The 72,089-nt window shown below is 40.5% G+C and overlaps 3 protein-coding genes across 5 annotated transcripts in view; 1 reads left to right on the plus strand and 2 right to left on the minus strand.

Moving 5' to 3' along the window:
- The first annotated feature begins 786 nt into the window (after positions 1–786).
- Positions 787–1,044, plus strand: LOC123324313 (small cysteine and glycine repeat-containing protein 6-like). The gene has a single exon (XM_044913439.1). It carries the CDS (start codon positions 787–789, stop codon positions 1,042–1,044), a length of 258 nt encoding a protein of 85 aa, XP_044769374.1.
- A 5,611-nt stretch (positions 1,045–6,655) lies between these two features.
- LOC110574333 (thiamine transporter 2-like) lies at positions 6,656–43,627 on the minus strand. Its single transcript, XM_044913440.1, has 6 exons — positions 43,512–43,627; positions 28,877–29,039; positions 26,075–26,900; positions 21,929–22,121; positions 15,821–15,962; positions 6,656–7,132 (listed from the first exon to the last, which is right to left on the minus strand). Exons 2-6 carry the CDS (start codon positions 29,024–29,026, stop codon positions 6,956–6,958), a joined length of 1,488 nt encoding a protein of 495 aa, XP_044769375.1. The 5' UTR covers positions 29,027–29,039; positions 43,512–43,627; the 3' UTR covers positions 6,656–6,955.
- A 7,314-nt stretch (positions 43,628–50,941) lies between these two features.
- Positions 50,942–72,089, minus strand: part of SLC19A3 (solute carrier family 19 member 3) — a 22,463-nt gene continuing 1,315 nt past the window's right edge. For 2 of the 3 annotated variants that reach the window (XM_021682964.1, XM_021682963.1), the window contains exons 2-6: positions 58,858–59,009; positions 56,286–57,111; positions 54,549–54,741; positions 52,943–53,084; positions 50,942–52,153 (exon numbers count right to left, since the gene is read on the minus strand). In XM_021682964.1, the coding sequence (XP_021538639.1) occupies positions 51,977–52,153; positions 52,943–53,084; positions 54,549–54,741; positions 56,286–57,111; positions 58,858–59,007 (1,488 nt within the window). In that variant the 5' untranslated portion in view covers positions 59,008–59,009 and the 3' untranslated portion in view covers positions 50,942–51,976. The remainder of the gene's footprint in view (positions 52,154–52,942; positions 53,085–54,548; positions 54,742–56,285; positions 57,112–58,857; positions 59,010–72,089) is intronic. The other variant, XM_021682965.1, reaches the window with a different exon arrangement.

The raw sequence follows: 72,089 nt of genomic DNA on the forward strand, positions 1-72,089 counted from the left end.
GCCTGGGACATGGCAGGTGCCTCAGGACAGCCGTGGGAATAGGATGGAGCACGATTTGGCTGTCTGTGCATGTGGAGTGTGGAGGAGATTCTAAATTGGAGGAAGGAATCTGGGAAATGCATATGGTCGAGGAAGAAAAGAGGGTCATTTAGTTTAAAAATAGTCCACATCTCTTCGGAAATACAGCTGTGAACATGTAACCTCAGAAGAACTAAAATGGCCCATTTAACGAGGTGCAAGGTACATGACAGTAATAGATGTGAAAAAAAAAATTGGAAAGAAATGGCTTGTTCAATTTGGTTATTCATATTGACTCTACCTCTCAGAAGTTTCTGTCAGAGCAGGATAGTTTCAGCTGAATGTATGCAGAGAAAACCACTGAGGAGAGGCGGAAAAGGAGCGGGCAGTAGTCAAGTGCTTCCTTAGCTCTAAATCTCAGAGATTCTTCTGTGTTTCTATGGAAATGAAGACCCCCTCCAAAACGTTGGCATCTTGTAGTTTGCCTCTAAGATGACTTTAAGAGGAAGAGCTAAAATTAGCGAATGTACTGGGTCAAATATCATCTATAAGAATGTAAACAAGGAAGAGCCCCAGATGAGCTTGTGTAAACTGCATTGGCAGCAATGAGGAAGTGCTGGGGTCATGTGTCCTGGGTCACTCATTCCATCACTGTCCTCCTCAAGATGGTACATAAGGGGCTCCCCCCGCAGACGGCGGCACCAGACCTCCCTCGCCTCCTGAGTCTCCCTCCTCGCTACTCCCTCCTGAGTCCTCTCTCCTGACACCATGGGCTGCTGTGGCTGCGGAAGTTGTGGTGGCTGCGGGGGCTACGGTGGCGGCTGCACCACCTGCAGGTGCTACCGGGTCAACTGCTGTCCCTGCTGCACCGGCTGCTGTGGGTGCTGCTGCACTGTCCCCGTGGTCTGCTGCTGCCACCGCTGCTGTCACCCCTGTGGCTCGTGTGGCTGTGGCTGGTGTGGCTGCGGTGGTGGGAAGGGCTGTTGGCAGCAGAAGAGCTGTTGCAAGAAGCAATGTTGCTGCTAGGCGGCCGGGGTGCAGGTGCTGCCGGGGCGCATTCAGTTGGTAAGACTTCCTCCCTCCCTTTGCTCTTCCCCCACCTGATGGTCCTGAAAATACCCTTTTCCTGTCTTTCTTTGGTGCCTTAAGTCCTTCCATCAGAAGAGTCCCCGAACTTAGAGAAGTCATCGAATGGAAACAATACGTATGTAGCCCAGCACCAGAGTAACTGTGCAAATTACTAAAGAAATCATGATTCCGAATACTTGGTTTGATGGAGATATCCACTGCCTTTCGGTTCTGTCTTTTCCCACTTTTTCTTGTCATCATGCATAGTTTTTTTTTTCCCTTTTTCCTTCCTAGGCATTACATAATACTGTCTAAATTTCCTAATAAAATAAAAACTAAAAGTCCATAAAAAGTGTTCTTTTGCCTTTGTTGTGTTTGAGCGCATGGAATCCTCGTTTGTTCTGAAACTTGAGAGCGAATTTACCTTTTGCACGTTTTTAAAACCTTGCAGCAGTAGCAGGTTCAAAGCCCTGGCTAGGTCTCTGGGGACCCCCCCCCTCCCTTCAGTGAAACTTCACTCTCCTGTCAGCCTCCTCCTTCCTTAACAGACCAGTGTGCCGACTCCCCGGGAGACACAGTCCCCTTGTATTGATATAATGACATGGCCCTTCAGCGGCTGCTCCTAAAGCCCCACACGGGCATTCCCATCAGAATCCAAATACAGAATTTAATGGTGGGCCTGAGACCATTTGGGCTTTCCATGGGGTCTCTTTTGCAGACATATTCAATCTTTTCCTTCCCCTCTTTCTGTTCAATAACAGACCTTTGAAACCTTTCTAAATAAAATGCAATCGGCTGCCACAAATTCTGCCAGTGCCTCTGTCTTCTCAACCACCTTCAGCAAAAGTGACACATGAAAAGAAGCCCCCGGGGAAAGGGGGTTTTCAATGCTTCTTCGAGGGAGGAAGTCTTTTCTTCCACTGCTTCAATTTTATCCACAAGATGATAACCTCTTCTTCTCTTTTTCCTTTCTTTCTCCTTTCTTTCTTTCCTCTACTCTCCCCTCCTTGTCCTTTCTTTTCCTTTTTTCTTTTTCTAATTATTTTCTACAGCTTTTTCCAACTGTTGAGATTCCGCTGTTTTATTAGCCATAGAGACCGTAGGCCGAGGAGATTTTGGATGGCAATGGTTCAGTATTTTCACACGTTGATGCATTTGTCCAAAAAGGGGGCAGCTCTGGTGGATACCATGTTCAAATAAAATAAATTAACTACATCGCTGGGCTCAAAACCAAGATCCATATCTCTGTGGACCAAACACAGAACAGAAATGCCGAATGCAAGACTGCAACCATGACCTTGCTGGGATCTGGGGCTGGAAGTGGGCTATAGGCATGTGGAGGGTGGGAATATGATCGCAGATATCAGATATTCCACATGGAGAGGGGATGATATAGCCAGGCTCACTTGAGATTTGGTGTCAGGGTGGGGCCCCTTCTGTCTTGAAAAAATTCTATGACTCTCTGCTGCCTGGGGCTCTGGCCTATAAACTGGTATCCACCAGAGACATGGACATAGTCCCAAGATCACAAATTGACTTAAATCATCTATAGGCTTGAGAATAATCTACAACATCCCATTACACTATGGGATGAGGCTTGGATGTGGGGCAGGAGAATATAACTGCAAAACTTCTAGACAGGTAAAAGCCAAGGTGAGGACTGAGGTAAGAAGAGAGAGTGAGAGAAATGAAAGTGAAAACAAAACACCTCTCACTTAAAGTAGTCAAAATTTCAAAAACTCTTTGTAGTAGGAAGGCTCTAACATGGCTCCCAATGATCCCTGCCTCCTGGTATTCACACTCTTGTGAGATCACCTTCTCTTGAGTATGTGCTAGATCTAGTGACTAACGAAGAGAATACCACAAAAGTGACAGGATGCCACATTCTTGATTAGGTTACAAAAATCTGTGACTTCCTTCTTTGAGCCAGTTCTTGATTTCTTGGCTTGTACACTTTGGTGAAGCAAGCTGACATGTTAGGAGAGGCCCACATGGCCAGGAACTGAGCACAGTCTCCAATCAACAGCTAGCAAGGAATTGAAGCCTTCTGCTCAGTGGCCATGAGGAACTGAATCCTGCCAACAATTGCATGAACTTGGAAATGCATCATGCCCCGGTCAATGCCCTGCCTCCTTGAGATGACCACAGTCCAGTCAACATTTTGACTACCTATGGAAGACCCTGAAGTAGAGGGCTCAGCTAAGGTGTGTCCAGATTTCTGACTCAGAAACTGTGAGATAATAAATGTGTGGTATTTTAAGCCACAAGTGTTGGGGTAATTTGTTATACAATGCTAAATAACACACATTTGAAAACATCTGATGTTAAGAAAGGGCAACAGAATAAACTTGGAACATGAATTCATTTTAGATAAAATTGACTTTATAGAACTAACAGTGTCCTTTAAACAATATTTTTTGGATCTTTAAAACAGTAAACAAGAGAATGACTTCCATTAAAAAAAAAAAAGAAGAGGATTTATAGTGAAAATATAGGTAAAAACAAAATAAGAATAAGTTAATATCAAAATCCCAGGAATAAAAAAAATATGTGAGTTGAAATAAAAACTCAAGCAACAAAATAAGACACCATTGAAGAGAGAATTTGTGAATTGCAAGATGGATATCAGGTGTTTACTTAGAACACAACAGAGAGAAACGGACTTCCAGAATAGAAACTGAAGTAGTCTGTCTTGACATGATATCTAATCTGGGCAAAAGGTTTTGAAGACTTTCCCAATAGGGCTGTCTCCTATGCCCAAGGATTTCTTTCTACTACTGTCAAACTGATTCACCTTGGACTTAAATTCCAGATACCCCTGGATGGATTAAATTTCAGGCAATTTTTACTCTACTAAAAACACCAGACTCCAAATTATCACGAAGCAATGGTAGCATTTTCCATTCTGACTGTTATTGAATACTGAGTTGCTTAAAATTAAGCTCATACAGATCAAGTAAGAATTCAGTAAACAGTTCATCTATTTCTTTTCTATGGATACCAACTAGCCAACCCCACAAGTCTCTGTGAGTTAGACTATTCTGACCACTGCTTTGGCTCCATTGTCCATTATGGTAACCATACCCATTTTGTCTTTAGCAACTAAGTGCCTCCATGTGGCCCCTGCCACCCTAGGATCCCATGATCTCCATTGTATTTAAGTATCCCAGTTCGTTGGTAACAGTTCCCACTTAAATTTCTGACCTATAAAGCAAAGCAACCACAGGGTTCTTCTAGAATGCTGGGCTGCTCTCACAAATGTATTCTCACAGTTATGGTAAAAGGTGTGTCTTCCGGATCCTCCCAAGCTGGGTGAACAAATCCACATGACAAATCCACTCTAACATCATAATTTCCCTAAGCTTTTGAATATCTTCCTCTAGAGCATACCAGGACAGTTCTGGCATTTCAACTTAATTTAGTGTAGACCACCTGTGGCTTCATGTTTCAGCTAACCAACCAAACTGGCAGCCCATATCAACGAATTCTGCTTGATCCAACTTTATGTTCCTTCTACCATGATCCCACATCCCATACATATTATCTAGATTTCTGTCTATAAAAACTGGGAGAATCATGTAGCTCTTTTGGAGTGTAATGCCTCTCCACACATTTTGTACTTTCCCTTTTGGGGCGTGCTGAAACTTGAGTCTAGTTATAGGTTTAGAAGCAAAGAGGGGTGGTGGGGGTGGGCCTGAGGAGGCTCAGCAATGTCTTGCTACCGCGGCAATGCCCTTACATAGGACTTCCTCGTTAGGCAGGGGTGGAAGGGCAGCTTCTAATGACAAGGACTTGGCAGATCTCGGGCTTAGATACCCCCGGCTTTATTGAGATCTGACCATGTGTCTCCATTCCAGTTTTCAGGATTCCACTCATTCCCAGTGAATCAGAAGACACCCTGCAAGGTTAGGAATTCAGTTTGCATTGTAAAGCAGCCAATCGCAGAATGAGACTCTGGGTTTGGTTATCAGAAATCTCAGCTCTGTAGCTGCAGGAGACAAGGTTTATTTCAGGGAAGATATCAGAACTTTCAGGTCATTAACGCAGGAATTTGAAGCCCTGAGCTCATCCTTTTTCCTCCCTTATTTTCTCCAGTGCTGTCAAGAGCAATCATCCAATTCCATTGTTCTCTTTAGTTTAACTAAAATAGTCTAAGTTGACAAATAGACGGCAATCCAGAACCTCACCTTCTGTAGGTATTTGTACTGTGCTGAATGTTGTCCTCCCCCCCCCCCAAATTTACGTTCATCTGGAACCTATAAACGTGACTTTATTAGGGTCGACCTTAAATCCAATATGACTGGCCTCCTTATACTAAGAGGAGACTTTGGACATAGAGACAAAGACACATAGGGAGAACATCATGTGATAACAGAGCAACAGATTGGAGTGATGTGTCTACAAGCCATGGGATGTTAAGAATTTCCAGCAACTCCTGAAAGCTAGGAAGAGGCAAGGAAGGATCCTTCCCTAGACCAAGTTTTCAGAGAGAAAGTGTGGCCCCGTCAACACCTTGATTGGAGACTTCTAGCCTCCAGAATTGTGAGGAAAGAAGTTCCTGTTGTTTAAAGTGACTCAATTTGTGGTCATTTGTTATAAGAACATTAGGAAACTAATATAGTATTTGATTAGGAGTGTCCAACGGTGACACTTGGGTGTCTAAAACCACATCATGCCCCGACTACTGGTGTCTCCTTTATGACTGGAAACAGATTCATAGTGGCTTTAAATATAACTAGATGAGGTAACCAGTTCCAGAAAACCCAGAAACTCTTCAGAAAAGTTGTTCTTATAAATCTGTCCTCTACAACTACTCCTGGTACCAAAATCTGTATCAATCAGAATTCAGCCTGAGAAAGAGATCCAGTGGAGATATACATTAAAAAAAAATTATTTCAAGGAGTTGGCTTACTTGATTGTGGGGGCTGGGGAGGCCAAGTCCAAAATTCATGGGGCAGGCCATCAGGATGGGTAAGCTAGAACTCTCAGGCATGTCCTCAGATGGAACTTCTCCTTCCTCTGGGAAGGCTCAGTTCAGCTCTTAAGGCCTTTTGACTGACTGAATTGGGCCCATCCAGATTATCTATGGTAGTTTCCCTTACTTAAAGTCGACTGATTGTGAACTTTGATCACATCTGCAAAATACATCATAGCAACACCTCGATTAGTACTTGTTTAAATAAATAAGGAACTTGGCCTAGTCAAGTTGACACATAAGACTGACTGTCACAAATTGCAACAAACTTATCCATTCATTTGAAAGAATTGAAATCATTACACTATTCAGTCTTTTCATGTAGGGTCATGGTAAAGTTTAATAAAAAATTTTTTCTTAAATTTTTGGCCTCATTTTATAGGAATTAAATGATTTCCCCCATTCTAACTTTTTTGCTAGTATACAGTATGAGCATAATAATAATTGTTATCACACCTTGATCATTGACTATGCATCAGGCCTGCACTAGAAACTTCTTTATCTACTACTCAAACCAAATTATGAGGTTGGGCACAGAAAGCCAGTATATATCATTCACTCTGTATATTTCATGTTTCTGTTCCTGGATGGTCCCATTTTCTGATTTCCATGTTCTTTTGGGGTGGACTTGAAGATATTAAAACAGTATTTAGGGTCCCAGTTGCTCACCGAGGTCATAAAGATGGCTGGTTTCAACTTAGTTGACTCCAGTTTTTGGTTGTACCCAGTTCACCAGCCCATAGCAGAGGTTTTGATGTGGTGTTGATGAGGTTGATGATAATCCTGTCTTTTATGGTATCTCAATCTAGGACAAAAAATTAAAATGCCATGTAGTGTAGCGCTATACATTTTCAGAGTCGTCTGTCCTTTGAGTCCATAGTAGGAAAGACCAGGCTAAAACTGTGTTACTGTGTTCATATCAGACATTGAATTCTCCGGTTCACTTGGATTCTGACCAGTAGTAGTAGACCTACATTTTTCCTTTCCGCATTTGGCTGAATAGATTATGTAAATGCTTCTCATTAGGAAAATTCCAGCAATAACAGAAAAATAACTCCCATAAATTAAAAACTAAAAAAGAAAAAGAAAATTAATGCATGACATTAAAATGGGTATTCAGCACTGAAGTTATAGAATGATGCTTTACTACTAGCTGGGAGATCTTAAACAGGTCACGGATTCTCTCTGTCTCAATTTTCTCAGTTGTAAAATTAGAATAATAACAATATTTACACATTTGTTGTGATGATTAAATGAGTTATTACATATAAGATATATAGAACAGTACCTACGTGGTAGAATTCAATCAATGTTAACTGTAGTTCTGAAAGTCTCCATCTATATAGAGTATATATAGTTTTCCTTCTTTTTTTCATATTCACATTTAGTATATGAAATTGGAAGTTTATTTTTTCATAGAATATAACATGCTTGACAGTATTTCTATCCAAAGAAAATAACAATGAAAAGAAAGAAGACAGTGTTTCTGTCCAAAATATTGAAATGATATTAATAGATGGATAGAAGTTTAGAACTTGTATATATTCCTAATGAATAATTGAACATTTAATAATTTTTAATAATTCTCCTTAGATATACAGACGAAGACGTTTTAATCATGTTTTATTTTTTTAAAAATTTAACTGTATTAACTTTTAAAATTTTTGTTTGCCTGGTATGAATTTTCCCTCCCCCCCTCCAAACTTCAGATGTCTTTATAATTTTAAATGTGTCTTCTGTAAATAGACTATATTTGTAACCCTTTAAGAATCTAACCTGAAAATATTCTTTTTATTCTTTTTATTTTTTTTTTCTGGGTTGTAGCTTTGAATTGCTTGATTTTTATTTTTGGAAAATTATAAACATTCACAAAAGTGGACAGGACAGTATCCAAATGCCCATGAATCCATGACCTGGTTTTATCAATCACCAGCTCATAGCCAGTCTTGTTTCCACAATGTCCCAACCACTTCCCCTTTCCCCTTGCAGATTAATTTGAATCCAGTAATCATATAATGTAATAAATATTTCAGCTTGTATCTTTAAAAAGAGGGACACACAAAAGTGTAACCATGAATCATTAATACATCTAAAAATTAACAGTTGTTTAATATCATCTAGTCAGTATTCAAGTCTCCTTACTTGTCTCATAATATTTTTAGTTTCTGGGAATGAATCAGGATTCAAATAAGATCCACACATTGTGACTGATTGCCGAATTTCTCGACACAATTGATCTTTTTTTAAAATTTTATTTGTTGAAAAACTGTAATTTCCCAGACGTTGGTGTTTTTTGGTGATAATCCTGGATGTCATGTAATGAATTCTTCTGCTTCCCCTATTTCCTGTAAATTGGCAGTCCAACCTATGAGCTAATTTGTTATTTTAGTGACAACTAACATATTTGTGTTTTTTGCCACCATATTTTTCGTGCTCCTTAATTTTCCCCTCCTTTCTTGAGCTCTTTCATGTGATTCTTTTTCCATGTACTGTTTTATTCTTCTCTTCTGTATAAAAATTGTATAACCTACTTCTAATTTTTTTTGTGGTTGCACTTGAAATATTGACTCTTAAATAAACAAAGCAGTGGTGCATAAAGGTGATGGTGGTGGCAGTTGTCTGTCTTGGGTACGGGCAGTAAGTGGGGAGAACTCTCTGTAGAGAATTTTAAAACTATAATAAAACTGATTAAAAGTCTGTTCCATCTCATTATCGTCATGCTGTAGCAATTTAAACAATGCTGGTGATGAAATCCACCTCCCTACCAGATGGACTGCCATCCCGCTCCCTACTTAGTACGTCGCCCTAGCAGTGTCTAATCAATAATTCCTGCCCTCCTGCAGAACAGCACAAAAATCCTTAGTTTTGAACATCTTCTACTGTTAGATACTATTGTATATTGTACACATCAGGCATCTTTTTAAAAACTCCTCAAGATATAAAATATAAGTATTATTCTTTTATTTTTTATTTTTAAAGATTTTATTTATTTATTTATTTATTTTAGAGAGGGTGGGAGGGGCAGAGGGAAAGGGAGGGAGAGAGAATTTTAAGCAGACTTCCCGCTGAGCATGGAGCCCAACAGGGGGCTCCATCACAGGACCCTGAGATCATGACTTGAGCTCAAATCAAGAGTTGGATGCTCAACTGACTGATCCACCTGGTGCCCCTAAGTATTACTCTGATTTTCAATGATTAGTGTTTGTTTAGATTTACTCACATGTTTAGTTCTTTTTTTCACATTCCTTCTTTTGGGAATACCTTCCTTTTGGGATAATTTTCCTTCTTCTTCAAGTGCATCCTTTAGAAATTGCTTTTGTAAAGGTTTGTTTGTGATAACACACACACTCGTTCTATTTCCATTCGTCTGAAAATGTTCTTTTTTACTCATTTTTATTTTATTTTTTTATTTTTTAAAGATTTTATGTATCCATTTGACAGAGAAAGACACAGCGAGAGAGGGAACACAAGCACGGGGAGTGGGAGAGGGAGAAGCAGGCTTCCCACAGAGTGGGGAGCCCGACGCAGGGCTTGATCCCAGGACCCTGGGATCATGACCTGAGCCGAAGGCAGACGCTTAACGACTGAGCCACCCAGGCGCCCCTTCACTCTCATTTTTAAAACATAGTTTCTCTTTGTCTATAATTCTAGACTGGCCATTATTCTCTGCAACATTTGAAGCCATTGTTTTGCTGGCTTCTACTGTGAGCTACTGACATGTCCATTGTCGATTATCTGTAGCTGATGTTCTGTTTCTCTAAGATTTCTTTTTCTTTGGTTTTCTGCATTTAACCACAGTGTGTTTAGATATGAATTTCTTTTTACTTACTCTTTTTGAGATTTTTGGAGCTTCTTTCTTAATTTTGAGAATACATGCTCTTGATTACTTCTGGAAAATTCTCAGTGAATATTTCTTTATTGGCCTCTCTTTACTACCTTTATTATCTCCTCAAGGAACTCCAACTAGATATTTGTTAAACTTTTTCACTTTCATCTCCCCATGTGTTAATTTTTCCACTTCTCTGTCTCTGTGCTGCATTCTTGGTGATTTCTTCCCATTCAGTAATTTTTCCTATATATGTATCTAACTTGTTCTTAGCATATTTAAGTTTCTAATTCTCATGAGTCCTATTTTTCCCAAATATTCACAATCATTCATGAGGTATTTTGTCTCATTCTCATGTCATTATTTTCCTTTGTATACAAACCTGTCAAACATCTTTGTCTTCTAATGCTGGTAATTCCTCTGTCTCAAATCTTTGTCGGTCTGATTCTGCTATTAATTTTTTCAGTTGGCTTGCTCATGGTACTTTATATCCATGCATGATTTTGGACTTTTTAAAAAATCATAATCTTATATTTGGTGGCATTTTATATATGGCAATTTTAAAGATTTCTGTATTGAGGGACAGTCTTCCAGAGAGCATTTGTTTTGATACATACAGGTGCCTGGGGGCCATTACCAACCAGGGCCATTTTAAACTAAATATTCAGTTTTAGAAAAAAAATGTTTGGCTTATAAAAATTGGGCACTAGAATTATGTGAGTGCTGGCTTATGAAAGCAAATTTCCAGAGTCAATTCCTCTGATACCACCCAGATTCATCTTCTTTGCTGGAGTTTCCCCCATAATTTCATGGTTTGTTTCTGTTTCACCACTCACTGAGGATGTAGCCTTTGGGGTTGCCACTAAAACCAAAATTCCAGGTCATTGGGCGAATCAGCAGATGCTCGAGCGCATGATAGATTCAGTGCTTCCTTATCTATCCGGTTTCCTGTTCCTGCTTTGACCTCTGCAGAGTGTTCTTATTTCTTACCAATTCAGCCATTTATTAAAAAAAAAAATCTTAAATTTATATCCAGGAGTTTTAGGTGTTTTGAAGTATAAAGGATTTTTTTCTGATATCCAGCTTATTATTGCTTCAATGGAAATAAGTCTTTCTTATTTTAGTATTTTTTAAGTCTGTAGCTTTTAATGGAAGTAAGTCTTTCTTAATCTAATATTTTTAAAAATCGTTGTTGACTTTAAACTTCAAACAACATGCACCGCCCTTCTTCTCCTTCTTCAAACGCAATCCCTCAACCCCATTCCTCTGAAGGTACTCGCCTTCAGACCATTTCCACTAGAATAGAAAAGTAAGAAAACAAGACAAAATCTGAAGATCAGGACCCAACTTCATTGAAAATCTGTATAGGTAGTTACTTTGTTTGATAATGAAAATCTGGCCTCAACTTCAGCTACTCTTTGAGTTAGGATTCCAAGATAGTTTATGAAATAGAGAAACCTAAATCCGACAGACCACACATCTCACATGTTTTGAGTTAATGAATGTGACCTGAAAACACTCATCTGAGCTATCTGGACTATCCCATGCTTTAAACACATCTGAAAAATTTCAGATTTGATGTATGGGAGGCTGCCACAAATCTGAAGGGATCGCCATTTCATGCACTCAAAATAATAGCATCGCTGTTCTACTTTTTGCGAGATAATCTTTCTGTTTAGAGTGCCCGTTCCCTTATTAAGCCCTTTGGGGTTAAAGCTAAAACTCCATTTTCATGATTCTAATTTTTATTTAATTTAGGGCACCCAAAGTACCAGTTATCCTAGCTAGATGATCTAATGGACTGTGTAACCAGGGGTCCATCTGGTCCCCGAGGGGCTGAGTGCAGTCGCTTCCTGCCAAGAGAGCTGGGGAGGATCATTTTGCATTTCTCCATGAGGACACGAAAGACAGAACAGAGCATCAGCTGTGGTTTCCATGACACCGAGGGGTCACTTTATACCAGTGGCCTTCCCCTTTTCTTTTTCATGTGTACTTCCCCACCTTTCTGGTGATGGGGTTCAGGACAAGCTACCCCCAAATATGACACTTTGGCATAGTGAATATTTTTTAACTGAAGGAATCTGAGACATGGCAGGTGCAGGAAGGACTTTCCAACCTTCCTTTGGAGCAGGTCATAAGACCCTAGTGTCTATACCCGGAGGAAAAGGGACATCCTTATCTCCAAAGATAAAGGGACACAGAGAGGAATCTGAATGAACAGACCGTGTGAAGTTTCCCCAATTTACTATTCTTAGCTCATATCCTTTTTGTCCTATCATATTGTTTTTTCACAACTTTCCACTCTTTATCAAATCTAGCATAAAAACACTCAGGCTCAACTATTTCATCGGGTCTTCATTTCCTTATAAAGGTTCCTGTGTTACATAAAACTTAAATCAAATACATTTGTATGCTTTTGTTAATTTGTTTTTGTTACAGAGACCCAGTGGAGAGCCAAATATGGTGAGAGGAAACAATATTTTTCCTCCCGGACAGTATCAAGAGTTGCTTTTCATATCTTAAGCCTCAAGACCATCCAGGGAGGAGGCGGGTGAAAGTAATGAGATTCATGAATGGGAGTTGAATGAATGTCAATTCCCTCAATCAATAAGAAATTGATGGTTACCAACGTGTTCCCCATTCCAAGGGGTATCTCTGCAAATTGAAGGGTGGAACCGGGTAGGGGGTGAGAGGGATGGAGGGATATAGTAACAAGTAACCAACTTGTGAATAATTGGGTGTTTTTGTGTGAAACCTAAGAAAGGGATTATTTTTTATTTACTTATTTGAGAGAGAGAGAGAGAGAGTGGGAGAGTGAGTATACAGGGGGAAGAGCAGAGGGAGAGGGATATAATTTCCATCAGACTCCCTGCTGAGTGTAGAACATGATGCCGGGCTCGATCTCAAGACCCTGAGATCATGACCTGAGCGGAAACCAAGAGTCGGACACTTAACTGACTGAGCCAACCAGGCGCCCCACAGAAGGATTATTTTTTAAAAATTAACCTTTTGGAGTTGTGTGATTATTCACCCACTCCCTCTAAAAGTCCCTCATATTTACACCTACGAATTTCACCTATTTTTTAAAAACAAAAATCCCCAGGAAATTATTCTATATCATCAGTATACCACAGTATGTTCTTATGCTTTCAGTAAAGCTAAACTTTAAAGTTACCGCTTCTTACATAACTAGCTAAATTACTCCTTAGGTTTTTCTAGATGAGGTAAAAAGATTCTTTTAGCTTTTCTCATGGACCTTTTTCCCCTAGTCTTTCAGTAATATTCAAAGATATACGTGGAACTTCTTTTTAAGATATCTATGGTCCTTTTAAATTGAGAAATCTATAAAAAGCCTATGTTGTGATAACAGGTTGAGAAATAATGAGAAAATGGAGGAATTAGTTCAGGATGTCTCAATGCAGATTTCTCTCCACTGAATCTCTATGTCTTATGAGAATGCGGACTTAGGTTGTAGTTTCTATTTTTTAGATTCCAATCTTTTAAAATGGCACTTGAAATTATATGAAGAAACTCATGGGATATCGTAAGTGCATAATCAATGATAAATGGACATTTATGATTGAGACTTGGGAGTTATTAATCAATATACCTCTATATTCTTGGCTTTCTGAAGTTTAATCCAAGCATATTTCATTAGATTCCTACCCAAATCAATTTTTAAGAAGTCTGCTTTTCAAACCCAGAAATCTGTAGTAACACTTTTTTGTCTGGGGAATATTTTATAGAAATAGGGCTTGTCTTCCTTTATGCCTTTGGACTGTGTATTTTGTGCTTACCCTACTCTGGCATCTGGGTAAACTAGTCCTTTATTCAGGAGTTGAGTTTTACAGTACATAACTTACATGAAAGAATCTCAATGAAAGTTGTTGTAGCATTGAAGTTATTAGCAGAGATGATAAGAGAAGATAGGTAGAAATACAGAGAAAGATTTTAAGAGGAGTGCCCTGAATCTAGATTTTCCTTGGTTGAGAAGATAAAACCATTTGGAAATCTTGACTTACCAGAGGAAACAAAGATGAAGTTTGACTTTTCTGCCAAACTTAATTTTTACCCCCAGCTTTGGATGTCCATGTGAACTCCCCAGAAAGGTCAAAATGTATTGATTTTTTTCACAAAGCAGTCATTTAAATCAGGTTACACAAAGTAGTGGCAGAGACGAGGACAGAAAGACTGACAGGCAATTTTCTTCTCAAGTTCTGGGTTGCCTACTTCAGTTCTAGGAATTCATTAATTTCAGGTTAAGACTCAATGGATTTGTGGGAAAATAAAGGAGACAGCTGGAGGTGATTCACGTAGAAGTCCTTAGAAAAGATAAGTGTATCCTAACAATGTTGACTCATGTGAATAACTCTTGTTTCTTTCTATTAAGAAAAGAGAGTGATGCACCCTTGTATTGAGTACACTACAGGCTGGGAATGGTGCATTTTATAGGCGGGCATCTAATCTGTGTAAGACCTCATGAAGTAGGTATTATATTTTCCATTTTACTGAAGAGAAAACAGACATTAAAAAAGAATTACAGGGGGCGCCTGGGTGGCTCAGTCCTTAAGCGTCTGCCTTCGGCTCAGGTCCTGGTCCCAGGGTCCTGGGATCGAGTCCCACATCAGGGTCCTTGCTCAGTGGGGAGTCTGCTTCTCCCTCTCCCTCTGTGCTCTCTCATGCTCTCTCTCTCTCTCAAGTAATAAATAAAATCTTTTAAAAAATTACATCTCTGGGGGAAGGATGAGGAAGTGTGTGGCAGGTACAGATGAAATAAGATTGGCCATAAGATTGAGACATCATGACATTATTCTTTCTAATTTTAAAATGTATTTGAAATTTTCCCAAATTAAAAGTTTTTAAGAAATCATTAATAAACATCAAGATTAATATTCATACTTTGTTGATTTCAGGCTTGTACTCCCTTGATCACATTTCTAAATAGCTGGAGAGCAAATTTCAAGCTGGATGGTAAACCAGGAATTTAAATTTTATTTTAGAAAGTAACAATTGATCTCTTTATGTTCTCAAAAAGAATTGAGAGCAATTCTATAGTAATCTTAGTTTTAATATTTATTCAATGAAGATATCTTTCCTTCTACTGAACTAGTTTGAGATTAAAATAGATTTCTTAAATGTCCTGGTGTTACTCATTCAATTGTGTTACCGGAAATGATTTCTTTTTCTCTATTTGTTTTTAAAGAAGACATTTCAATATTCTAAACATTTGCATTAGGTATGTGTAGAGACAGGTAAGATCAACCATTTTGTCCATGAGACTGAGTAGGCTTATGAAATCTATGAACTAAGCATTCATAAGATTGAACTTTAGCCAGGGCAAGAAAAACCTTTAGCTGTGGGTAATGAGAACCACTTAAACTGGAATGACTTTATGGGTCTATTTTAGATAATGCTTTCATTCTTTCACCTGCTTAATGAAAAGGTCACCTGTTTAACGAAAAAGTTTCCTAAGAAAGAGAATGTACCTTAACTTCATCATATTTATATCTCTCAATACAAAATTATTCCATTGAAGACACCGTGCTAGATGAAAACAAGCCAGAAGCAAAAGGCTATCGCTCTATGATTCCATTCATATGACTTCCTAAAGCAATAGGGATAGAAAACCCATCAGGGGGTTGCTGCGGGTCGTGTGGAGAGAGGAAGCTGATGGCAAAGGGGCATGGGCATTGTCTGGGTGAAGGTGCGGTTCTTTATTTTCATGTGGTGGTGGCTACACAGCTGTGTGTTTGCCCAAATTAATAGAACTGTATATAAATTTATTTATATGTCAATTTATTGTATGATAATTATACCTCAGTAAGTCCACTTGCTATGTATAATAATGTGCGTGTGCGTGGGTGAGTGTGTGTGTGCGTGTGGTTTTCAGGGTGTCCCTCGGTGTCAGTGAGGGCACAGAGGCATGCACTTACCTGGATGCTGACCGGAAGCCCCAGTCCCTGTTTGTCAACCACAGCTACAGTCATGCCAGTCTGGATCGCCAGGGCAATGAAGGTGTTGATTCCGAACACCAGGGCATAGCGTTCCACACTGAGATTAGCAGCAATCTGAAATCTAACAGTGTACAAATGGAAAGGGTTTTGAAAGCACACATATGTGGGCTTTTATTTTATTATTTTTTTAAGATTTTTTTATTTATTCATTTGGAAAAGAGAGGAAGCAGAGAGAGAGAGCATACGAGAGGGGGTGGGGAGAGGCAGAGCTGGAGGGAGAAGCCGACTCCCCGCGGAGCAGGGAGCCCGATGCGGGGCTCGACCCAGGGGCCCAGGACCCTGGGATCATGACCTGAGCGGAAGACAGACAATGACTGAGTCACCCAGACGCCCCTATATGTAGAGCAGGGAATTGTGTTGTTCCCAAGATTTGGCTCCCCTCAGGCAGCTCAAGCTTCTGTTGACAGTTTCTTGCTAAAAAGCTCTTCTAGCAGGGAAAAAGGAATGAAGGGTAGATGGAATAGTGAAGTGTTATATTTTAACATTCCATGCGATGTGATGTATTATAAGAATTTAAAAATAATTAACCTTCTCTAAAATTAAGCCAAATATTCCAAATGTTCTGCAACCAGGTAACACTGAACATTATTAGATGTGGATATGGTTTAGCAGTCACTTTTTAACCTAGACAGATCAATGAATAAATCACGAGTCAATTTGATGAGTTTTTACTTATTTGGAGGCTCTTCACTTCACAACATTAGCAGTTTCAGAGTCTAATAGGTGAATTTTTTCTCTGGAAAACTCACAAATTATTTGCTTTCACAGTTGGTTCAATATGGCCATTAGTTCATTTAATTTAGTCAGGCAAGACTGACATATATGCATTCAAATTCTTCCATGTAATTTAGCTAAGACATTTATAACCTGATTTTATTTAAAAATATGAAAACAGGGAGCCTGGGTGGCTCAGTCGGTTAAGTGTCTGCCTTCAGCTCAGGTCATGATCCCAGAGTCCTGGGATCGAGTCCCGCATTGGGCTCCCTGCTCAGTGGGCAGTCTGCTTTTCCCTCTGACCCTACCCCCTCTTGTGCTCTCTCTCTCTCAAATAAATAAATAAAATATTTTAAAAAATATGAAAACAAATGGAAAGTTTTAACTATTTTTACATCCCCTCCCCAAATCCTCACATTAAAAAATAAATACAAGCATTTTAAAATTATGTGATTCAATGAAAATGTATTATTTCAGTGAAACAATTACCAACTAAACATAACAAAACCCATAAATTACTCTAGATCCCACAAAGTGAATATTAACACATGGTCCAAATGGGCCTTATAATTTCAGGAGTTTCTTGCTCAGCTAACAATTTTTCCTTTGAAAAAAAAATGCTATACTGGATAGATGCTCTTGAAATATAGATTAAATAAATTAAATGGCAGATTCCCTTTTAGTATGCCAATTATTCCAGGTTGGAATCTTGATTTAATCTGTACAGATGCTTAAACAGAGTATCAATGATTACTTGGTTTTGGACAGACCTTTATATGTGGTGGATTCAGACAGAGGCATAATGCTGACATCAAGGTCAGTGTGGTTTTGAATCCTAAGATTTTTCAGTCTAAACCCAAAAATTATTGTCCCAGGCAACTGAAATGACAAGGAATCATACTGTCTAAAATCTTATTTCAAAGCTCCTACTGGGTCATTTCTACATAGGCGTAAAACTACCATGCAGAGCACACTGCACAGGGCTACTAAGTTCTTGGAAAGAGAATTATATTCATTTTCTGTTAGGCATTTAGCACTAAGTACAGATGAGCTTCTGAGATAGTCTGTAATTTGAAGATAAAACCACTTTGAAATTTTATTTGATTGTTTATGTTCCATATATTATGGCATTACGGGATTGACATTTACTAATTTACCCTATAACTTAAAGGAAAGTCATAGGAACAATTTATAAAGGCATTAAAAAAACACATTACTTTGTGCCCATATAAAAATAGGATGGTTAAATTAAAAAAAAATTCAATAGCCCAAAGTTTTTTTTTAATGTTATATTATCGTATTTGTTCATTGCTTTTTTTTTTAAAGATTGTATTTATTTATTTGAGAGAGAGCGAGCACAAGCAGAGGAAGGGGCCGAAGGAGAGGGAGAGGGAGAAGCAGACACTCCAATAAGCAGGGAGCCTGACATGGGACTCGATCCCAGGACCCCAAGATCATGACCTGAGCTGAAAGCAGATGCTTAACAGACTGAGCCACCCAGGTACCCCTTGCTTGTTGTTGTTGTTTTCTAGAAATGCTAACCAAGTGTTTATCATGAAACAAGGACTTCATGGGCATACCAATGAACAAGCATGATTTTACCCTCACAGAGCTTACACTCCAACAGGGAATACTTAACTGGACCCAGATAACTGCTTTGACTAACATTAATTAAATTTATCAGTTTTATCATGAAAAAGAAATATGAAGTAAATATCTCCTTTTGTAGAATACTCAGATTTTTTTATATGAACTTCTTGTATCACATGATGGTTGAAACCATGGATGGTCAATCATCTTAGAATTTCTTCCAAATCTGAACTTTAACCCTTTGCATTAGAAATACATTTATCCTACATGTGCTAAATTTATTTTAAAATTTTCTTAGAAGTTAGAGTAGTAAAAAGATGTGAATTAAGTTACAGAGACAGGATTCACCTACAGAGAAAATGATATTCTATCAGTATTCTGAAGTTGGACATGTGAGTGATAATTTCATTTAGCACCAAATTTGACAGATCTATGAGGTCAAGTTCTCTTTTATCCTGCACTGTGAGTCTGTATCCTGACACTAAGATACTATTTGTTGAGTCCTGCCCAGTAATTAGATATTTTAAGTAATGTAACCAAAGTTAATTATGCCTAAAATAATACTTTTTTTCACTAAGCTTACCAATCACCTGACTGAATTGACAAGTTAGATGAAAGACGATTGTTGAGCTTTATGTAGAATGCTCTGAACATACTGTCTGGGAAAACCCTGACAGTCATTAGATGAGTTCCATCTTCATAGCCTCTCAGAATCTCAGCATTCTTATTATTCTTGTGGATTAATGCTCTACTTCCTCATGTCTATAATAAATCATTCTGAGAATTTCTCAATACACCAAAACATTTTGGTTGTTTGTTTTTTCCTAAACCATCTCATATCCTGACAGTTAATCTTACTATTTTTTTCAAATTTTCCTATTTGTTTCTTTAGTAGAGCAATATTGACTCGCTTCACAGTATGCAATAGATATGCAGATGGCTGTGAACCAATCTGTTCTGAAATATTCAAGAATAATCTACTTTTACTTTTTCACTATGTGGAAGCTGTGGTCAGGAACAGTACAAATAACTCTGAAAAATTATTTTTACTAATTTTCAGGTTCTCCATCTTTCTAAATCTAGCCATTGAGCATTAAACCAAACTAATTTAGATTTGACTTAAGTTCCTTTTACTAATCAAGAGTTAGATTACTGTGAGAAAACAAAACATTTCGAATAATTTCTAAAATAAAAGTGGGGGAAGATAGAGATCTCCTTGTTAGGATGCTGAAGGTCAGAAAAGACCAAAATAACAATAAGAAAATAACAGGGTAAGCAAAAAATCATACTATTCCATAAAGAAAACATAAGTATAGTAAAACTGCTGAAAATCAAATAAAAACAGAAAATCTTAGAAGCAGCCAAAAGCAAAATTATCATCACATTTAGGGGAACAACAATGAGAATGACAACAAACTCCTTAATGCAAGCTGGAAGACAATGGAATAATAAATCCTTAAAGTGATGAATGGGAAAAAAAAAGTCAACTTAGAATTCTAATCAGCAAAAATATACTGAAAATAAAATGTATTTTCAAATAAATAAAATTTGAGAGAAATTGTCACCAGCTGGTTTGTATTACAAGTAATTTTAAAAGAAGTTTTCAGGCTGAGGGGAATCAACAGCAGATGGAAACTTGGATCTACAGAAAGAAATGAAAAGGATTGGGAATGGTAAATCTATGAGTAAACATAAAAGATTATATTTTTGGTCTTAATTTAAAAAAAGATAATTTTCTATTTAAAGCAAATAGAATAATAATGTATTGTAGGGTTTATAACAGCTACTGAAGTAAAATCTATAAAACAGTACAAGGGACAGGGAGTAAATGGAATTATGTTGCTGTAAAGTATTTATACACAAAGTGGTATAATATTAATTTAAGGAAAACTGATGAGTTAAAAATCCAATCCCACTAAAAACATAAAGACTTAGCAAAGAAAAACAAATAGAGGACATAAAAATGGAATTAAAAAGAAAGCTCAATTAACTTCAAAAGAGGAATAAAGACAAATGAACAGGTGGGACAAAGAGTAAACAAATAAACTGGTAGACTTAAACCCAATTGTAAGTTACATGGAGTTCATGGGTGAGCCTCTTGAATGTGTAATTTAATGTTTTAAGTGAATGTTTAGGCATTTTTTGGATATATAAATTAATGCTTTTGATAAAATTTGGGAACTTTTTGGCCATTATCTTTTTACATGTTTTTTCTTTTTCTTTATGTTCTCTTCTTCTGGGACTCCATGATGCATATCTTGATACACTTTATGGTGTTCCATAGATCTCTAAGAAAAGTTGAAGGCCAAAGAGCATATCCAAGATTATGCAGCCAATAATGTTAGGTCAAGGAATATATTTTCAGATGTTTGCTTTATCTCTGATCAGCTACCTAATTAAAATTAAACATATTGCCACACAGGATATGATGAGCAACCTAATCCTTTTTTAGGTATTCTCTAGGCAACATTCATCACTTCCTTAGGTCATTTTCTTTCCATTCTAATTAAAAGAGATCATATATTCCCCATGTTTAAACTACTGTATGATTTAACATTTCTTATTTTTATATATAGTTTTATAAAACAGCTTCAGTTCTACAACTGCTCTGAGACTATTTGGTAAGCTGTTTCAAAAAGAAACAGGTGTTCTATGATTATTCGTGTAGGTAGGGAGTGAAAACTAAATGGAGTCAAAATCAGATACAATCACATCTTATTTTGTTGCTAAATAAAACAAAATCAAAGTGGAGAAATTGGAACAACAGTATACTGTTGGTGGGAATACAAAATGGTACAGCCACTATGGAAAACAGTATGGAGGTTCCTCAACAAATTAAAAATAGAGCTACCATACAATCCAGAAATTCCCACTTCTGAGTATTTATCCAAAATAATTGAAATGAGTTCCTAGAAGAAATATGAGCACGCCCATGTTCAGTATATTGCTATTCACAATAGCCAAGATGTGAAAACAACCTAAGTGTCTATAGATGGATTAATGAATAAAGAAAATGTGGCACATACACACAATTGACTATTATTTAGCCTTTAAAAAGAAGGAATCTTGCAATATGGGACAACATGGATGAATCTTGGGAACACTATGCTACATGAAACATGTCAGTCGTAGAAGGACAAATGTTGCATGATTCCATTTATATGAATTGTCTAAAATAATCAAATTCATAGAAGCAAAGAATAGAATGGTAGTTTCCAGGGGCTGTGTGGAGGGGAAAATTAAGTTGCCTACTTAGTGTGTATAAATATGTATCTTTCAGTTACGCAACATAAATAAGTTCTAGCAGTCTGATGTACAACATTGTGCCTATAGATAACAATCCTGTAGTGCGCACTTTAAAGTCTGCTAAGAGGAGTAGATCTCATGTTAAATGTTTTTACCAAATAAGGAAAAGAGGACTATAAAAGAAAAAAATCAATAAAATTATTCTGTTAAACAAATACAATATAAAAAACCATAAAAAATCAAAACCTCAAAGTATATCACCATTTATTAATTATGAGAACTTCGAATTTTTTTTTCCTGATGAATAACCCTAATCAAGTCCCAGGAGAAAGTCCGTTAAAATAGGAATATAGTTGTTGTCTCTTATATTAAGCATTAAATATAACATTGCAAATGCTATTCAGAAGAACTGGAAGAATAAATAAAGAAATCTATTCTGTTGCTTGAGATTTAGATAAAGAAATGAAAAATACTTACGCTGCTATCGTTATGAGAAGCATGTAACTTGACTTGAATATCACGAAACCAGCATAGCACACCCAAATATTAGTCGTGTAATGCATGAGAAGTAGAGAACCTGCATCTGCTGCTGAGAACAGCGCCAGGGCCAGCTCTCCCAGGAGATCCCAGTTGACTTTCACACAACCAGCTGTGCAAGCTGCCAGAGCCCCTGGAAAGGAAGGAATCAATATATATGACGTCTTGTCATTCCACGCATAACGAAGTAGGGTGCTGTTTTGTTAAAATTCACACTGGATAGGCCCTGAAGCATTTCCAGGCTATGGTAAAAAATGTCGACTGATTGTGAACTTTGATTGAATGAAAACCACTTGATCCAGCTCTGTGAAGTGTACATATCTTTTTCTCTGAAAGTCTGAAATAGACAAACTGAATTTGGGTTTCCATAAATCACAGACTGGAACGGCCCCAGAGAGGCCATTTTTTTTTTCTTTCTTCTTCCCTTTGCAGAAGATAAAATTCAGGTTCAGAAACCTGGTGTCAAACAAAAACAAATCCAGACTTTGAAAGGGGGAGGCTTTATTTAGAAGAAAGAATGGCAATACGGAGAACACTCTGGTTGCCGAAATCTGCAAGCATCTTGAAATCAAACAGAAAAAGGGTTTTCTTTTATAGGGTAATCCTTCACTGTAGGGCAAGTGGACATAAGCGGGATCTTTGGAGAGGAAGCTGGACAAGGAAGGGGAAATGATCAGTGGAGACTGACAGGAAAGTGTCTCGCTGTGGTCAGTTTTCAGGAGAAGTTGATGGGGGCTGGGGCACATTCCACATTGTGTTGTGTTTACTCAGAGTTGGGGCAAGCAGAATGTAAGGGGTCTGTACTAAGGAGAGGAGCCTAACTCAAGTTCAGTCAAGACAAAGCAAAGCGTGAGGAATGGTCAGTTGTGAATACTTGGTGACCAAGTGGGGCACCAAGTTCTTCAAACTGAATGCCAGCCCTTGCTACTATGTCTGTCTCTGTGCCATGTAATGAATGAATGTTCTAGGAGGGATTCTCTCTCTCTGTCCTCATCTCTGTTTTCTCTATCTTTTCTATAACATTGATTTAAAAATTTCCTTAAATCCCTTAAGGATACCAACCTTCAAGAATTCTCTCTATTCACTTGCCCCCCATTTGTTGGTTTAATCATCCCCCCTCTTTATTTGTTGACTCATTCATTCACCTACTCACGCCATCAAATGTTTTTGAGCTTCTCTATGGGAAAATATGGTGGTGAACTTTGGATCCTTGCTCTTGAAAATAATATAGCCTACTGGAGAAATCAGATATATCAATTTTTAGTTTTAATAGTGTGTGATAGGACTGTAGAAATGCTGACCCTAACTCAAATTTAAACTAACCATAACCTAGTGGTTCTCACAAAGGTGTTTTTGCCCTTCAGGGGACAGATGGCAATATTTGAAGACAATTTTGGTTGTCATGATTTGGCAAGGAAATGGTGGTGCTGGTGGTGGTATGCTAAGGGGATCTAGTGGGTTAAGACCGATGATGCTGTGGAACGTCTTAAAATGCACAGGACAGCCCCCATGACAAAGAATTTCCCTGCCCCAAATGTCAGTATTGCTGAGGATGAGAAACTTTGACCCAAGCCCTGCATGTAGTCACAAGACATATCCCCAGGACACATTCATGTTATAATATGCATTATATGGACGTACTTATAATGTGTTCCTACATTGTGCTGTGAATGAAATAATCAACTGTCAGGTTTCTTGCTACCCTTAGCTTTCTTTCTTAAAGACATGGCTTAATTTGCACAAGGTCTTAGGTCAGCAAACCAGTCCTACTTCACCTGGTTCTGCCTAAAAATTTGACAATAATTAGACTAAAGAAAAATTGTGTTTCGGGGTCTTTTAAAGAATGAATTTTATAAACGCTTTACCTTTTCTACACATGCCCTCAGTAAGGACACATTATCTGAGGAGAAGAGGATTGTTTTCTCCCTTTTCCCGAGGAGCAAGTCCTTAGAAAGGAAATGGGTGTAAGGTAAACAAATCCTAGAACAGGTTTCTAGGAGTCAAAATGGAATTTTTAGAAAGGGAAGTGAAAAGAATATTACCTCAACAATGGACCCTGAAATGTTCAATAAATATGTGGGTGTGGAACACCCTAACTTCAAAAATAATATCTTCAAAGTCCTATTTGATGTGAAAGCTTTGTTATGTCAGGAAAAACCATGTACGTTGTTGGGCTCACTTCAAAGACAGTTCTGGGCTCTACCCTTCTGACTTTAAGAGCATTAACTCTGTGTCAGCCCACCTTCCCTCCTTCTCTTCACCTCACTCTCTTTGGAAAAGGATTTCAAACTTCACAAAATATGTTCTGGGAAAAAGGAAGAGTCCATGGACAAGAATCTAAGAACCCCCAAACCACAGTAGCTTCTCAGCCAGGAGGGAAGTTTTTCGAAAGTAGAAAGCCCAGGACAGGGTTGAGGGGGAATCCCGTAGCAGAAGCTGGAAACCCGCATTCCCCCAGAGACCTTCTCAAGGTCACGCAGTCTCGCTGCCTCTTTCCTGCTGCACAGAATGCAGTATCAGAAATCCATCTACAGGCAAATAAGGTTGAAGTAGGCACTTACCAGTCAGCTCAAGGAGAAGCAATAAATACTCAGGAACACACATATCCTCTTGAAGGTCCTGCCTCTCCCACATGTCACACCCTGCCTTTCTCCTTTCCTGGCGCTCTTTGTCTCGCGCTGCCATTTTCTCCACAATCAAGGATTGCTATTTGTTAAGAGCTACTGCAGGGGGACACAGTTCTTACTGGTTCTTACTAATGACAGATGAATGAAAGTATATTATGTAGGAAAGGCCAGGGAGAAAATTATACAAGATAATACAAGAAGCTGGTGGTGGAGAAGAGATAGGTTGGAAGACTGTAAGAATCCTGTCTTGATTCACTATTATTCTAGCAAATATCTGGATATGGTAGGGAATGGGGAAGCTGAGTAGGGAGAATGATCTTAATCAGAAGACCACAAGCTTTGGCAAATCCCTGCATGTACAGTTAAGGAAAGATATAAATAAATTATTTAAGTTGTCTCAAGGGGAGCCTTTGAAATGATAAAGTAGCTCCTAGAACAGTAGCTTTCAAACTTCTTTCACCATAGCCTGAAAAAAGAAATATATTTTATATGTCCACCAGTACATACATATGTGTATGTAAACAGAATTTTCACAAAACAGAACTTATCCCTATAAGCTGCTATGCTCCCTATTCTATTCTATTCTATTCTATTCTATTCTATTCTATTCTAAATTTTCTATTCTGTTCTTTGATTTAAAAATGCTGGTCAGGGGCGCCTGGGTGGCTCAGTCAGTTAAGCGTCTGCCTTCAGCTCAGGCCATGATCCCAGGGTCCTGGGATCAAGCCCCACATCAGGCTTCCTGCCTGGCAGGAAGCCTGCTTCTCCCTCTCCCACTCCTCCTGCTTGTGTTCCCTCTCTCACTGTGTCTCTCTCTCTGTCAAATAAATAAATAAAATCTTAAAAAAAATAAAATAAAAAAATAAAAATGCTGGTCAGAAATCCACTACATTGATTTCAAGATCTGTAGTCTATAAAGGGCCAGAGAGTAAATATTTTAGGCTTGCAGACCACATAACCTTCTTTGTTTTTATTTGGTTGCTTGCCTGGATTTATTATTTTTACAACCCTTGTCATATATTATTTTTTCCCCTTACAACCCCTTAAAAATGTAAAAACTATTAGCTCTGGTGGGCCATGGGCCATCATTTGCCCACCTCTATTAATGGTTTGCAAACCACAGTTTAACAACTAGAGTTACAGAGCAGTTAGAGAGGAAAGTTGATTTGGTAGGTTAACCTTAAACCATTCAACTCTTTATGGCCAAACCAGGTTCAGCCAGTGGGACACAAATTTGCAGTCCCTGTTTTTAGGGGTGGACAAAAATTTATTTTCCATGGATAGCTTTGTCAATCGTCCCTTATATTCATTGTCTCTTTTAAATTTTGTGTAAAAACTCTTTTCTTTTTTCAGAGTCTTTGGTATTCAGTATTGAAATCTTTCAACCAATCTATCTAAGACTATGATTTGGAAGAATATATTTCTTGCACATTGAAAAGATAAAGTCTGGTATACTGACCTCCAAATGTTGCAATAGCTTCTACTGCCCCATTATAGATTGTAGAACTCTGGGACGGTGCCTTGTAATCCCACAGGATTTGAACATAGTTCAAAACCTGGTTAAAACCTGCTGTGGAGAAGGCCCACCACAGGGACCAGTAGAAAAGTCGCTTTGAGGAGTAGCACTCCTTCAGATCTTGGAACCACTGCACAAAAACACTCAACGCTACATTTCGTGGCATCAGGCCACTCGACGGACCACCATCCAGGTTCCCTGAAATGGTGGGTATTTCTGAAGTGGGTTTCTCTCTGCGGCCTGCTGTGTTAACTTTGTAAGTTGCCTCTAACGCCATGTTTTTGTTCGGTGGCTTCCGTACTTCTTTGCTGGATTTTGCATGAAAAAACATGCTCTTCTTAGGCATTGGTAGGAAAAGTGATAAGAGAAAGGCCACAGAGACGGAGACCAAGGATATGACGTTGAGGTAAAAGTACGATAGGCTGGCCAGGGACACCAGGAGCTGGGCCAGCACCGAGGCCGCCGTGTAGGCCACCAGCGTGATGCTCCTGCAGTAGCCGCTCACTTTCTGGTAGTGTTCGGGGCTGACCACGCTGTAAATGTAGGCATAGTAGGCCACCTCGGTGGCGGAGACCATGCCATAGAAGAACTCCAGCACCTGCATGGCCTTCACTCCCTGGCCAAATACAAGCAGCAGCCAGGTGATGATGAGGCTGATCCCTTGCAGGATGATGACTGGCTTGTAGCGAACGTAATCGGTGAGGATAAACACGGGGAGAAGCAGCACCAGGTAAGAGTATGTCCAAATTGGAAAGATCTCATTGGTGATCTGTGAGGTTAAATGGGGAGGGTGTGAGGACAAAAGCACCAGAAGTGCAACACACCATAGATCTCTGACATATATATTATTCAGATGATATGTATCCCTCCTAGGACCTTGCTTGGCCCACGTCAATTTGATACTTTACACGAGTTTCTGACAACACAATGGAAAGCCATGGGAAACTGAAATTCAAGGAAACAAAGTGCCAAAATCATGGATATTCATAACATGTTGACTCCCTCCTCCAAGTATAAAGAAAGAGCAGTTATTGTTCTTGGTTATCTGCTTCTTACATTTTTAAAATGGAATATCATCCGCATAAGCCACTGAGGCTGGGAAAAGAGGCCATAATGCATATGTTAGGCTTCTCAGCTTTCCCAGGGCAGCGTAGGGCTGCTCACATGCTGTTGCCTGTCCTTTCAAAATAGTTGACTCTTCTTCAGTAAGGTTGAAAAGAATGTTTCAGTACTGGCAGAACCTGACCATATTTACCTTTGATCCACATCAGTATGTAAAATGTACAGACCATCAGGAGATCATCTGGGTGATCAGGAACACATAGGACAAATGACCAGTTCAAGACCAAATATCAGAAGAAGGAATGCTAGTCTGTCTTCTGTTCTGCATTCTCGGCCTTACTTTCTTGGGCTGCTTTGCAAAAGCCATGAGAAACCACTTAGTATCTCTCTTGTTTAAGTCAGCTTTGGCCACGGTTTTCCAGAAAACACTGGTGGTATCAGCAAATCATCTGAGCCCATCAACAGTACATAATTATTTTAGCTTCTATAAGCGGAATCTATAGTGGGTAGAAGATGATGTAAAGAAGGTTGGGGTAGAACCTCTTAAATCCCTCTCAAATCCCAGAGTCTCAGATCACTGACATAAACCTGCCAACTTACCGAGCCCAAGAGTATGTTTTGACCTAATCTGTGCCTGACTCCTTGAGTTCTCAGGTCACCTTTTACCTAAGTGTTCTTACAGTTTGGTAGAACTTCATTCTGGCTCTTCCCGACATTAGGTGTAGTCACTAACCTGGGAAAAGCTATGTTCCAGATCTGTTTCTTGTGACTATCTCTGGACTCTAAATCCAGTCCAGGGCTATCTCCCAGCCAAACCTGTTTGCACCTACTGGCATTCAAGATTGGCATGTGCCTTTTTTATTGGGAGGGAAAATGGTGGATTGGTTTAGAGGGAAGAGTTTCCTTGGAGTCTGGTAGGGACATGAGGATGTTTTCCAGGAGAGGGAGACCAAGGGAGATACAATTGTTATGCCCCATTTGCTGAATAACCAGCCCGTAAAATGGGTGTGACATTCTTTTCCTAAGGAAATTGAATCGATACAGTGCTTTGTCTGATCTTGTTATTGTTCAGTGACTAAAGTGGCAGGTCTCAAATTTTAACATGTAGCCAATTCACCTGGAGGGTTTGTTAAAAACCAGACACTGAGACTCAGTAGATCTGGGGCGGGGCCTGAAAACGAACATTTCTAACAAGTTCCCCGGTGATGCCCTTATACTGGTCCACGGACCATGCTTTGAGAACCACTGACTCATCGGCTCCTTAGGATTATATCCTATGACCTGACTAAAAGCTGCCAATGGCCTTAATGTTTATACATAAAGAGGAAAAAAACCTTCAGAGGATTTTTTCATATGCTTTTTCCTAACATTTCCCCTCCAAATATTATACTCTCCTCTAAGGTTTATGCTTATATCTAGGTATGGCTTTATTTTAGGTTCATGATAATAAGCAATGACATCCAGGAGTATTGTTTTTGTACAGCTGAAAGGTTGTTTTGAACTCACCCCATTTGTGTGGTAGGAAAGAGTTTTATATTTTCACATGACAAATGCACACAAATCATTAGGGACAATTTGTTCACATTTGAGATGGTAAGAAGTGCGGATACTTAGCTCCTACCCAAGGCTTAAAACATTGGTTCTAACAAGGCAAATCTAAGATAAGCATGTTAGTAAACTTACCATGCTGAGGCTTATATTTTTATCTGGTCCTGCTAAATAAGGTATGACAAATGGCTCTGATGGTTTCATCATGGAGAAAAATCCAAAGCAGCAGAGGTTTACTGTGGGAAAAACCCAGGAAGGGTTTGGTGATGTCCGGCAACAATTCATGGATGGTTAAACTCTTGGAGAAAAAAGAAAAAAAAAGCAAGTCAGAAGATTGATGGTTTCTTTTCATAAAACTTGTGTTCTCTTCCCCATGCTCCATTTGTCCTTTGGTCTTAAAAAATGACAAAAAGAAAATCGTTGTGACAGTAAATATATATCACACGTCAAAACACAGGGACTCAAGTCTTGTCTTTGGGTTTTTTGGTTTAAAGAGAAAACTAATGGTTACTTGAAAACACTGCAGTAAGGGGGTTAAATTTCATATCAGCTGGAATGGCGGGGTCACTGAAGAAAAAAGTACTCCCCAGTATGGCAAGCCAGTGGGTCATGCTCTCCTCTAATCTTTTCCAGTAGAAAGAAGTCAGGGAATTTCTCCTCAGGCAGAAATCTGGGCATAAGATAAGACTGGTAGAATTTTGATAAACATAGTTGCTAAGCAAACATCTGCTTCATGCCCCCCATCATGAGCCTATTACCCTGTGGTAGTTGATGGACTGGAAATTCATTTTAATGAGTGCTTTAAAATGGTGAATAAAATAGCCTTTGGGGAGTGAAGATTTATAAAGCAGATAGACCCCTTCCTTTATCTAAGAATCAAACTCAAGGTGAAACTTGGGTTAGCATAAGAAGGCTCCAGTAATTTGAATTGTCACCCACCCAGGTGATTTGACTTGTTTCTGATACCAACCTTCAGAAGAATTACATGACATCTAGACAATATGGTGTCATGGATGAAATTCAACAGGACTTAAAAGTATTTTTCTGAGTTGATACTTAGCTCTTGCTCTGTTCCTCTTTTTCCCCACTTATGTTGTTAATACTGAAACGTGAGAACTTAAGTTCAGGAGGATAAGCCTTAAGTCGGCTGACTGAGGGAAGACACGGGCCGCCCTTAGGAAAGCAATGGACTGCTCAGAGAGAATGTCACTCACTCAGTCATTGACCATTTCCTGCCTGAAGCTTCCCGACCCTTTCCAGCTTCTCTCCTGCCTTCTTCTATGCTTCCTCTCAGTTACAGCCCTGGCAAAGCAGTGTGGCAGGACAGTAAAGGGCAGGGCTCTGGAGTCAAGAAGGTCCAAATTCTTGCTGCTACTCACAAGCATGTAAACTTTGGCAAGTTACTGGACCTCTTTGGTACCTCAGATTTCTCATCTGTAAAATGGGGATGGTAAGACCTACCTCGTGTTGGAAAGATGACACGCACTAGTACATGTTAGAACGATGCCAGTCAGTAAGCACACACTATGCATTCTGTAGAAGGCATGGCTTTGGAGGGCACTGAGGTATCGACAGGCACATCTGCCCGTTAGCCTGGCAGCTCCATGGGGGCGGGGATTCATTTTTGTCACCGAGTCTAGCACACAGTCTTACATATCAAAGGTCCCCTGGAGGGACGCCTGAGTGGCTCAGTCGGTTAAGCGGCTGCCTTCGGCTCGGGTCATGATCCCAGGGTCCTGGGATCGAGTCCCGCATGGGGCTCCTTGCTACGCAGGAAGCCTGCTTCTCCCTCTCCTGCTCCCCCTGCTTGTGCTCTCTCTCTGACAAATAAATAAATAAAATCTCAAAGGGCTCCTGGAAATGTTTGTTCAAAGTACAGCCATTGGGCCAAACATGGTTTTCTAACTGACCAGAACAGTTCAAATAATAATGAGGTATTTCCCAAGTGTTCTAGTTACTTAAAGTTGTTCTCAGGAGTGGGAACCGCAAGCCACTGTTTGCTTCTCAAGAATATGGAGATTACTCTTTTTTTCCCTAAAGATTTATTTATTTCTTTGAGAGGGGGGAGGGGCAGGGAGAGAATCCCAGGCAGAACTCCCCCTCCTCCACCCCTGCTGAGCGCGGAGCCTGACGTGGGGCTCAATTCCAGAACCCTGAGACCATGACCTGGAGCCAAAGCCCAGTGTCGGCCACTTAACCAACTGAGCCACCCAGGTACCCCAGGAGGTTGCCCCCAGAATAGTTTTGGAATAACGAACCGAGGATTTCCGGGTGAGAAGAACACGGCGTTGGCAGTTGAGCAAATTCAAATCTCGAATCCACCTCTTGAGTTGTATAGTTCCTGGACAAGTTTCTTAATGTGCTGAGGCCTCAGCTGTCCTCACCTGGGCAGGTGGGGAACTTCCATTCCACCCACCCCGGATGTTGGCAGCCAGTTCGTCAAAGGCTGTTGAACTCAAAATGAGTGGACTGGTTGGTCTGACTAGAATATGGGCTCCGTTACCACCACAACGGGAAGATTCACGTGACAAGTGATCATGCGGAGAAAGAGCTACAACAAATCCTCTTGAATGTGAAATCCGGACTGCTGCTGTGAGGACGGGCTCCAAGCTGGCCCCCTGCTGGTATCCTCCCTTATTGCAAAGGGACAGTGTGTTTTTATTTTCTCTGCCGGCATTGCCCCTCTGAATTGAACGGCTTTCTTTATGGCCTGTGGAAAACTAATGGCTCCCTGGGAAGAACTTTGAAAACACAAGGCATACACTATTCCCTGATATGTGGTCTCCACTGAGATTGAAGGGAGCGAAGAACCCAACATGATAGATGCAAACATTCTTTTCTTAGACCTCTTTTTCTAATTCTAAGGCATTTCCCCCTTTTTAAAATTAATGGCGAGGTTATAGCTTTAAAAAGAGACAAATACTGAATTTACAATCTCAGGTTACCCTAGGGGTGTGATTGTTAATAGTTCAAGCAGGTGAAAATTCTTAGTTGATTTTTAACCTGTTGCTCCAAAGGTCATTGGAAATCAGTTAAAACGTTACCAAACAAACGCTCTGATTTGCTTTTAGTTATGTCAAATGCAAATTTCTAGTCTTCCGGAGGAGGACACGGGTGCATTGAACACAGTGGGCTTCTGGTGCAGGACACAGATCTACCCCAGGTGCTTCAGGTGGGCAGTTCTGCAGCTTTGGGGCCCTTGCTGTTTGAGGAGCAGGTGCACTGCCATGACTGGGTGGGCATTTAATAAGTATCCCAGCTATTACCATGATGTGGACCTTCTGATAGATGTTTTTTTCTGTTGTACTTAACATAGCTGGCTGAACTTACTCAAATTCCTTTGCCTCTCTGAGTCCCACTGATTAAAAGAAGGCAACAGTGATCTACTTTATTATTTGTGAGGAGTAGATGAGGTCAACAGGAGAGGACTCGGGGCATTGCCTAACACAATAAATACCAGTGTCTTTCCCTGGCCTCTCTTTGAGAATCTGGTCTAGTCCCAGTGACCCAGGAAATCACAACACCAATGAATCACTGATAAAGTAACAGCTCATAATGTTAGACCCAGCTAAGTTGAATTGTTGATCATCAGTACACAATGTGGGAATAATTTCAAAATTAATTTGAGAGAATAAGAAGAACTGAAAGAGTAAGTTTACAGTTTAAGATCACATGGGAAACTATTTCTTTAAGGTCTTAAATTGTCTAAAAGCCCTTTATAAATACTAATTACATATGAGAGATCATAAATCATACTTACTTGCCTTTTAATCAGACCTTTATGGTCTGCCATAAAGGGAACATTTGATCAGTTTAGTTAGGTTCTGTACGAAATACATGCTGTCCACACCTATACTTCTCTATTTAGATGTTTTACTAAATTCATTTAGATTCTTCTCTAAATTAGTGAACATTTACCGTACATACTTTTTAAAGAATTAAGAGAAAATGATCTCTATGTTCCAGCTCACCATGACTCAGTATTAAAAGTGTGTGTGTGTTTTTTTTTTAACCTAGATGACTTAAATCAGCTTTCCACGTCAACATTTTCCATCTGAACCTTGCTTTGCCCTTTCTAACTAGCTGTGTTGGTTAATACACACTGACCATGTAGACTCCTCATTTTTAATGGTGATTAGACAGATTTCTTTCTAGTTGACCTTCAGCGGTCATTTGGATGCTATCAAATAGGGAAATAGGGACTCATTTCAATGGCATGGTTCCCTTACACCCAGGAAATCACAAGGATTAATGGATTGTTGATACCAATTTTGGTACTGGGAAGTATGTGGTGCTGTAACAAACACGTAAAAACATGGAAGTGGCTTTGGAACTGGAAAATGGGTAGAGGCTGGAAGAATTTTGAGGTACTTGATAGAAAAAATTTAGAATGCCTTGAAGAGTTTGTTGGTAGAAATATTGCCGTTAAGTACAATTCTGTTGAGGGCTCAGAAAGAAGAAGGGAGCGCTACAGAGAAAGTGTCTATTGTCTTAGAGAAGACATATTTCATCAGGAACAGAATGTTGCTAGAAATATGAACGATAAAGGTGCTTCTGGTGATGTCCTAGATGGGAAGGAGAAACATGTTAATGGACACTGGAGGAAAGGTGATTTTGTTCTAAAATGGCAAAGAATGTGGCTGAATTACATTCTGTTGTTGGAAAGAGAGTAGAACTTGTAAGCAATGAATCTTGCTTGGAGATATTTTGCTTGGAGAATTCCAAGCAGTGTTGAAGGTACAGCCTGGCTTCTCCTTGCTACTTAAAATAAAATGTGACAGAAAGAAAAGAAATCAAGGAAAGAACTCCAAAGCAAAAAGGAACCAGCACTCAAGGACTTGAAAGATTCTGAGCACATCTAGATAGGATATTTTATAAACAGCGCCAACAGTGTGGCTGGACCATCATTTGCTAAAGAGCTCAGGTGTGTGGCTGATGGATCCAGTCAACCATCTTAGCAGAAGCCAGAGATGGAGATGGGGTTATCCTGGAAAGCTCCATGGAGGATCCTCTAGTCTGATGGTTTGGACCTCTGTGAATTGCATGGGAGTCTGACGGGTCTTTGAGAATTTTATATTGGCAGAATCACTGCCAGCCTGGCTTAACAGGGGCAGAGGCAGCATGAAACGAAAAAAGAATGAGTCTGAGGGCAGAGGCACAGATGCAGAAGTTTGGGCTGATGAGACCCCCTCAGTCCAACAGGGTGAAGCTGCTGTCCTGTCAGGCCCAGAGGACAGAGCATCGAGTCACATGAAATTATTCTCAGGCTTTGAAATCTAATGAAACTTGCCTTGCTAGTTTTTAAGACGGGCCCTTTACCCCTTTTTTTCCTTCCAATTTCTCCTATTTGGAATGAGAATGTCTACCCTATGCCATGATAATTGTATTTTGTAAGCAGATACCTTGTTTTCTGGTTCACAGATGGAGGGGAATTTTACCAAAGGATGAATCATACCCTAGGTCTCACCCATAGTGATTTATATGATTTAGACAATGAAATTCGGGACTCTGAAGTGATGATATTTAGATGAGAGCCTGGATTTAGAGTGGGTACTGGGATGGTTCAGATGTTTGGGAATGTTTGGAATGGGGTGAATATAATTTTGCATGTGGGGAGGATGTGAATTTTGGGAGGCCAGAAGGTGGACTGTTATGGGTTGAATTGTGTCCCCTCCCCAAAAAATATGTTGAAACCCTAATTCCCAGTACCTCAAAATGGAACTTACTTGGAAACAGGGTTGTTGTAGATATAATTAGTTAAGATGAGGTCATCCTAGAGTAGGGTGGGCCTTTATTCCGATATGACTGAGATACTTATAAGGAGAGACACAGATACAGAGACCCACAGGGAGAAGGTGACCATGTGCCAACAAAGGAAAAGATTGGAATGATGCATCTACAAACCAAGGTAAGGATTGCCAGCAAACACCACCAGGTTGGCAGAGGCAAGGAAGGCTCTTCCCTACAGCTTTCAGAGGGAGAAGGGTCCTATTGACACCTTAGTTCTAGACTTCTAATCTCCAGAACTATGAGAGAGGCAATAAATTCCTGATGTTTTAAGCCACCCAGTTTTGTGGTGCTTTGTCACAACCACCCTAGGAAGCTGATATTGATTCTAATACACCTAATTTGAATTTTTCACATTTAAATTCAATTAATTAACATATAGTGTATTATTATTTCAGAGGTAGACTTCAGTGATTCATCAGTTGCATATAACACCCAGTGCTCATCACATCACGTGCCCTCCTTAATGTCCAGCACCCAGTTACCCCATCCCCCCACCCACCACCCTCCAGCAACACTCAGTTTGTTCCCTAGAGCTAAGAGTCTCTTGTGGTTAGTCTCCCTTTCTGTTTTCATCTTATTTTATTTTTCCCTCCCTTCCCCTTGTAATTTAAATTTTTGATAATTTGGACAAAATGTATGATATATTACACATTTAAAATTTTTCATTAAATATATTCTATCCTGGATTTCCTTGTATTCATACTTTCATTATTGTTAACCATAAATAGAATAAGTGAGTATTTACGTAGTGAAATTTCCCAGTTCGTTTTGTAGCTACCTATAAATATCTTCAGCTAGGTAATAAACATTGGTTATACTCCATATGGTGGTGGTTCAAAAAACTGAAGTGTTCTCATCATATATGAATTGCAGAAATGATAAAGGAGTGCCTCACTCTTTTAGGGTCACCCGTCTAAGCAGACTGTAATTTTAAATAAAAATTTATAAATTTCCCTAGCACTTAGTCATTACTCATAAGTTTATTTTATATTGACTTTCCCGCTGAGATACTGATGTTTATAATGTTTATAATGACGGCACTCCTTTTTACTCGGTCTGTCTTCTTTACCAAGTTATCAAATTTTAGAAACAAGTGTTTCTGAACTTGAAGGTGTCTTAAAGGCAAAGAAGGTGTCTTTTGTACAGGAAGCTGATGTTCCCAGGGCCCCTTTGGTTGGGGCCAACAGAGCCCTCATTCACCCCAAGTAGTCAGGAAGCCTTTGGGGAAGGAAGAAGAAAGAAAGGAAAGAAGAAAGCCAGTTTTGTTGTAGTTGTAGTAAAATTGCTCTAACCCATTCACGCCCCCGTATTTGGTCTGCCTGGTCTGAACAGAGCATAAACTCAGCATGGCGGGCAGGAAAAAGACTTATGATGGAAATACCATCTTGTGTATATATTAAACACAGGCTGGAGTTACAGGGTCTTCACCACTACTTCACAAGCAAACCCTATGTTTTACGATGGGCATTACCATTACAGAAATTTTCTTTTAAAGAAAAGATGACCAGGTTCATTCTAGAACCTGCTTTTGTCATTCATGGCAATGCTACAGATAAATGGGGTCCAGTGGTATTGTTGGAATGGGTATAACTCACATTGAGTCTGAAAGGATGGCAGAAAGTGAAAATTGCTGAACGAATCCTAGGTAGAGAAACTCCTCTGTGAATTTTTGGTTGTCAACAGGCTGTTCCAAGTTCTTTTTTTTTTTTTCTTAATTGAAAGCAACATGGTACTCCCACCTGTGGGTGATGGGCTGAGTTGTGATTTTCTCCTCATCTGGAGAAGGTGTTTAAACACCGACCGTTGGGTCTCTTCCCCACTTACTGACTCAGCAGGTCTTGGCGGGGAGGGGTTGAGACTGAGAATTTTCATTTCTAACAAGTTCCCAGGCGATGCTGACTGACGGTTGGGGACCTCACTTTGAGAGTCAGCTTAGCAAACAGCAGTTAGGTCCAACTCTGAGGCTGGAAGTTTGAAAAGAGATTTCTGTAGTAGTTTTAGCTTTACTCTCTTTGAAGATTAGACACTAGAGGGCAGTGTGATCCCGGTACATGGAGACAGCCGATGATGTCACATCAAATCCAAACCACTACATCAAAAACTAATGATGTACTGTATGGTGACTAACACAAGATAATAAAATAAAATAATAAAATAAAATAAAATAAAATTAAATAAAATTAAATTAAATTAAATTAAATTAAATTAAAAAAATCCAGACCTTTGCTTCAGCCCAGGCATCTTTGATTTTTATCTGCTTTGTTTATTGACGGTTCACGTAGGAATTTATTATTTTTTTTCACATAGGAATTTATATGTAGAAAGGTTCTACTGCCAAAAGTAAATTTAAAAGTTGTTCTCTCTCCAGTCCCTTCTTTTTGAAGTCCTGGGGCCTGCTAGCTGGACAGCAGGGGCAATGGGGGTGTGTGATTTTATGTCCCATTATTCAGACAGCTTTAGTACTGAAAGATAAATTGGCTCCTTAGCGTCCGCTATTTCTAAAAGTGTTTGCAATGAGCTCAAATTCTATTCATAACAGAAAGAGAGTTTTGAGACCAAATAAGTTCAGAAGCATTGGGTTAAATAAAGTTATATGAGTTCCTTTGCTGGAATGTTCCTCAGAGTCTTTATTTGTACGTTGGAAATCCTTGTGAAGAGGATGTAGAATGCAGGGCCACTACGAGTATTTGGGAAAGAAACACCAATCTGGTCCTAATTCTTCATTTTTCTAGAAGTAGAGACCGGAAGATAACATGGCTGCTGGGTAGCGACAGGGCCTGTCTCTTGAGTGCGGCTCAATGTACTTGCCACGGGAAATACCTACAGGCCTGTGTGCAATGATAGTGCCCACGTGGGTCAAATGTGCTTCCTGTTTGGGGCCGTAAGTCTTCCTAGCCCACCTGTTGGAATACTCTTCCTCCAGGTGCCTGCAGGCTGCGCCCCATACCTTCATACAGATGGTGCTCCAAGGCCCCTTTCCAGACAGGACTTCTCAGGACACCCTGTCCAAAATGTTTTGTTTTGTTTTCTTCTGTCACTATTGCTTTGTCACCACTTGCTATATATTAATATGCTTAATGGTTTTTGTTCATCTCTTCCTTTTAAAACAGAAGAGCCAGAGACGTCTTGGTGTCTACTATATTCATATTCACTCGGTGCTCAATTAGCATTTTTTGGATAAATTACCTAGTGCTAGCAAAGTATATAACCTAAGATTGATTACTGTATCAGTCAGGGTTCTCCAGAGAAATAGAATTAATAGGAGTTATATATGTTATGGGTTAAAATGGCAAAAACCAGTGTGTTTTATAAAATAGTTCTAATAGGACCCAGATAATCGAAGTGCTATAAGAATTTACAGACAAATTTCCACTTGCATTTCTGGGCTTAAAAGTACAATATTTGACACTTTCTGGTAATTGTTTAAATTTAATGGCATTTTATTTGTATATATCCTGGTATGTTAGAGAGTATTCTTACAGGCTTCAGGAAGTTTGGGTTTAAATGTTATTAAGGTGATGGGTATTTACATTTATCCAAAGGCCTCTCTGAGAAGGAATTCTACCCTGGGTATTACTGCAATTAAGGTAACTGCCTTGGAAAATACTGGCCACTTCTTTATTTCCTATCTTCCGAATCTCACAGGAGTGCTTCTCATGAGCAGACTAACCCGACACCATACGGGGAAGCAAAGTCGAGCAGATGTCGTCCCATGCAGGAAGGAGGAGGCCCTGAAAGGTGGCGATGGTGGTGGGGATGACATCGAGTTGCCAACAGACAGAGAAGCACAGATATTGGTGAGGTTAACTAACTTAAGATAAAATCCACCCTCCGGAATTTGAGAAAAAAGGCAGAGGATCATAGGGGAAGGGAGGGAAAAATGAAACAGATGAAACCAGAGAGGGAGACAAACCGTAAGAGACTCTTAATCTCAAGAAACAAACTGAGGGTTACTGGAGTGGAGGGGGGTGGGAGGGATGGGGTGGTTGGGTGATGGACACTGGGGAGGGTATGTGCTATGGTGAGCGCTGTGAATTGTGTAAGACTGATGAACCACAGACCTGTACCCCTGAAACAAATAATACATTGTACGTTAGTAAAAAAGAAAAAAAATTAAAAATAAAAAAATAAAATGAATAAATTAAAAAAATAATCCACCCTCTGAGTAGACCTCCCCTGTTCAGCCTCACAGAGCTTATCTTCTCTCCTTGAATCACAAGGTTCCCTCCTGCTCCACGGACCATTGAGGTAATCGAGCAGGGAGTGAGGAGTGCATACGTGTGTGCATGCGTGCATGCATGTGTGTGTGAGTTTGTGAGTGCATGCGTGCGTGTGTGAGTACGTGAGTGCATGCGTGCGTGTGTGAGTACGTGTGTGCATGCGTGCATGCGTGAGTACGTGAGTGCATGCATGCGTGCGTGTGTGCGTGAGTACGTGTGTGCATGCGTGCATGCGTGTGTGTGAGTACATGAGTGCGTGCATGTGTGTGTGAGTACGTGTGTGCATGCATGCGTGCGTGTGTGAGTACGTGAGTGCATGTGAGTACATGAGTGCGTGCATGTATGTGTGTGAGTACGTGTGTGCGTGCGTGCGTGCGTGTGTGAGTACGTGTGTGCGTGCGTGCATGTGTGAGTTCATGAGTGCGTGCATGCGTGTGTGTGTACGTGTGTGCATGCGTGTGTGCGTGTGTGTGAGTACGTGAGTGCGTGCATGCGTGTGTGTACGTGTGTGCATGCGTGCGTGCTTGTGCGTGTGTGAGTATGTGAGTACATGCGTGCATGCGGTCTTAGATATAAAAGAAACCCCGAAAATAGATGTGATGTGTTAAAGAACTCGTATGTTAGGTACCCAGCTTCTGGTATTCTTAGCTGGAGCAGCGCTGTCTACAGTGAGAGATACAAGTTTCCGTAAGTGGGTTCACACTCACTTGCTAGTAACAATCAATGAATCCTCTGGTAATTTCACTTTGAAAGGAGGTTAGATATACTGTTCAGCATGGAAGATGATGTTCCCTGGAGAAGAGTGAGTAACCTTGGGTGGAATCTCGGCTTTCTGTGGGAGAAGAACTTTGGGAGGGATGACCTTCCAGATGTGGTCATGTTATCCACCACGCTCTCTGCCCCTTCACAAGGTGCGCCAACATGAAGATTGATTTATTTGGAGACCTATTAGATTGATTGTCCTTTTCCTCGAGCTAAAGTAAATACTGATCCAATTTATATCAATAAAGCTCTTACTTAAGCAGAGTAGGTGGCAATAAAAATCAGAAACAATTACATCAATGAACAAGAATGATGACAATGAAAAATATTTGCTAGTGGTTAAATTGAGATAACTGCTTTCCATTTACTTCTACTTCACAGAAAGTAGGGATTTGCTCTTCCATAAGGAATGCTTTTGGGGTTTTCTAGGTCTTTCTTGTGTAACCGATGAAATGACTGAGGAGCCATAGATGAGCCTTACCTAGAGTCATCTGTTTTCTGTGCTCCTAGAAGCCCACGCTCTTCTTTCATTCCTTATATTTCTGTCTAGCCTGACCCTGGGTTGTTTGCACAACTCCATAATTGAACTTGGAGCTGAACTTCAGGTCTTTTCTTCTCCATGACTTTCATGGACCTACAGCTATTTCTACTATCCTGGAGATGTTGAAATTCCTCTGCCCTCTGAATTTTGGTTTGAGAAGACCAGAGTCAACCTAATAGAAGAAACACAATTGCCCACTTGGTGGGGATGGGAGAAGACCCCAGCCTTCTTCGAGAGAGGAGGAGAAGAATAGGCAAAAGTGCTGGGATTGGGCAAGAATATAGAAATGGAGATGGTGATATTGAGAGAGAAGGGGGATGGAAGTTACTCCTCACAGCTAAGGAGAGCGATAATGCTGCTAGTATTTTCCAGGTTCTTGAGTTCAAATACCAGCTCCATCATTTTCTAGCTGTGATTTTGGGTGTTTACATGTGGTAGTTGATACTGTCCTTGATCCTCCACGCTGCCTCCAGACAATTATTCTCAATCCTTTGGCAGAAAATAAAAATGTTCATTTCTTTGGAACTCTCTTAACTTGACCACTTTCTCATGGTCTAGTTGCTGATATTCACTGACTTGCTCATCTCTCTTCCTCCGCCTTCCAAATCCTTGGCATCAATTCTTCATCCCAAGTCCTGCTATTATCTTACAGTTCTTCAATATCCATCTGAAATGCATCTCATCTTCCCAGTTCCTCAGTCTTCTCATTTCCAGGGACTCCTTTTTCCATTCTGTCTCAGCTCCCCATTCTCATGGCCACACCCTATTCTCTCTCTAATAAGGGATCTCGTCAACTGGCTCTATCTACAACTACCTCTTCCTGCTTATGTCATCAGCTACCTTGATTGTACCATTCCTTAGCTCCATTGGGATGTCTCTGTTTTGCTTCCAATATCCCAGCCTTCTCCTTTCCTTCTTTCCCTTATAATTTCTACAGTAATCATACAAATGCCCTAAATTCCATTGTCTGTCCATGTTTTGATCACATCTGTGTGGGAAAAAACCTCATCTTAAAGTTTTTTCAGAGTACATTTTTTAGCTGGTGATTTTGCATTCCTGATCTTATCTATTGGACTCAAAACTGAGTTCTCCACTAGGGCTTTCCCCTTATTCCATGGAGTTCCTAGAGTGCCCTTCCAAGAAGGGGTATTGTAATCTCCTGTATGCAATTTCAGCTGCTACTCAGAGATCTGGATTCTGATGCACCCCACCCCGAAGCTGAGGACCACTCTGATACCTCCGCACAGACTGCTTTCCCAAAAAGAGACCACCTGAGTGCCAGGTCGGCACACTACCTGGGTTAGTGCTGCACAAGGGGGGTGTGGCAGGGCTACATGGTTTAAAAGACGTATGCACACAAATATCTGAAATTCTTCAGCCCACGGAAGTCTCATCCCCTCCATACCCCCTGGAAGCCCCCTGGATAGTCAAATACAACCTGTCTTCTTCTGATACCTCTTTAGTTTGAATAACCACCTGCAAATATTACTTCTGGTGACCTACTTGAATCCGGCTGTGCCTGTCTGTCCACATTTCCTGAGATTCCAAGTGCTCAGTGTGTACTCCAAGTATGCAATTCTCTATCAAAACCAAATCAATTCTTCCTAACCCATACTATCAACAAGCATGTAAAAATAATACCGCTGGTAGGTGCCATTGACCCTAATACCTGCTTAGGCAGGCATTTATATGACATGCTTTCTATGCCTTGTTTTTAATCCTCTGAAAAGTTCACAAAGTAGATATTGTCTCCACTTGGCAGTTGAGAAAGCAGACATTCCAGGAGAGAGAATGTGGCTGGCCGAGGGTCATGCAGTTTAGAATCCAGTTCTGTAAGGATGCAAGGCTTGAACTCTTCTTCTACCTGCTGGGTGGGGCATGCTAGTTTTGTTTCCTTCTCTCATCCCTTTCAAGTTGGTCCATGGTCCTGTTTACTTTCTCCTCTGTCCTTTGCTGGCTACTCCCCAAATTAGAACTGTGTGGCGTACAGCTTAAGGTTGCCATGTAAAATGATGGACATTGAGGTGCATGGGTGGCACAGTTGGTTAAGCATCCGACTCTTGATTTCGGCTCAGGTCGTGGTCTCAGGGGCGTGAGATTGAGCCCCTCCTGCCCACCCCATGTCCAACTCCCTGCTTGGCGGGGAGTCTGCTTGAGATTCTCTCTCTCTCCCTCTGCCTCTCCCCCTATGCACATGAGCATGCTCTCTCTCTCTCTAATAAATAGATAAATCTTAAAAAAAAATAAAAGGATGAGCATCATTAAATGTCACGTATTACCCCAACTGATAATAAATGTAGCATGCATTCTCTTTTTCTTATTGAAGTATAATTGAGATCCGATATCCTATTAGTTTCAGATGTACATCATAATGATTTAATATTTTTAGACATTATGAAATGATCCTCACAGTAAGTGTAGTTACCATCTGTCACCATACAAATTTATTACAATCTTATTAATTATATTCCCTATGCTGTATAATACATTTCCATGGCTTATTTATTTTAAAACTGGAAGTTTGTACCTCTTCATCCTTCCACCTGTTTTGCCCATTTCCAGCCCCTCCTTCTCTATTTATTTTATGTATCTGTGAGTCTGTTTTGTTTTATTTATTTTGTTTTTTAGATTCCACATATAAATGAAATCATACAGCATTTGTTTTTCTATGTTTGACTTATTTCCCTCAGCATAGTACCCTCCAGATCCATCCATGTTGTCGCAAAAGGCAAGATTTCATTCTTTTTATGGCTGAGTAAGGCAGCATGCATCTTTGAAATCAGTTCAGTGGACATTTACAGAAGTTTTCTTTGGATCGTTTAAGCCCCCACAAGCTGTTCCTTGGGCCAAAGAGATCCTGTACTATTTCCTGCTAGTGACATCTACCAGTGTCAGGCTTTCAGTGATGCGGCGCTTCCTGCCCGTCTGTAAAGCTTCCTAAATTGAAAGTTCAGATGGAAGGGGAAGAGCATTCACATTGAGAGCTGGCTCTATCCCGTGAATGCAATGAGGCTTAGACCCCCTTCTTGTCCCTGCTTCCAGAACCTCCTGATCCAGCTGCTGCTGGTGCTGCTTAGCAGAGTTTTGAAGGTTGCTTCAAGGATGCTTTGCCTTTATTGTTACACCTAATAGTACACAATTTTGAGTAAATGTTGCAGCCCTGTCCAACCCTGGGCAAATTCTAAAAAGCGATGACATTTAAATTATTATTTGACTCACGTACCTTCTCCATAACAAGGAGTAGAAATCAGAATTCTATACAAATTATTATTTTGCTATTGCCCTCTCTATTCTGACACAATTTTTCCCCCTCTGGGATGAATAATTTATTTTACTCTGTGAAGATGAAGCAAGAGCGGTCCTGTATTTGGTGAAACCAGGGTCTGAAGCAAAAACTAGAAAGGTGTCTTTTCATCAGCTGCTTCCTCCAGCAGATAAGTAAAACGTGTGGGCTTACCTTTGTGGAGAGGAGGCTTTACGCAAAAGGAGAGCATTAGTCAGCAAAAACCCCAAAATTCACAAGGTGAATGCGGCTTTCTGTCCTCTGTTCCCCTGGGACACAAAGCCAGCTGCCATCAGCTGCGATCTCAAAGTTCCGGTCTGTAGGGCAGACCTGTAACACCTGTCGCACATCTTGATTGAGCAATGAAGCACGCCGTGGCACGCCGTGGCACGCTGCAATCCTCAGCAGACAGGAAGGAAGGACCAGAGTTCATTATCACAGAGTAAGGAGGCCTCCGCCTTTGCATCGGCAGAGAATTGATTTCTCCTTGTATTAAACACAAATCACTGCTATCATATTAACAACTGCTTGGAGAAGCTAAGTTTTTGGATTTTCTCAGCACCTAATTTTGTGAGTGGCCAGAAGACCAGTCAGACACATTCCTGCTGTTACTTGACTAGCTTCCTATTTTAATCTCACTCCCCGGGTCTCATCCAAAGTCCAATTTTCTTCCTGGAAACAACTCATCGGGTTGAATTTTTGAGTGCACACACTTGCCTTTCTCTTCCATGATATTTGACTTTAATTCCTATCTCCAAAGCGTGATGCATTTTCCCCCTTCCATTTCCTTTGAGAAAGTCTCCCTTTCTAGGATCTCCAAAGCAACTTGGTCTCTCAGGAGGAAGATTCAGGCATCTGCCTCCCTGTATGGATACTGTTAATGTGCTGCCCCCATTTGTTCTGCCGTATCACCTACAACCTGTTTTTGAGCCACTTCCTTCCAGACATTTTCCGCTGGCTCGCGGCCAGCATTTTTCTTCCTCTATGTGGGTGTAGCTCACAGGCTGGCATTCATCCGCCAGCCAGCACTGTGGAATTTATATAATAACCTCGAAGCTCACATGCATGCCTAGTTTAGGTCAGTTGTCCTTACTATCGTTTTGAAAGATAGGAAAGGAAACAAAAAGAAATGACAAGGTTCTCATTTTGTGTTTAGTAGAAGGGAACAGAGTGTGGGATGTGCCTGCCCCCAGATACTCTATGAATTTGCTGTGGGTACTGTAGCCTCCCCCGACCCCCCAAGATTCATCCCTTAGCTTTCTTTTTTTTCAAATTTAAATTCAATTAGCCAACATACAGTACATCATTAGTTTCAGGTGTAGTGTTCAATAATTCATCAGTTGCGTATAACACCCAGTGCTCATCACATCACGTGCCCTCCTTAATGCCTATCCCCCAGTTACCCCATCCCCCCACCCACCTCTGCTCCAGCAACCCTCAATTTATTTCCTATAGGGGCGCCTGGATGACTCAGTTTGTTAAGAGTCTGCCTTCGACTCAGGTCATGATCCCGGGGTCCTGGGATCGAGTCCTGCGTCGGGCTCCCTGCTGAGTAGGGAGCCTGCTTCTCCCTCTCCCTCTGCCCCTCTCCCTGCTCATGCTCTGTCTCTCTCTCAAATGAATGAATAAAATCTTTTAAAAAAATCCCTTAGCTTTCTGAGTCACCCTGCCTGTGGAGGAGAAACTCCAATGTGATACTTCTAGTAACACTGTCTGTCAAGTGGACACAGCTAAGTTCCCTAATATTGTTTTGCCCCCCATACTAGCCTTTTTTTTTTTAATTCTGAAGGTTTGGAGGAGCTAAACTGGTGAAGATAAATTTGTAAATGACTTGCTTCCTGTTGCCCAAAAGGTCGACATTATTTTGGCAACTATGTTTTACAACCTTCTTTATAACCCACCAATTCCTACAGTGTCCCTAGAATAAACTCTGACTAGAAAGTTACAGACTGACCCTGGGGATACGGTCTACCAAAATGGGACATCTGACAATGGAAATGTAAGCATTTAGTTAAATTTCACATATCTTCACATAAAATAACATTTTAATTTGCTCTTTAGTGTTCAAGCAGGAAAACCACAGTAAATTTAGATAAAGCCAGCATATGTTGTTCTAATCCGGGCCAGGATCGGCTGGAGCAGAAGCTGACTCTAGAGGAAGTAAGGAGAGTTAATTTCTGTTTCTCTGCTGCAAATAGAAAAGGAAAAAGCATGGTTTTTTGAAGCCTTCTGATTAAAAATAAGCTAATTGTAGGAGCTGGAACAATGTCTGGTTCATACCAAGCACTGAATTAATTATTAATAAGAGGTGTTACTACTTTAGATGGAATCTCCACTAGGGCAGTTCAAGGTTTTCAGCCTAATACAGACAGTCTCTTCTCCTTTTCCATTAGTGAAACGGCTATAGTTTCCAAAATTCAAAACGTATGCTCTGCAGTGTCATTAGGCAGTATCAAGAGATATTTGAATTGCAACTGTCCTAGAAAAATGCTACTAATGTGGTTTCTCAATCAAAACTCAGGCAGCCCAAGAAAATGTGTATGCCTGGACATCTCACATTTAGAAAAATAATTATTACTATTAATATCAGCCAAGACTTACCGAGCCTTTACTGTGTGCTGGGCACTCTTGGGTACTTGGGTACTTGATATACTCATAGCTCATTTAATCCTCACAAAAATCTTATGAAGTAAGACTGCTCTTGTCCCCATTTTATAGATGAGAACACTGGGGTGCAAAAACGTGAAGTAACTTTCCCCGAATCATGCAGTGCACGGGAATATTTTCAGCGGGGCAGGTTGATGGCATGAGCCCAAATCCCCGGAAGCTCCATCAAATACCACATCAGACCATCCCATTCCTTCTTGTATTGTCAGGGAGACAGGAGTTTGGCAAATTCAACAAGCTCCCTTTTCTCAGTTCTGCTTGTTTTTATTCCTTTCTGGACAAGTTCCGCTCTCTGCCTCTCCCGTTCCCGCATCAGAGATTGCCCAGCTCCGAGTCCTCGGAGCCATCTCCCTCCCCGCCAAACTGTCAAGGCATAGTCCGGACACCGAGGGCTACACCCCACTGAAGCCAACTTCCCCTGTAAAGTCAAACAGAGACTTGATGTTTGGATCTAGATCTTTTTGAGAATATGGGTGGCAGGGGGGAAAAATGCAAGCCAACATCTTCCTTCGAGTGCCATGATCGAAGGAACTTAATTCAGAATTTCTTTAGATTTTTGTGCTCAGTGGTTCAAAGCTCTAGAACCACAGATTTAAAGAAGACTCCCAGGGCAGCCTCCCACCTGACACCTAGACACCACCTGAACCCCCCCTCCCCACCTCCAACTCCCCACAGGTGATATTTTTCTGCCTCTGCAAGAGTAAAGGGACACCCAATGGTCAGGTCAGAATGTTGTTGCTTTCATCTTGCTTTTTTACTTTTCAACTGAATATGAGCTGTTTTGATATGTAGGAAATAATCTATGCATCAGGAAAGGACCAGATGCTGTCGAGACTCTAAAGCACATTTTCCCCAGTTACCTGATTCTAGCTTTTCATTACCAGGTAAGCTATTTTCCAGATCTGGACATTGCAGATATCTAAAAGCAACATGAAATAATTCTTATGGACAAACATGCAAGTGGATTCTGTCTAGTAGAGGGACCATCTTCCTTCCACGTGGTAAAAACTCTGTTTCCAGTAAGGATATAAATGAGAAAGAACTCTAGATTCTTCTCTGGATGTTGGAATCAATAATAAGGAAGAGGCCATTTGTCAGGGGTGGGGATGAGAGAAACAGGTAAAGGGGCTCAAAAGGTTAAAAGAAATTAAATAAGTAAAAAATGCGGAAAAATGAGGAAAACCACCCGAAGTGATTCTGCCTGTATTCTGCTAGGGCAACAGGGTGCATCTGTCACCCTGGCCAAGCTGAATGGTAAGTGTGGGAAGCAGCCCTGCAAGCTCAGAGCTGCTGGGCAGGCCATGGCCAGGCCTCGGGCCACCCCTCCCAGACACGTCATTTTTCCACGAGATTGGCAGGCACTTCCCTTGGACCTTTCAACACCCACTACCGTGTGCCTCTTCCCTAAAGACCGGTAACCCTGCTTATTTGTCAAATGCGCACCACGTGCCTCTTCACGTGACCATTTCCTTAAACCAGATCTAAATATTTCACTTACATCAAGGGCTAAGTATAGACAAAGGGCAAGTGCAAACAAGCAAGAATCATAACCTTTTTCTACTCAGAAATGGTTACTCTCTTGCCATTTCTGTCCCCTTACTCCTGTTATTTATGAATTCTGTTTCTGTTGTTTCCACGAGTCATTCTACGTACAAAACAGAACATTTAACGTATTTCTCCATAAGGTAGTCTAACCAGTCAAGAAACCCCACACCTTACAGCAAATCTATGTTTTAATATTAAAAAACCTTTCTGTTTAATGATACCAAATGAAAAAAATTTCTTTTCAAAATACTCTTTTGTCAGGGCACCTGGGTGGCTCAGTCGTTAAGCGTCTGCCTTCGGCTCAGGTCATGATCCCAGCGTCCTGGGATGGAGCCCCTCATCGGGCGCCCTGCTCCGCGGGAAGCCTGCTTCTCCCTCTCCCACTCCCGCTGCTTGTGTTCCCTCTCTCGCTGTGACCCTCTCTGTAAAATAAAATAAAATCTTTAAACAAACAAACAAACCAAAATACTGTTGTCTTCTGCGTTTTTTCCTTTTAATTATAGATGTACATTTAGGTTATTCATGTATATTACAAAAAATGAAAAAAAATTCAGAATGGTTACATGTGAAAAATAAAAATCTCCAGATCCTTATTCTTCGATGCTAACATATCCCAAGAGGCGAAACACTTTTTAAAAGTTAGCATTTCAATTTTGTTATGGGTAATTTATGTGGTGCAAGCATCAAAAGCCATGGAAAGATGCCACTCCCTCCCACCCCCCACATTCCTCATTACTCCTTAGCAGGTAATTGTAATTAGTTTTGTTTGTCCTCCCAGAAAAGTTGTATGTGTACATAAGCTGATATAGGTACTTTTCACCTTACTTTTGCACAAATGATGAGCTCCCACATTCATTATTTTGGCATTTGACTTCTCTCCACTTAATAATTTATTTTAGAGCCTTTTATCACTATGTAAGAATCTTCCTCATTTTTTTTATCCAGTTAATATTATTACAAGTGAATATATTGGTGTACCATAATACATTCTCCCTGTTCCCATGTAGCGACATTTAAACAGTTTACAATCCTTTGTTCTCAGAAACACTACTGTAATGAAAAACATCTGTGTGAGTCATTTTCCAGGCAGGTAGTACATCGGTAGGGTGTATTTCTTTTTTTTTTTTTTTAAGATTTTATTTATTTATTTGAGAGAGAGAATGAGATAGAGAGAGCATGAGAGTGGGGAGGGTCAGAGGGAGAAGCAGACTCCCCTCTGAGCAGGGAGCCGGATGTGGGACTCAATCCCAGGACTCCAGGATCATGACCTGAGCCGAAGGCAGTCGCTTAACCAACTGAGCCACCCAGGCGCCCTGACTTGCAGATCTCTGTCTTTTTTTTTTTTTTTCCAAGATTTATTTATTTGACAGAGAGAGACACAGCGAGAGAGGGAACACAAGCAGGGGGAGTGGGAGAGGGAGAAGCAGGCTTCCCGCTGAGCAGGGAGTCTGATGCGGGGCTCGATCCCAGGACGCTGGGATCATGACCTGAGCCGAAGGCAGTCGCTTAACCAACTGAGCCACCCAGGCGCCCGGTAGGGTGTATTTCTATGAGAGAAATCTATAGGTGGGATTTGTAATTGTGTGAGTGCAGAGTTTTCCTTCACAGCAATGAAGCTAATTTATATTCCCATCCGCCATCTTTGAGACTGCCCGCTGCCCCTTTCCCAGAGAACCAAGTGTATTGTTACACTTTTGGATGATTTTCTAGTCTGCCAGGTGAAAAATGGTATCTCATTGTACTTTAACAAACATTTCCCTCATGAGTTAAACATCTTCTACATGTCTGAGCCATTTGTATTTCGCTTTCTCTGAATTCCTTGGTCACATGATTTGCCCATTTTCCTATCAGGTGACTGATCTTTCTCTTACCAGTTGGTGTTGGTTCTTTATAAATGAGGGAAAGCAGCTTTGAAGTGTTGCAATATTTACTCCAGATTATCGTTTGTCCTTTGGGTTTGTTTGCAGTGATTTTTCTTCTACACGTTAAGTTTAGTTTTATGCTGTCAGTTCATTTTATTAAATGACTTCGAGGTTTTATACTACTTTAGAAAGATTTGAGGTTATACAATAATGTTACATGTTTTTTTTCTAGTATTTTTGTGGTTTCAGTTTTGTTTTATAACTGTACATTAATACTAGATATTACATATGGATGGAGTTATTCTATCACTCTTGGGTCCAACTTTGTTTTCCTTTGAAAAAAATTCCAATTTATTAAATATTCCATCTTTTTCTTCCTTTTGTATGAGATGCTATCTTAATCATAGTCTAACCCATTAGGAACTAGGGGTTGATTCAGAACTTTCTACTCTTTTCCAGTGGACTGTCTCTTCATGTTGCTGTTACTGCAGTTGAGAGTTTAAATAGGATTTTATTCTCTGCAAATAATTTAATGTAATTTTCCCACTTGACAAAGCATTTTCTTGGTTCTTCTTTGTTAACTTTCCAAATAAAATTTAGAATCACCCTTACAAGTCTTAAAAAAAAATGCTGTATTTTTTCCTCTGAGACAGTATTTAACTTATAAATTCATCTAGAAAGCAGGATCTTAGGGGAAGAGAGGAAAAAATGAAACAAGACGAAACCAGAGAGGGAGACAAACCATAAGAGACTCTTACTCATGGGAAACAACCTGAGGGTTGCTGGGGGGGGTGGGTGGGTGAATGGGGTAACTGGGTGATGGACACATGTAATGAGCACTGGGTATTATATAAGACTGATGAATCACAGACCCGTACCTCTGAAACAAATAATACATTATATATCAATAATAAAAAAAGAAAGCATGATATCTTTATATATTTTTTCTTCCTAACCAACAACAAGATAGGCTTTTCCATGTGTTTAGGTGTTATTCTGTAATCTATAGAAGTTTTTGCAGGCATATTCATATATGCCTTACACATTTATTAAATAGATTACATGTAATTGTTTTGTATTATTTCTGTCCTACCATAAATTGGGTCTTTTACTCCCATGCATCTTCTAAATGGTTGTTGTATCATGAAGGCAGTTGGTTTCTATATACTTACTTTCTGCACTGCGATCTTAGTTTTTAGTTGAGTCTCCTGGGTGTATACTTGTGTCTGGAATAGTGATAGTTTTGCTTTCTCTTTTACAGTTCATCTCATTTTCTTTCTTTTGCTTGTGTAGTTGTGTTGGCTTATACCTCTAGTACAATAAATTAAATAAGGAGAATAATAGTGATCATCCTTTCCTTGGCTTTGATGTAAGTAGGAATCTCATTAGTTTTCCCTACCAAGTAAGTGTTGGCTTTGGGGCTGAATCTTATTTTCAGTCCAGTAACCAAATTTTAGAATTTGGAGAAAAGGATATTTGAAACACAAATTTTGCATCAGCATTCTTTATTTCCATGGCAGACTGCTCCATGTTTCCTCTGTTGCAGTTTCAAAGGACACAAGCACAGACGATTCTCAGCACAATTCATCAAAAATTTAGAAAGGCTCTTTACTATTTTTGCACACATTATTTTATGTAGCACAATCTTTGCCATTTAAAAATTAGGTGTTCCCCCCGCCCCATCAGTGTTTTCTTACTTACAAATACTTTTAGGACTCCTGGAAATTTCTTAGACAGAGATCACACTGACATAGCATTAAAACACCTATCTGGGGTCATGGTAGGGAGAAAGCTCATTGCCTCCCCTAGGGCCACCAGGGATGGACTTGAATGTCATTCTATGGACACACAGGAATGTCTGGGGCTATTCCTGAGGTAGAGTTTCAACAACAAAGCTCAGCAGAACACAAAGTAAAAAGTAATCATGACAAAATTAAATGGTGATATAATCAAAAAATAGCTTGTGAATTACTGTTATGAATATAGCATGTGAATCCATGTTGTGGATCCATGTTGTGAATCCATGCTGTCAGGATTGAAGAGAGGTCCTTAGAAATGGGACCAGACCTTGAAATTCTCGCAGAGGACTGCAAGTTATATAGAAATACACTTAATGGAAGAAGGAGGAAAATGGCTATGTAACAAAAAATGTCCCATCTCTTGCCTGTTTTGGTAAGATAAAACAAATATCTAAACCAAGCAAAGGGGTCAGTCCAGTTAGTATTTCTGCTTATGAATGGGGAACAGCAACTGCAGGATGACTGGAGTTTTCTCGTGGCTTGTGTCCATGCCATTTATATGTCCTAGGGAGTAATCAAAACCAGAATTTCCCAATCCTTGCTACTCGTTGGAGTCCCCAACATGGGCTATTTGATTGAGATGATGGGCCTTGTCAACTGCATCCAGTTGGACACATAGTATCTGGTCTAAAACTGAGATTTTGTTGTGGTCTTGAAAAGGTTCATTGAAATCCAGACTTAAGAAGTGTGTCTGTCAATTTATGGCACTCGGTGACTTTGTGACCAAGAGGGTCCTTGCTCAGTGGATGCAGTGGCTGCCATAAGGTTAGAGTTTTGTTCCCATGATGACATTCCTTATTCCCTCTGGGTGGGGCTCATCTGGATTCTGACTTATAGCAGAGCTCTGTGCTTGCTTTTGGCATTTGGTTGAGTAGATGATGTACATGCTTCTCGTTAGAAAAATGGCGGCAATAACTGCAAAATAACTCCCATAAACTAAAAACTAGAGAAAAACAAATACAATTAACTAGACACACAAAAATATGACTGTCTATGTCATTGATAAACACAGTGATGGTGCTGATTTGCTTGGATTGTGGGATAACTAAGACCCAGGACCGTAAGAAGGGTCATTTAGATTTACACAATACTTTCTTCTTCTATCTTAGAAGAATCAGCTATAAAAGTGTAAGAAATGCAGTAACTAAGAATGTGGGCTCTGGAGCCAAGGTTACTTGGGTTAAAACCCCAGCTACCACCACCACTCGTGAAAAAACACTAAATCCCACTGATCTATGTGTTTATGTCTGCAGCACAGTGCAATGCTATGAGTGAATTTTAGATAATGAAGTTACTTCCTACATGCCTTATCCCCCCCTTTCCCAGATCCAAATGTAAAATGTGAAATTGGGCTAATTTCAAGTCCCTCAGTGGAGTAGGGAAAAGGAACTGAGCTCTGCAGCCATGTACCATTTCTAGTCGAATCTCTTAACCCTTGGAAGGGGATGACAGGAAGAAGAGCAGACATACAGGGGACACAGTTACCGGAGTAGCACCTATGAGGTGTTAGGAGCCACAGGCAAAGGCTAACTGACTGTGTTTATTGCTGAAAACCTACTTCGTGTGTTACAATATGACAATTAAGGAATTGCTTATTTAAAAATTTGCCCAACTAAGCAATTCAAGAAATTAAATATTGGCTGTGGTGAGGCTGAAAAAACCTTTCAGATTACCTAGGTATTCCACATTCCCCCAACTACCTGACTAGGAAAACGGCAATATTGCAGCTTACCTGGATGCTGATTGGCAGGTTGAGTCCTTTCTGATCTACCACGATCACTGTCATAATGGTCTGAATCACCAGGGCCATGAAGGTGTTCATTCCAAACACCAGGGCGTAGCGTTCCACACTCAGATTAACTGCAATCTGAAATCTATCGTTAAACGTTGAATTACGTTTTTTTCTTTTAACAAAATACACATGGGACTCTTACCTTTAAAAGACAGAAACTGAAGATAAAAGTGATGTCTTGTTACCAGTACTCTTTGGCTAAATCTCCTCCAGTTCAGACAAACAGGTAGAGCAAAGAAAGGGAATTAATTTTAAAAATACAGTTGAAGGCTGAATTAAAATACCAGTTGAGGAAATATGACACAATTCCTCCTATCCAATTTAATGCTTCCCAGAAATGAAACCTAAATATTCTAAGTTCTCATAACCTGAGAATACTTGATGCTATCTGATTTTAGATACTGTTTCACAGTGAATTTTTATGAAAATGCAAGCAATATCCAATCCATGGAATCAGGAGAGTTATTCTTTCTATTGTCAATTGTCTCAACAGCTTTTAAATTTTGGTAGGTGGGTTACTTATTCTTTGGAAGATCCAGATCATGACTGGCTGTGCAACTGAATGAATCTGTAATTAATTTGTTTTTAATAATTAAACAGATTTTGACATCTTACAACTCATGAATGACTGGCAAGTGTATGTTATTTAGAGCTCTTCCGTGGCAAAGGTAAAAGAATTTTGGTTCTGAAGATTCTTAAAATGAAAAGAAGTAATGTAATCCTACCTTAACAATGTCCTTTCGCATTAAAAAGAGAGACTTAAGAGATATGAGTTTGATTCATTAAACTGACATATCTCCATAAAAAAAGTAAACTTGCCAACAAGCTTATTCTCTTTCTTTTGTTCCATGATCTTTTCAGAGTCTGCTTATATTTCTGTGTTTCGTCAATTCCTTATCAAACATTTTTCACACATTAAATCCCAAAACTTAATAAAGTTTCTGGCTCTACTTCTTTCATATGATTTGAAATTCAAATATTTCTTATCTCTTTTGGTTAATATCAAAGCACATTTCCAATAGTCCGCTTTCTCTGAACTTCTATATGGGACAAAACGTTTTTCATTTAAACAAATGATTTCTGGGATATATAGTTTCTTATAATCATTGCATCTACTTTTTTCAATATCCAACTTTTTATAATTTGCTGAGCATATTTTGCTTTACACAAAAGTATATGCCTGGAATTACACAAACAACTAAATGAAATTAACAGTAAACTTAATCATTCAAAATCAGATTGCTCCACACCTTGTTATGGCAAAAAGCTTGAAATAAAAATCACAACCCAACAGTGTATCATCGCTTTTGTTTTTTGAACCCACAGAACTTGTTTTTTTCTTTGATGACTAATCTTAGCAACATTCACAGGGCAAATAGTTAAATGAAAACATGGCTTAATTGTGTCCAATTTAATATGTAATCAACATTTAATATTGCAATTGATTAAAATCCTTCTGAAGTTCTGCAAGGAACTATAAATATGCTACAGAAGATAGAATATGGTGTGGGTTTAGGAGTGGAGAGAAATGGTTGGTAATACTTACACTGCTATGGTTATAAGAAGCATATAGCTGGACTTGAATATCAGATAACCAGCATAGCATGCCCAGATGTCCGTCGTGTAGTGCATGAGAAATAGAGAGCCTGCACTAATGATGGAGAAAATGGCTAGAGCCAACTCTCCCAGAAGATCCCAGTTGACTTTCACATAGCCCACTGCAAAGGCAGCCGCTGCCCCTGAAAAAGAAACATTAAGGGAGATCCAACACATTGACTTTGCATGTGGGATAGGTCAACATGCTCTCTTTAAAAAGCCACATCTTAGGCAAATCTACAAGATGAATATGTGGCTTTCACAAAAATAGTATGATCCACCTAAATGTGGATTTATCTTTTTCTCAACCAGGTTTTCTTTTGACTTCTCTCTTTACCTCCTCTTCTTTCAATCAGGTAGTTGCCACACTTTTAATTAGCATCTACCACATGCCGTGCAGTGCACCCTGCGGACGGGCCAGAAAGGTTCTTTATCACAGCAGATTGGGGAGAAACAATACATAAACCCAGTCACTTGCTACAACATAGAAGAAGAGTGAAAAGGCCGCTCTGGTGTATATCTAGCCTGTCCATACTTGCCTTTCTTGTTCATGGTTTCTCGTAAATTTTTTCAATGGGTAATGGATGTTTTGCACTGGGTAGAAAATTTTAGTCTTTATTAGTAATCTTAATCTTCTGGTCTCCATCTCAATATCTTTGAGATCTGGCCTCATTTACTTGAGGTTTTCAGCGAACTCTATACTGACTTATGGAGTTTAAGAGATTGAGTAATTAGCAGTCATTAGGGTTACTATTTACAGTTCTTTTTAACAAAATGAAAGGTATTTATGTTTCAAATTACTGATGTTTGGTTAATTAACTCTTCCAGTGTGATCCAGGAAAGAACCAGTGTTACAAAAGAAATAAAAGTCTTTCCTCCCCAGAATTTGGAACGTAAGAGAAAGAATTTCAGTGAACCAATTCTAGTGCAGTCCTGGTGTGCAGGAGTTAAGGTGAAGCCTCCCAAAAGAGAGACAATAGGAGAACAGACACCACGTGAGTTTTCTGAAATTTTTGGTAAATGAGGGTGTGGAAATCTCCTACTTCCTAGAAAATATCTTTAAAGTCTCAGTTGAGTTTAAGTTTCCACTTACCAGGATATAAATATTTATTGTAGAGTAAACTTCAAAGGCAGATTCCTTCTGATATTAGAATCCTGACTCTCACATTTATTCTACTTTTCACTTAAATCTCTTAAAGCTACTTTTAGAAATTTTTGGCATGGAATCTAGAATTGCTAAAGGTGGGTACTAGCTAAATCAAATCCTTTAGTAACAAAACTCTTCTAGTGGTAATCTGGAAGCCTTGATAGTTCAATCCATTACTAAAATAATAAAAACTTCTTACTTATGTACCAGGTGAGTATTTTCCTTTGGATATAAAAACAACTTGGAAGAGTAAGTGGCATTATTAACCCCCTTCCTGATGATGAATTGGAATCTTAGGAATTTGGCCAGAATTTAATCATTTGGTGCTTACTCCTGAGCTCTTGAGTTCCCTGCTGTAACTCTACCACACTAAATAGAAGTGTCACGGTCCTCTTTTTCTTTTTTCCAGTGAATCCCATTTAAAAAAATATTGATATGCCCTCTGAACAGAACTAGTTTACCACCATGGAGTTTAGCAACTGAAGACATAAACTTAAAGGGGGTAACCCATCAAAGGAAGATAAATCAATGTTTGCTTACCTCCAAAGGTTGCAATAGCTTCTACTGCCCCATTATAGATTGTAGAACTCTGGGACGGTGCCTTGTAATCCCACAGGATTTGAACATAGTTCAAAACCTGGTTAAAACCTGCTGTGGAGAAGGCCCACCACAGGGACCAGTAGAAAAGTCGCTTTGAGGAATAGCACTCCTTCAAATCTTGGAACCACTGCACAAAAACACTCAACGCTACATTTCGTGGCATCGGGCCGCTCGACGGACCACCATCCAGGTTCCCTGAAATGGTGGGTATTTCTGAAGTGGGTTTCTCTCCACTGCCTGCTGCGTTAACTTTGTAAGTTGCCTCTAACGCCACGTTTTTGTTCGGTGGCTTCCGTACTTCTTTGCTGGATTTTGCATGAAAAAACATGCTCTTCTTAGGCATTGGTAGGAAAAGTGATAAGAGAAAGGCCACAGAGACGGAGACCAAGGATATGACGTTGAGGTAAAAGTACGATAGGCTGGCCAGGGACACCAGGAGCTGGGCCAGCACCGAGGCCGCCGTGTAGGCCACCAGCGTGATGCTCCTGCAGTAGCCGCTCACTTTCTGGTAGTGTTCGGGGCTGACCACGCTGTAAATGTAGGCATAGTAGGCCACCTCGGTGGCGGTGACCATGCCATAGAAGAACTCCAGCACCTGCATGGCCTTCACTCCCTGGCCAAATACAAGCAGCAGCCAGGTGATGATGAGGCTGATCCCTTGCAGGATGATGACTGGCTTGTAGCGAACGTAATCGGTGAGGATAAACACGGGGAGAAGCAGCACCAGGTAAGAGTATGTCCAAATTGGAAGGATTTCATTGGTGATCTGTGAGGTTGAAAAGTGGATCACATAACCATGCAGCTCCGGGAGGTAAAAAGGATACCTTTTAAGGTAGTACATTACTAAAGTACAGATGGCTTGCCCAATAGCAAATTCTGCATCCAATGGGATAGGATGTTCTCTATTATTATAAAAGCACAAGAGAAAACTGATTTTCAAGGAAAAGAGAGCTCCTTCCCCTTCTACAAAACAAAACCAATTTATAAATGTATGTGCCTCCCAACGTAAGAATATATTTGCTTAATGTGTAATCTGAACTCTCTTAAAGTTAAATAGTATGTACATTTGAGTTAAATTAGTTACAAATTGTTCAACAGACACTTTGGAGTTTTTCAGGCTCTTAAAAAATACCATTCCTTTCTTGTTCAAAGATTTTTAACATTAGACAATGTTAGAAGAAGCGACCACCTTTTTGTTTATTTGATCCATCACCGTGTCATAAATGTCCATAGTCTAATGAACATACGTGAAGACAGCAAAGAATAAATACTAACCTTGCAGAATTACAAAGTGGGAGCAAGTAATGCACTGGATTTTCTTCCTGGCCAAATTTGCTGGGCTCCCAAAGCCTTTTCCCTCCCAACTCCACTGGTTAATCTCTGCTTACTCAATTCTGGCCTCAGTTTGTTGTGGGTATCTCATGGCTGTCGTCAGAAATGCCGGGGACCTCAGTGATCAGTCCTAGAAGGGAGGGACCGAAGGCGCTGATCTTTGGGGCAGGATGTGGGCGTGGGGGCAGCTCTGTCAGACTAGCCTTTGTTCTGTGCCTCAGCTGTTTACAGCAACCTCCGTGGGCCCCAAGGTCAATGATGAGGGAAAGCTCAGTGACTGGAAAAGGCTAGTGGGACCAAGTGGCACCTCTGAGCATGGGTACGTTAACTGGTCCATAGCGGTTGCAGAAGCAGACCCCACTGGGTTCACTGGTTGATTTGGGACCTGTATTTGTTTGTCCTTTGTTTTGTCTTAATCGTGATAGGCTTCCACCTGGAAAAAATTGGAAACAGGGCTGTCACGAAGTGATTTTACATCACCTCACAGCCAGCTTGCTTTTCTGTCCATAGCACCTCATTGCCAAATTAGCTAGTATTGAGGAACCTTCCAGGTGAAGCCACACACTCTGCAGTGCTTTCGCGGCTATGGCTGGAGATGATAAAAGCATCACAGGGTAATTCTCCAGTTGGGTGAGTGTGTTTTCCTGTTGCCCTTATTATAAAAAAGGAGGTGAATCTTTTCAGTAAGAGAATTTGGCCTTCAGGGGAAGATAAAACTGAGAAATAAAGCTGTTAATGTCTCACCGGCTGGTCGATAGTTTTTCACAATTGAGTAAGTGTCCTCAAAAAATGATACGATTCTTTATCAGATCCTGCTTATGCCTCAGCAGCCCAAAAGTTTGTGAGGACTAGATCCTGTGCCTGGCAGAGATTTTACTTTAGGGTTAGTATAACAGAATCAATTGAGCTTGAAAGTTACCATGCATTAAGACTAATGGTAGAACTCCATAAAAGTTAAAATATTTATTAGACATATAATGTGCTATGGTGTCCCATTTCTGTATGTGTGAGGAGGGAAGAGTAGTTTGAATCATTGTATTAAATGACAAATACAATGAAAATGGGATCGGAGAGGTCAATGGGTTAACGTCTCAAGTTGAATGAAGCCTTAATGCCACGTCCTGTTCAAATCCTGTAAAGTTAAACTATGTTAAGATATGTCGTATGTATGTCAATTTACCTCTGAGCTGGTCAGGTTTTTATCTGGTCCAGATAAATATGGGATAAGGAAAGGTTCTGAGGGTCTCATCATGGAGAAAAATCCAAATAAGCACAGGATCACCGTGGGATAAATCCAGGAATGACTTGGTGAAGTTTTGAAACAATCCATGGCTGATCAAATGGAAACAAAGTCAAAATTAGCTGATGTTTACTTACTTTTGGCATCCTGGATATAATGAGAAACCGATTTCTAAATGTCTTGTGAAAGGGTAAAGTTTCATCTGTCTGCAGTTGAAATGGAAAGGTGAGTGATGAGTAAGTGTTCTCAAATACTCCGTAGGTGCACCAGTCAAACCCTCCTTCGTCAATGGGCTTCTTACTCATTATTGCTGGGACTGGTTACACCTCCTTAGTGTTCTCCATCACGAACATGGTAAGGAGTAGTTACTAATAAATGGTAAGCAGGGGTTAGTTAATGCTTGAAAGTAAGTAAAACATTGACTGGTGAGTTACTGGTGTACATGTGGTAGGTCAAGTACCTCTAGGAGGTCAAATCCAACTTCACACAGATTTAGTAGATCAAGTTACTACTAATCTGCCCACTCTAATTTGTACTGTGACTCTGAGATCTTTCACACACTGAATGGCATGTGTTTATTTACACATTTATCTCCCCATTAGACTATCCCTTGCTTTGTATGGTGCTTGACACATGATACACATCCAAGATACTTTTGTCAGGTGTCTCCAATCTGAGAATTTATAATTCTTCAGTTAAAAAAAATGAAGCCAGATAAAGATCTGACTGGCCATTTTCCCCTATTTCCCTCCATTCCAGACTGATGCTAAGTCTACGTTGGGAATGCAAGGCATCACTCTGTAGACAGCTCATCTCCTTTTCATTACCACTGGGCCCATTTCTTCTCTTTGTCCGCAGTTTCACACCACCCAGTGGGGCAGGGAGCTAATTAACAGTTCATGCTTTTTTTTTTTCAAGTCACAGATAAAATTGCTTGAAATGCAAACCTCAGACAGAAAGTCCAATGGAGAATCTGAAACAGGAAAATTCCCTCTCATTCCTTCATATTTGGGATCCAGCTTTACTTATGCAGCATGGGGAATGGGGAAGCTAAATTGCTGTATGGTGCTTTTCTGCATATTATCTAATTAAGTCCTAATAATAACGGTAAGATAGATACCATTTCCTCAAATTCCCAGCTGAGCGTATGGGAGATCTAAGGTGTCCTATAACTGCCTTCAAACCACATGATCAAGATTTGAATCCACATCTCCTGGATTTCTATCTGGGTCCTTTCCCCTGCCCCACTCTGCCTCATTCTGGTGGCCCTTCTTCCTGGGCTGCTGGTAGCAACCTAATGGCAACCTTTCCTCGCAGGAAGGGAAGAAAGTGTTTTCATGAACACACTCATCCTAAAGAATATGACTAACTACATAGAACTGCCAGAGTCAATTGTAGTTTGAAAGTGGACCCAAGAGAGGGAAAGTGATGCTCACTCCAGAAGAGCATGTCACTGGGTGCAACTCCAGGTGTCTAGGAAAAGGAAACTTGTTAGGGGCTAGTGAGGTGGGGAGGGCCTACTGGGCCACCCTATCTTTTCACAAGGTGACCCTGGACAGTGGCATAGTTCTTTCAAGTTAAATGAGGGGAACACTGTCTGTTTTTGTCAACAAGACCCTTGACGGAAACAGTGCAGACAATGGAAATCAGAATTTGGACGGGATTATAATTTCGAGCAATGCTGACAATGTGAAAATTTTGCTAATAGCGTACTGGGTTTGACTGCCCTCAGCCTTCAGTGCCTGGGATTTATCTCCTGAGTTGTTGCTAGAAACACCAGCAAACTGCTGGGGCCTTCTTTCTTTGTGAGTCATGTGCTTGTAGAGAAGTCTATCCTGGGAAGACAACTACTGAGGCTTGGCTATCTTTCAAAGGATGGTCTTAATGGGGTAACATCTGCTGACTCTACATCTAGAACATTCTCTCCATCTAGCTGACCGTGGATTGTCTGCTACCTTCAAGTCATCATCTTCCCCATGCATCTCAGAGAACTAAGTCTACTCCCATGGTTCCTTGGGCTGTTAAGAGTCCCTTGGGGTATCTATCCCTTCATCTCTTTTTTTAAAGATTTTATTTATTTAATTGACAGAGACAGCGAGAGAGGGAACACAAGCAGGGGGAGTGGGAGAGGGAGAAGCAGGCTTCCCGCCAAGCAAGGAGCCCAATGCAGGGCTCGATCCCAGGACCCTGGGACCATGACCTGAGCCAAAGGCAGTTGCTTAACCAACTGAGCCTCCCAAGCGCCCCTATCCCTTTATCTCTTAACTGTCCTAATACTTCTACCCAACTGCATTTGGCTGGAAAGGTCACACAGAAAAAGACGGTCTATCTCCCATGAGACTGTAAGCAGGAGGGCACGGCTTTTTGTTTGGTTGGTTCATGGCTCTATGCCTCATACCTAGAAGTGTCCAACACATAGTATGTCTTGCAGAAGGAAGAGGATAAAGGGCAAACCTCACTACTGAGAACTGGTAAAGTTTTGTCTGCATTTCCAGAGTGTACTGCTAGCTGCATCAGGGGAAGGACAGGGAGGTCCTTAATTCTACATGTGCCTCGCAGTTCAGCTGTGCATCTGTAAAATGGGGTAGTGATGCTAACTACATATGTGGGCTTTCTCTGAGCACCAAGTGCCTTGACTGGTATCTGGAGGCGCCATGTTGGGCATAGAGTTACTGCTCAAGCACATGGCATTTCTCTTCCCTTTCCTCTCTTCACGTTGGAGGATCCATAGTGATTCTGGCTTAATGAGCAGAAAATGAGGCTAGGTTTCTGACCATAGTTGTAAACAACTGAGAAAGATCTGGGGGGCTCACACCTGCATCCTAGGATGCTGGGCTTCCTTTCCTCACTCCTTTCCCAGCCTCCTCCCCACAGAAACAAACACAGGCTCCAAAGCTAGGTTTTCTGCCAGAGGAAATAGGAGAAGGCATCTAACCAAACATTAGCAGGAATCCTTTAGCCCCGGAGGACTGGGCAGAATAGCATGAGTGACCAGACCCTTTCCAAGGCCAAGTCTTGCCTGGTGTCTGTTCCTCAGCCTGCAGGGCTCCAGCCCTTGTTCCTGCCTGCTGGGAGACTTCTCAGTGGTGAATGTCTGGCTGTTCTTTCTCCTTCCCCCAGTCCAGGGTCCCCTTGTCTAGCACTGGTCCCATTCCAGAATCCTTTCCTACTCTGGCCACTTAACAAAGACCATGTGAACTTGACTCGCCTATCAGATGGCCTGGGCACTTGGAAAAATAGGGGATCCCGGGCTCCATCCCTTAGGTGTGGTTCAGGAGGTATGGGGGCCACGGAATCTGCATTTATATAGAGCGATTCTGACACAGGAGGCCCAAGGACAATTTGTCCCTTTCCCATCCGCCGGGGGCAAACTGGCTCCATGCCACAGCCTTGGAGCTTAACAGGGCAGAGGGGGAAGCGGATGGAAATCGTCCAGGGAGCTTTTGCAAAACTGCACGTAGACACGCAACCCTGAAATTCTTTTCTGCAGGCCCTGAAGAGTCCAGGACAGGTGGAAACATCCTCAGGTGACTCTGACGTTTTGGATATGCCTCTCAACACTCTGTCTGCCCCAACCCACTAACCCCTTCTCTCATGTGCACATCACTCCCTGTTTGTGACCCATTCTGTCCCAGTCGGCTGAAAGCCTTTTCCGGTAGGGGCCCTGGAGTGTCTGTGTCTAGCTCTGAATAAATACCATGGCTCTGGCTTCTTCAGTTGCACAGCACACAGGTTCTGAAATTCTCCAGCCCAGCATGACCTCTCACCCACCGTCTGAAGGCAGTGATTTTGTTCTTACTTAGGTAAGAGGCTGCATCTCACACAGGTAAAATGGTAACAGTCTATCAGCCATTGTCTGCGTGGATCCTGCTTTACACCAAGTATTGTATTAGTTGCTGTATATAATTATTGTCTCTAATCCTTAGAACAGTCCTAATTATATACATTATATATATATCTATAATTATATATTTTATATAATAATTATATACAGATATTTATTATATAAATAATTATAATTATTAAATATGGTTATATTAAATAAATATAAGTATAATTACAGGATATATAATACATATTTATTATATTTATTATTACATGTAGTTGATCCTTAAACAACAAGTTTGAACTGCATGGGTCTACTTATAGGCAGATTTTTTTTTTTTAAAGATTTTATTTATTTGACAGAGAGATAGAGAAAGAGTACAAGTAGGCAGAGAGGCAGCAGAGGGAGAGGGAGAAGCAGGCTTCCCGCTGAGCAGGGAGCCCGATGCGGGGCTCGATCTCAGGACCCTGGGATCATGACCTGAGCCGAAGGCAGCCGCTTAACTGACTGAGCCAACCAGGTGCCCTAGGCAGATTTTTTTTTGATAAATACAGTATAGTACTATAAATCTATTTTCTCTTCCGTATGATTTTCTTCTCTAGCTTACTTTATTGTAAGAATACAGTATATAGGGGCGCCTGGGTGGCTCAGTCGGTTAAGCATCTGCCTTTGGCTCAGGTCATGATCCTGTGGTCCTGGGATCGAGTCCCGCATGGGGGTCCTTGCTCAGTGGGGAGCCTGCTTCTCCCTCTGCCCCTCCCCCGGTTTGTGCTCTCTCTGGCTCACTCTCTCTCTCAAATAAATAAATAAAATCTTTAAAAAAATACAGTATATAATACATATAACATCCAAAATATGTGTCAATCAACTTTTGTTATTAGTAAGGTTTCTGGTCAACAGTAGGCTATTAGTAGTTAAGTTCTGGGGGAGTCAAAAGTTATAAGTGGATTTTCAACCATGTAGGGGGGTGGCATCCTTAATCCCTATGTTGTTCAAGGATCACCTATAATTACATATTTTTTATATGTATCTGGAAGTGTCCCCAATTTCTCAGACGTAGGAACGGAGCCTCCTCAAAGCTCATGGCCACTCCGCTAAGAAAGGTTAAGATTGAGTTCGGGGTCAGATCTGTTGGCGCCAAGTTTACATCTTCCCTCTACTCGGGTGGGTAGATGCTTCCTACTTCTGTGGCACGGATTCCGACTCCCGGATATTTTTCTCTCGTTTCCTCACTGGCCATTCCCACAGGCACTGTCAACATGGCCTCTAGGTTTCCAACCGAACAATCTCTGCCCAGATCATTCCCTCTTTACTGGAGAAACCTCTGGCTAATGGTCTCACAAAGCTTGGAAGTATTGATCACAGCCTCTTATTTTTATCTTATTGAGGAGATGCCGCTCTTTGCTGTCACCATGACCATGACGATGATAATCAAATTACACAATCTATAATTTCTACATTTGGAAGATTATTTCCCTTTTTTTCCTTGACAATTTTGTGAGGTAGATAGAGAAGATGGTACTGTCCTCATTTTGTCGATAAGGAAATTGAGGGCCAGAGGCAGTAACATGTGTGCAGGTTTTCACCTTTAACCAACATTAGAGCCTGGACTTGTGCTTGGTTTTTCTAATTCCAAGTTCAGTAATCTTTCCTCCGTGTTGAGATGCCTGGTCATACCCTTGAGCTTCCAATTCCCGTTTATTCTAGAATAATGTTTTTCAGATTGTGGAGGTCAAAAAAATTTAGTGGGTTGCAAACAGGATTTTTTTTTTTAATGTCCTCTTTGCAGATAAAATATATTAAGTATCAAAGTGCGCTGCAGAGTGAGGCTATTTTTTTGAGCTTTGTTTGGGTTATCAATATAGAAATACACAAGAATGATCACACTATATATTACATCTTTCTGTGGGACACAGTCATAGGGTTAGAAGTTACAGAGGAAAGGGGTGCCTGGGTGGTTCAGTCGGTTAAGTGTCCGACTCCTGATTTCAGCTCAGGTCATGATCTCAGGATTGTGAGATTGAGCCCCATGTCCAGCTCTGCACTGGGTGTGGAGCCTGCTTAAGATTCTTTCTCTCCTTCTCCCTCTGCCCCTCCCCCTCACTCACCCACGCTTTTTATCTCTCTCAGAAAAAAAGAAAAGAAAAAAAAAGAAGTTGCAGAGGAAAATATAGGACTAAATATTTACTCATGTCTCTCATAAGCACACCTGTTAAGGTCATCACAGAACACCTCTTCCGTTTGGGAGGGCCTCAGCCTTCACGGCAAAGCACCATCCTGGAAAAGACTGTCCTTTTGCTACTTTTCCATTTATCATTATTTTTGACTTGTAATATTATCCTCCTCCTAGAGAGTACTCTAAACCTTTCCTCACTTCATTGACTCTAACTCAAGGACATGAATAGGATTGATTTTCTGACTTGACGCTTCTGAAAGCAAGATATTGATCTTTCCCCTTTCAGTCAGCTTATTGGACTATCCTGACTTGAAATCTATAGTGAAAATGCCAGAAATACCTGAAAGGCTGAGTGAATCAGCTGCTCCTTCTGGAGACGTGGAGCAGCAACTACATCTCCCACAGAGCTTACCTCTGTTGGCTGGGCCGTGTAGGAGAGCTCTTCAGAGGTCTAGCAACAGCAGATGGAGGAGGTGAACTCTGGGCATTAGCCTCTGCTTTACTCCTGCGCTCCAGTGGTCCTGGGCGGGGTGCAGTCTCCTTGCTCTCCCTGCCCAGTGTACTAGAGAGCACCTACTTCGGACCCGGTTGCGCCATCTGCACACGTGCAGCTCATCACGTGGGCCCCGGTGGTAAATGGCCACGTGCACTGTTGGGGTACATGGCCACGTGCACTGTTGGGGTTACCAGCCAGCACATGTGACCTTCTATGAGCTTGGGAAACCACGAACACCTTTGCACTGGGAAGTGACCCATCTAAATTACTTTGGAAATGATGTGTTCCTTTCTCTTTTTGCTGGTAAGAAAATAATGATGATTTTTCATTAAAATTCGCCAGGACCCTTCAGCAAGACTCCGGTCTCTTCTCTCAATCTCTATGTGGGGTCTATTTCTGGAAGGCCACCTATTTTTACTGCCACTTCCTTTTCTTCAGGGTCCGTGGGGGTGCTGTAGCCTTCTTTAGAATCACAATTCCCTGGTTAGCGTAGCGAAACCAACTTTGTTTTAAGGTGCTCATAGACTTTTCTGCATCTCCTAGAAAACATGGTTTTTAGATTTCTAGATGCAGAAACACAAGTATTCAACCATGATCAGGTTGGGCTGGGGTGGCTTCTCATTATTTTTCTTTTCATCTTCCTTGGAACAATTTCTTTTTATTCATCCTCTTATGTGTGTTTCCAGTCTCTTGCTATCAGAGTTCAAGTTTTCATCTCCTTTTTCATTCCAATTATTACAGTATTACTGACTTTTTCCCATTTTTATTGTTCTTTAACCACGTCTTTAGGTCTTTCCAACTGGCTTCAGGCCAATGTCTTTTCCATATGAATGTGCATAGCTTTAATAATGATAATCATAAGTGTTGTTTGACTTACAATAGTGTCCTCGAAACTTCCAGTTTTCTTATATTGACCACAAAAGAAGTTCATTTGTCACTATAATTCTATGGTATGGGGAAAAGGAAACTTTTTGTTTATTGTTGCCAGGATTCCCATTTGGACTGAGTTGCAAAGTAAACCTAGAACTCACATTTCCTGGTTGCTGCAGTCTACAGCCATCCACTTGGCTGTATTTCCTTAATTAACTTATAGACTCATTGTGTGAACTAAACCTTTTCCATATTTGTGCATGTAAAAATTTTAATGTATTGTTCATCTATGCCCTGGAGAACCATATTGGGCCCATGCCAATGTGGACCTTATCTAAACCGCAAGCACGGACAGTGTCCTATTTCCTAAACAAGAGGCTATGTGTGTGTACTAGTATGTATATATATATATAAAACTCTGTGGCCACAAATATTTCTTAAGTGTATATTTCCACTTGCATAGAATAGGCAACTATTAAAAAGCAAGAACTATAGAAACTGGCACACACTGGTGGGCCTCCCGGCTCCTTGAGGCCTGGGTGTACTTCCCAAGCTAGGGGGACCTTAGGGGATCAGATTCCTTTCGCCCACTCTGACAAGATGGAATTTGCCTCCCACCGCCAAAGCCTTCTGAGCTGTGGGCTCCCTGATGCAGGGGACAAGGTGACCCAGTCAAAGCAAAGATCTTTCCCAAATCTGGTTTTCCAAAGGTTTCCCTCAACAGAGAGCCTGGAGTATCAGGACTTGGTCAGTGGAAAGGAATCATTTTATCAAATCCTCTTTCATGTCTGTTTAGAAGATGCTGCTGGAATCAACTGAGGTGCTAATACATTCTGGATAGTTATCCAGAATCCTCATTCTCCACCCAGTTCCTGTCCAATCCTCCCTACTAAACATTCTAGTCATCTCAGAGAGGGTGCCTGACAAGGCTACCTGCATCTGAGAATGAGCTGGCCTAATTTTCGCATTATTCTCCAGAACCTTTACTGCAGTCAAAACATCAATTTCCAATAACAGAGCCTCAGGTTGGTAATTTAAAATAACCACAAATCTCACCATCTCTAAATGCCAAAGGACTTGGACGTACGTAGGTCATGAGAGATGACATCTGCAAACGGCTTCACTCCCCAAGCTCCAAAGCCCTTTTAAAAACAGTTCGGGCCAGTATTTGTCCCATTTTCCAAAAGCTCACTTTTCAGGTTTTTCAACACTGCTGGAGCCAAGCCCCTCACCAGACAGAAGCAAACTCGAAATTTGACTGCTGAAAACTGAAATACATGCTTGTCACTGACAGCAGAGTATAACAACTAATTATGCCTTTCCGTCTACTTGCTACTAAAGGAGAAGAGAATAGGACTTTGAGTGAAACATCCACATAATGGGAGGAACTGCACTCTGCTTAAGTCAAGGCCAGCTGATGCTGGAGGCAGGCAGGGTGAAGTGATCCCAGGGAGTTGCTTAATTATCATTCCTCTGTTGCAAAACCAGGGATCTCAGGGTGGTTTCACCAATTTCCAGTGAACTGTTGTATTTTAGCCCTCATCTTATTTAAAACGCATTTCACTGATCTCTACTTCACTCCACACACCAAAACTAATTCGACGTAATCTATTCTAGGAACCATGGAGTATCGTCTAGAAGAAAACAGATCATTATGACACAGGGATAGCAAAATGTGTCATTGAAATGATAAGAAGGACTCAACTTAAAAGAAAATAAAATGATAAACTGGATTTCATTGGAAAAACATATCTGCTAATCAAGAGATACCATTGGGAAAATGGAAAGGAAAACCACAGGGAACACTTTATAACCACTAGAACACCTAAGCACAAAAAGACTAGCAAACCAAATGTTGGCAAAGATTTAGAATTCATACACATTGCTTGTGGGAAAGTAAAATGATACCAACAACTCTTTGGAAAATCATTTGGCACTCTATATAAGAAAATTCACAGGGGACCTGGGTGGCTCAGTCGTTAAGCGTCTGCCTTCGACTCGGCTCAGGTCATGATCTCAGGGACCTGGGATCAAGCCTCACATTGGACTCCATGCTCAACGGGGAGTCTGCTTGAGGATTCTCTCTCCCTCTGCCCCCCCTAAAATAAATAAGTCTTAAAAAAAACACACACACGGGGCGCCTGGGTGGCTCAGTTGGCTAAGCATCTGCCTTTGGCTCAGGTCATGATCCCAGGATCCTGGGATCGAGACCCTCATCAGGCTCCCTGCTCAGTGGGAAGCCTGCTTCTCCCTCTCCCACTCCCCCTGCTTGTGTTCCCTCTCTTGCTGTGTCTCTCTCTGTCAAATAAATAAATAAAATCTTTAAAAAAATAAAGAAAATTCATATACTCACAGTAGTGAAAAAACAGGAAGCAACTGAAATGTCCATTAAAAGGTGAATGAATAAAAAATATTATATATATATAAGCAACTAATACTGATTTAATCAGCAATAAAAAGGAATGAACTATGGCACAACTTGGGTGCATATTTAAAAAGTTATGCCCTGCCAAAGAATCCAGACACAAAACTGTGATTCCATTAATGTATATAAAGTCCTAAAACCAGCAAAACTAATCTACAGTGTAGAAACTGGATCAGTGGTTGCCCAGGGTGGGAGACAGGGGAGGGACTGACTGCAGTAGACCACAAGGGAACTTTCCGGAGTGATGGAATATCCTATATCTTGATGAGATATAGATAAAAATGTGTATACAATTATAAACATTCAAATTTAAAATCCATACTTTATATTATATGTAAATTATACCTCAAGTAAAAAAAATGCATTCTATTCCCCCTCCCCATCCCCTACTCCTTAAAAGCAGTTCACTGTGTGGGACTCTCTGCAGCCTTGGATTTTTCTTATTATTGTAAGCACTAAGGTTTTTCCAAAATCTACATGAGACAATCTGAAAACAGAACAGCGTCTTTCTAACTGGGTCTTCCCTACAAAATTTAGAATAGAAACTGCCCACAAATCAAAGCTAGGACAGACCAACAAGCTTTGGAAGTCTGGCTACATAGAACATTCTTCAAAATAATACAGAGAGAATCAGAGTTACCTGTTCCTTTTGTGTCCTGAGTTTCTTTTTTTCTAAAACTGAGTCCAGTTTCCTGCCTTCAGATCCAACTCCTGCTCCTTCCTGATGTTCCCTGCTGGGGGTCCCTGTCACAATGCCCCTCCCTCTCCTGGGAATCTGGAGTCCTTCAGAACTGAGCTGTCAAGAGCAATGGCTTTATACACCAGAGCCCACCCCCTTCTGAGGGCTTGCGACACTGGAACCCACCTCTTCCGCAGCAACCCTCTTATGGAATCTCATTAGAAAAAAAAAAAAAAACAGAGAAACAGATCTTTGTGAAACACAGACAGGGAGGTAAACATATCAAAAACACTTTTTTCCTGAATGTTAGAACTAAATTAATCTAGTTTTTCTCGAATTTTGTATTAAGTGACTTGGAATATCAGAAAACCGGGAAGTAGTCCTATCACCTACCATCCTCTCATAAGGCTTTTTATATTCCACCCCCCCAAAAAAACATGACAAAAACAAACACTAAGGAAGGTTTGTGGACATGCAGCTCTCCACACAACTTCAAAAAGTGTGAATTAGGTCCAACCACTGTAAGAGCAGATACAAGTGATCTTTAAAACACATGCTTCAGATTCCATTTTGTCATATATGGCATCCTTTTGGCTCTTTTTGGCTCCTGTGAAACATTTGCTGATGAAGCAATCATCCCTTTCCAGGCTGTTTCTTCTATGTCTATGGTTAGATTGATCTAGAGTCAGGTGCAACAAGAGGACTAAAACCAGTGGACAGCTTATATGGAAAGTCAGCTGACCAAGTCTAGCCACTGAAATGCCCTGTGGGTGACTAGTCCAGTACAAGGGGTGTGGACACCGGGAGGGAAAAATTTGAACTTCAAGGAAAAAAACCATGCAGAGTTTAAGCTATTTTACAACTACGTAAATTGAGGTAACCAATAGCAATGTGAAAGAAATCTTGTCTATAGACAAGCAAAGGAATTCTATTTGGTGAAAGGACAGCCCTGTGCCCCCACCCCCATGGAAAACCAGTTTTACCTCGATTTCAGTATTCCTGATCTATAAATATACCCATTCTTTGGGTTCTCCCTTGATCTGGTTGTAATGACCTTACCAGTTTCCTCATTAATGAGTTAATAAAATCTCTAACACATGTTCATATTTATATCTGTGTGACAGTCATCACTTTATCCTTTTCCAAAAATTATCTTTTAATATTTGTTACCATTCGTCATGTCTCTAGCCTATCCAAATAACTTCCAATTTATTCCCCTGAATCTAAATGATTTGCTAATAGTTGTTAATTACTGAATATACTATTTAAAATTTTGACATCTTACTGCAGACCTTCCTGGCTGTAGGCTCCTCCCCTCCATATTCGGGTTTGTGGTGGCCAGTGTGGTTCAGTGGAAAGAACACGACTTTGGAGCCTGAAGCTCCAGTTCCTCCTCGCCTCACCCCTGTTTGTGGCAAGTACTTAACCTCCTCAAGTCTGCTCTTAAAATGTCGATAACCAGTCAACAAAACCAAAAGACAACTGACAGAATGGGAGACGATATTTGCAAATGACATATCAGATAAAGGGCTAGTATCCAAAACCCATAAAGAACTGATCAAACTCAACACCCAAAGAACAAATAGTCCGGTCAAGAAATGGGCAGAAGACATGAACAAACATTTTTCCAAAGAAGACATCCAAATGGCCAACAGACACATGAAAAAGTGCTCAACATCACTTGGCATCAGGGAAATCTAAATCAAAACCTCAATGAGAAACCACCTCACACCAGTCAAAATGGCTAAAATTAACAAGTCAGGAAACGACAGATGTTGGCGAGGATGGGGAGAAAGGGGAACCCTCCTACACTGTTGGTGGGAATGCAAACTGGTGCAGCCACTCTGGAAAACAGTAAGGAGGTTCCTCAAAAAGTTGAAAATAGAGCTACCCTATGACCCAGCAATTGCACTACTGGGTATTTACCCTAAAGATACAAATGTAGGGATCCGAAGGAGTATGTGCACCCCAATGTCTATAGCAGCAATGTCCACAATAGCCAAACTATGGAAACAGCCAAGATGTCCATCAACAGGTGAATGGATAAAGAAGATGTGATACACACACACACACACACACACACACACACAATGGAATATTACGCAGCCATCAAAAAACCCCAAAATCTTGCCATTTGCAACGACGTGGATAGAACTAGAGGGTATTATGCTAAGCGAAATAAGTCAATCAGAGAAAGACTGAAAGATCATATGTATCATATGATCTCATTGATATGAGGAATTCTTAATCTCAGGAAACAAACTGAGGGTTGCTGGCGTGGTGGGGGGTGGGAGGGATGGGGTGGCTGGGTGATAGGCACTGGCGAGGGTATGTGCTATGGTGAGTGCTGTGAATTGTGTAAGACTGATGAATCACAGACCTGTACCTCTGAAACAAATAATACATCATATGTTAAAAAAAAAGAAGAAGATATTAGGAAGGGAAAAATGAAGGGGGGGGGAAATCGGAGGGGGAGACGAACCATGAGAGACTATGGACTCTGAGAAACTGAGGGTTCTGGAGGGGAGGGGGGTGTTGGGATGGGTTAGCCTGGTGATGGGTATTAAAGAGGGCACGTACTGAATGCGGCACTGGGTGTTATACACAAACAATGAATCATGGAACACTACATCAAAAACTAATGATGTAATGTATGGTGATTAACATAACATAATAAAATGTTTTAAAAAATGCGGATAA

This window comes from Neomonachus schauinslandi, chromosome 3 (assembly GCF_002201575.2).
Source record: "Neomonachus schauinslandi chromosome 3, ASM220157v2, whole genome shotgun sequence".
Taxonomy (NCBI): Eukaryota; Metazoa; Chordata; class Mammalia; order Carnivora; family Phocidae; genus Neomonachus; species Neomonachus schauinslandi.

What these genes read in the sequence shown, in the direction of transcription:
- LOC123324313 (XM_044913439.1), top strand. Translation starts at nt 787, where the DNA reads ATGGGCTGCTGTGGCTGCGGAAGTTGTGGTGGCTGCGGGGGCTACGGT.
- LOC110574333 (XM_044913440.1), bottom strand. Translation starts at nt 29,026, where the DNA reads ATGAATTGTTGCCGGACATCACCAAACCCTTCCTGGGTTTTTCCCACA. An exon ending in AAAATATAAGCCTCAGCATG is followed by an intron (nt 26,901 to 28,876) that starts GTAAGTTTACTA and finishes TTAACCTCACAG; the next exon opens with ATCACCAATGAGATCTTTCC. An exon ending in GGCTTCCGGTCAGCATCCAG is followed by an intron (nt 7,133 to 15,820) that starts GTAAGTGCATGC and finishes TTTCTTTTTTAG; the next exon opens with TTTTTAATTTATGGGAGTTA.